General features: G+C 55.3%; 1 protein-coding gene across 2 annotated transcripts; it reads right to left on the reverse strand.

Annotated features, from left to right (window-relative positions):
• Positions 1 to 6,424: 6,424 nt before the first annotated feature.
• On the reverse strand, positions 6,425 to 36,579 carry CUEDC1 (CUE domain containing 1). Of its 2 annotated transcripts, none has more exons than XM_032428689.1 (11): positions 36,473 to 36,579; positions 26,704 to 27,321; positions 22,092 to 22,219; positions 17,070 to 17,196; positions 16,147 to 16,339; positions 14,864 to 14,950; positions 12,925 to 12,996; positions 12,017 to 12,110; positions 11,226 to 11,284; positions 10,336 to 10,406; positions 6,425 to 8,163 (listed from the first exon to the last, which is right to left on the reverse strand). In XM_032428689.1, the coding sequence occupies exons 2-10, from the start codon at positions 27,034 to 27,036 to the stop codon at positions 10,339 to 10,341; spliced, it is 1,161 nt and encodes a 386-aa protein (XP_032284580.1). In that variant the 5' UTR covers positions 27,037 to 27,321; positions 36,473 to 36,579; the 3' UTR covers positions 6,425 to 8,163; positions 10,336 to 10,338. The 2 variants fall into 2 exon arrangements, with proteins under 2 accessions (XP_032284580.1, XP_032284581.1); XM_032428690.1 differs by having other exon boundaries at positions 6,425 to 8,160; positions 36,473 to 36,569.
• Positions 36,580 to 69,865: the final 33,286 nt, after the last annotated feature.

The following is a 69,865-nucleotide window of genomic DNA, read 5'->3' on the forward strand; positions in this document are numbered from 1 at the left end:
AGGACCCTGGGATCATGACCTGAGCCGAAGGCAGACGCTTAACGACTGAGCCACCCAGGCGCCCCTCAATATCTCTTTAAAGACTATCTCTAAATGCAGTCACATCCTGAGGCACTGGGGGTTGGGAGTTCAACATAGGAATTTTGGAGCGAGGCTGTCCAGCCCCGTAAGGTTGATAAGTACTTACGCTGAAGGGCTTCCGTCTGCCCAGCCAGATCCACATGCACTCTGTGCTCTTCTTCACCCTGCTCTGTTCCCCAGGAGGCTGACTTCTATGGACCTCATCCCCCGGCCCTGTGCTTCCAGCCAGGGTCCAGTTGGTACCACCAGTGGGAGACATTGGCAAGGGAATGGAAGGAAGGAGGAGAGTGAAGTCAGTCTCGAGTTATTTCGCTAAGCATAATACACTGTAGTTCCATCTGTGTTGTTGCAAATGGCAAGATTTCATTCTTTTTGGTGACTGAGTAATATTCCGTGTGTGTATATGTGTTTACACCACATCTTTTTTTTTAAGATTTTATTTATTTATTTGAGAAAGAGAGAGCACAAGCAGGGGGAGGGGCAAAGGGAGAGGGACCCTACATGAGGCTCGATCCCAGGACCCCGAGATCATGACCTGAGCTGAAGTCAGATACTTAACCGACTGAGCCACCCAGGTGCCCCCCACGTCTTCTTTATCTATTCATCAGTCAATGGACATTTGGGTTCTTTCCATAATTTGGCTATTGTAGATAGTGCTGCTATAAACATTGGGGTGCAGGTGCCCCTTTGAATCAGCATTTTTGTATCCTTTGGATAAATACCTACTAGTGCAATTGCTAGGCCGTAGGGTAGCTCTATTTTCAACTTTTTGAGGAACCTCCATACTGTTTTCCAGAGTGGCTGCGCCAGCTTGCATTCCCACCAGCAGTGTAGGAGGGTTCTCACAAGGAGGCCTCTTCACACACAGATCTGTCCCCGGGTTCCAGTCCCTGTTCCCTCCCTCGCCCCCACAGGCCTAGTTTCAGCAAACTGTGCCCCTCTGTCACTAGCCAAAGGCTCTAGGCCATCTTTTGTGGCTTCCCGACCCTCTGCCCACCTCTTTATGAAGAGTGCCCTTATTTATATAGTGTGTCAGACAAAAAGAGAAAAAGCACCCCCACCAGCAGAACGGCCTTGGTAAGTAAAAATCCCAGCATATTGATGAAATCATTAATACTGCTACTCACCTTTGGCAGAGGGCCAGGGTCAGGGAGAAATTAGCTGCTTGCCTTAAAAAAGGAGGAAAACAATATATTCAGTACGAAGTACTGAGACCAGGAGGATGAAAGACAAGGAGGGGGATGTTGAAGGAGGAGGCAGGAGAGCCATCTCCCCCCGCCCCACACACACTGTTGTGTGCTCCGTCTTCTGGCCCAGCATGCTCCTCAGAGGCCCACACCTCCCCTTCCTTTCAAGAGTCAGCCAGCAGGGCACTTAAGCCCCCAGCACACATTCTGCCAAACTCTGCTCCCTCCCTCCCTGAACTTATCCCTCTCAAAATGTGGTGTTGTGACTCTGTTTACTTGTCTTGAGTCTCTACCTGGGCCTCTCTGAGGGCAGAAACTGGGTCTCCTATCTCTGCCTCCCCATACCCAGCCTGCTGCTTGGCCCAGAGCTGACTCTCAAGAGTTTTCTAATGAACAACATGGATGAATAAAGCCAAGTTCGCACAAATGAGGATGGAGCCATCCCAGCCCTCCTTCCTGGAGGCCTTCCTCAGATACACTCTGGGTGTATGGGCAAAAGCTGTGGTTGAATGGAAATAATCCTCCACACCTCCCCCCCCCCCACACACACACCATGAACCTAGTCATTTCTAGTTCTGGCTATCCTCTGTACCTCACTGACAGATCCATTTTACAAACCCCTGGGCCTCAGCTTTGTTATCTGCAAAATGGGCATAATCGTAGCACCCACCATATAGCCTTGTTGTGAGGAGTCAGTAGGTCAGTATCTTCAGAGTATTAAAACAGTGCCTAGTGTGTAGGCTCGATAAATAAGATGATGATGTTTTCTGACCATTCCACATTTAAGAGCAACGAATCACAATTTATTAAATCACACCTAACAATTTGCAAAGCATGTTCACACAGCTGCCCATTCATTTCTTCAGCCAACAGTCTTGCCCCCAACAAGAATCCAGTTCGAGCAGAGGAAAGAGAAGCACTTTATGCTTCTACCCACTCTGCATCACCGTGGCTCCTTTTGTAGCCAAGAAAACGGGAGCCAGCTGGGCCTGAAGCAACAATCTGGCCTTTTATTATTGGAATTAAAGGGCAATTGGAATCACTCTGGAGCTTTCCCAGCAGAGGATGCGACCCTTGAAGGCAGATGTTTCAGGCTGCTGTGGGCCCCTCTTTTCTTTTCTTTTTTTTTAAAGATTTTATTTATTTATTTGATAGAGAGATAGCAAGAGCAGGAACACAAGCAGGGGGAGTGGGAGAGGGAGAAGCAGACTCCCCGCCGAGCAGGGAGCCCGATGTGGGGCTCGATCCCAGGACCCTGGGACCATGACCCGAGCCGAAGGCAGGCGCTTAACGACTGAGCCACCCAGGCGCCCCGGCCCCTCTTTTCTTGTGGAAGGCAGAGCAACTCCATCCTTAATGTGCACCTGAACCTCCCAAGATCTTGGAAAATGCAGATCGTGACTCAGGCGGTCTGGGGTGAGGACCCAAACGCTGAATTTCAAACAATCTCCCAAGTTGATGCCAATGTTGCTAATCTGCAGCTAGGGCAACCGACTGGCCCAAGTCCTGGGACTCTCCCAGTTTTAGCATTGAAACTCAGCACATCCGAGGGACGTTTAGACCTGGAAAACCAGGACAGTTGGTCACTGTGTCCACAGCGCACACTTTGGTAAGAAGGATGTAGCCAGCTGAGTTTGTGCTGAGCTTTGCAGCCCCTCACTCCAGAGTTCCTGGAATAATCCTCTTGACCTGATAAAGAATTGTGACTCTTTAATCTCTAGAAATGACAGGGTGGCTGCTGGTTTTGTGGGGCCTCAAGCTTATGTAATCTTAGTGGCTCTTTTAAGGAAAAAAAAAAGCACAAAAATATCTTTGTTTTGCAAAATTTGCAAAACACATAACCATGAAAATAGAGTAAATTCCCTTCTGTCTCTTTGGTCTCTGGCCAAACAGGTGCTCACTTCCTTCTGGGAGAGTGATGTTGGCCTCTCAATGGCCAATTCTAAGAGAGACCACCAGGTGGCAGTAGATTTACACAGCCCTCTTCAACCCCCGCCAGGCCCCCGCCCATCTCCAGAAATTTCTAAATCTTCCTCCAGATGGCCTAGCCAGCTAATCCAACAAATTAATCTGTGCTGTGATAATGGGCAAAAGAGTTCATGTGCTTCTCTCTAAATAGCATATTTTCCATTTAATGGAAATGCTAAGAGATTGTTTTTAAAACCAAATAAAGGGTGCTAATAGGTGAGTTCCAGGCACAGTGTTGGATACACATCACTATGGAAATGTTTTTAATCAGGGAGACCTTTCTGTGCTCAGCAGATTGCATCTATGGAGGAGTTCTAGGTCTTATCACCTGTTCCCCCACCCCAATATATAGCTTAGTGTTTAGGCACCAGTTTGGGAGTTCAACTGCCTGGGTAGTGAGTACTACCACTTACTGAGGGTCATGTTGAGTAAGGACCTTAACATCTCTGTGCCTCAGTTTCCTGATCTGTGAAATAGGAGTGATAATACTGATTTCACATAATAGTTGTGGGGATTAGGTAAAATAATGTATATAAAGCACCCCCAAAAATTTGCATACAGAGGGCACTCAATAAGCCGCTATCATCTTCATCATCCCATGCCTTGCCTGCCTTCTGCAAACCAAATTCTCCATCCTTCCTCCAACCTCAACCCCCTACCAGCTGCCTCAAGAGAACAGAGGGAGGGTTGAGCCCCCAGCATGGTAATAACCAGGCCAGTTCTGGGCACAGTATTCTCCAGACCCATGATCTCCTCGAAAGTTGGGGCTCAGCCCTAGAGACACTGAAGCACACAAAGCTGGAGGGGCACTGGCTGGGCCAGAACTCCAGATAGCCCAGCCCAGCACTTTTCCAGGAGGTAACTCTCCAAGTATCACCTTGTGGGTACCAGGAGCCCAACATCTGCCGATGAGCCTGGCATGTGAGGGCAGATGGATAAGGGGGCGTCTGGCAGAGCCGGACTCCCTCCTAGGTCCTAGGAGGACACTGCTCGACACGGAGGGACTCATCATGGAGCAGAGGCTTCATCTGCTGTGCATCTTCATCTTCCTGTTGGATCTGGGAAGCTCTCTTTGCCTCCTCTCCCCACATCCCCTCTCTGGTTACAGTCACCTTCAGTCAGCTACACTAAAAGGCAAAAGGGTGAATGGTTATCAAACTTTGCTGCATATTAGAACCACCAGAGGAGCTTTTGCAATCTGATTCCCAGATGTACAATCTAAATCCCAAACCAATGAAATCAGAATCTTTTGAGAATGAGACCCAAATTTCAGAAATAATTCCAATATGAAGCACCTGGCTGGGTGAGTCAAAAGAGCGTGCAACGCTTGATCTCGGGGTCATGGGTTCCAGCTCCATGTTGGGCATAGAGAGAGAGAGAATAATTCCAATGTACAGCAAGTTTGAGAACCAATATTCTAGAGTGGTGTTTCTCCAGCCTCAATGTGCATTCAAGTCACCTGAAGAGTTTGTTAAAACGGACATTCTAATCCAGTAGGTCTAGGGTAGACCCTGAAATTCTGTGTTTCTATCAAGCTCCAGATGATACAAATGCTGCCGGTACCTAGCACAAATTTTGAGTAGTAAGGTTGTAGAACTGTGCTTCTCAAACTTGGCATGTATCAGAATCATCTGGAGGGCTTGTTAAAATATTCACAGTTTCAGATTCAGTAGATCTGGAGTAGGGCCCCAAGTGTCACTAGTGCTGCGGGCGCATGAGCCCACTTTGAGCGGCAGGGCTAGAGAGCATAGAACAGAGGTTTTGGAATCAGGCTGCCCGGGGCCCTGTTTCTGGCTCCACACCTTGCTAGCTCTGCAATATTGCCAGTTACTTAACATTTCTGAATTGTCATTTCATCATCCATAAAGTGGCCATTATTGGGTAAGATTAATTGAGCTAATATGAAACACCTACCAGACTTCCCAGTGTGCTGGTCCTCCAACTTGATTGCAAATTTAAATTACCTGAGGAGCTTTAAAATAAATCACTCCATGGTTGTTGATTTAATTGGACTGGGGTACTGAGCATCAGGATTTTTTTTTTTTTTTTAAGCACTCAGGTAATTCTGTGCAGCCAGTACTAGGTAGTGGCCTGGCTCTGTGTCTCCCAAACACAAGAATCAGATTGCTGGGCAACACTCCCTGAGTCTCCGACTCAGTATGTCTAGGGTAGGGCTGAGAACTGGCATTCCTAACAAGTTCCTAGGTGTCAGTACTATGCTCTGGGGATTACACACCTATCAGCATAGGGCCAGGGTGCCTGGCGGGCTCAGTCAGTAGAGCACGTGATTCTGGATCTCTCGGTTGTAAGTTCAAGCCCTACGATGGGCATAGAGATTACTTAAAAATAAAATCTTTTTTAAAAAAATGCACAGAGTAGGGTTAGGTTAAAGAATAAGCTTGGTTCGTCCACGTGCAAACAGTAGGTATGGAGAGAGCATCACCAGCTGTCCCCCCTCGGTCCGCCTGGGAGTGAGGGAGAACCTCTTTCTAAGGAGGGCAGGAGGGACCCGCATTGTTCCTCCAGACACTTCGTTCAAATGTGGCATGGGGGTAAGAGCGGTGGCCTTGGCCTGGGTGACTGGGAGCCCAGAAACAAGATGTGTGGGTGGAAGCCACAAGGAAACCTTTGGGCTCAACACAAGAACTTTTTAATCTTGAGAACTGCTGTCTGGAAAGGGCACCAGCTTCCTCTTTTGGCGGTGAGTTCCCTGGCATGGGCGGTAGTCCGGCAGAGCTGCGGCCTAGGGGAAAGCTAGAGGTACTTGCAGGGGAAGATCTCTGCGGGCCTTTGAAGTCTGACATTGCACATCCCTGCAGCCTCCCCTCAGCCTTACTCCAGAAGCTTTCTGTTTATTTGGGGAAGTGACGGGCTGGAGCTTTCGGGACAGACCGGCTTTTCCCCTTGGTGTTTTCCTTCGCCTATCAGCTAGCGGTTTACTTTCCCAGGGCCGACAGGAAAGCGCCCGCGCTTAGCGAAGCCAGGTGGGGGAGCCTGCTGTGCGGGTAGCAGGTGTCCCCTCCTGAGTGCACTGCGGCCAGGGATGAGCCTTGGGGCCTTACACACGCTGCGGGTTAACCGGTTGGGGCCGGGGGGGGGGGGGGGGGGTGCGGGGAGGGGGGCCAAACCCTGCCCGGGGCAAGAAGAGAAGGGTCCAGCCCACACCGCCGGCCGCATCAGAGCACCAAGAGAACACCAAGTCTTTATTACAGGAATTCCTATGAAACAGCTCCAAGAAAAAAACCCACACATAGGAGAAACAACGACTAACAAAGCCACACACACAGACTTGGGGCTGGGGCGTCCCCGCCATGCGCTGGGAGGGGTCCGGGCCACAGCCCGGAGGCCTCTCCTCTGCCCCCGGGGCCGGAGCGTCTGGAGCTCGGCCTGGCGGCCCGGGGGCTCCTCGGGGTCGGGGAAGCACGGGGCCGGGTCGCAGGGAGCAGCGGAGGGCGGGCGGCCCCGCGCCAGCGCCCCAGGCCCCGCGCGGCCGCCACACTTGGTCAGGCTCCGCGGCTGCGCGTCCCGTCCCCCCAGCCCCCGGGGGCCGCCCCTCCGCCGCGCGCGCCGGGGAAGCGGGGCCTCAGCGGAACGAGGTGCCATGGCGCCCGCCACGCCCTCATTATCTCGGGGTGACGGCCGGGCTCCCGCTCCCAACCCCCCCCACCCCGCGCTTGGGCTGGGCTGGCTCCCCGCTGCTGGGGGGGCGCGGGAGGGGACCCCCTCGTGCCGGCCCAGGCTCCCCGGCTCTCCTCCGGAGAGGTCAGCGCGCTCCCGTCCCGGAAGCTGGCCGGAGAGACCGGGCCAGCCGCCTCCCGCCGGCAGTGCTGGGTGCCCGCTAAGGCTTGTGGAAGCCGAGCACGCCTCCTCACGTCATTCCCCTTCTCGTTCTCGGCAACAGGCACCCAGCAAGCCCGTCCGCCCCAGGCGCCCCCATCGGGGCTGGCAGCCTCATCTCCTCGCCCCTCAGTCCTGCACTTTCTCAAGGGTCACCTCAGAACCTGCTGCTGCCCACCCTTAGTGACAGCAGGACTTCTACTCAGAGCCCCCCCACCCCACCCCCAGGAGCCCCCACTGTTGAGTGACTGCAGGGTCCCATCCAGAACTGCCTTTTGTCTTCTGCCACAGTCAAGAACACTCCTGGCTAGCCAGACTCCTCCAGCTCCGGGGTGGCCCCCTCCCCATCCCTGCTGGGGGCCATGCCAACCCCTAACAGAGGCAGCTGGTGGGGCCCTGGCAGGGTGGTCGGTCAGGAGCTAACTCTCTACAGTGGCCCATCACTCCTCAGAGGGAGCCTGAGTGACTGCCCGGCGCTCTCCCACCCAGGGCTCTGTCCAGGGCTTGTACCAAGGGTCTGCAGCCCTGCGGGGGGAAGGCTGAGATGCAGGAAGCCATGGGAATAAAGGGCCCAAGGTGCCCAGAAGGGAGCTGGGGATGGGGATAGGGGGTCAGGCAGGGTCTGTGACCCAGGAGAGATGGGGAAAGGAGAGGGGCAGGGGCTCCACCTTCAGGGGCTTCACCATCCTGCCCTTTTGGGTACTCCAATCTTTGCCTTTTTTCTGGGATTTTTTTAAGGTGGCGGAGGTGGGGATGGTGGAGGGGGGGAACAGTGGTGGGAGTTCCTGCACTTCCACTCATTGCCCATAGAACAGCCTGGCTACAAAAGGGGCTAGGACTGGCAGCTGCCCCCGGGGCCCCAGGTCCTTCCTCCAATCACAGCACAAAACTCCAAAGTTCTAAGTCCCCTGGAAAGTGGCAGTGACAGTGGCAGTGGCGGGGCTGGACGTGGCTGAAGAATCACCAGGCCTCAGTCCTCGGCGCCATCTGTCCGGCGGCAGCTGGGCCCTTCCGCCGGGGGCCGGTTTGGCTCTCCGGCTGCCCCCACCAGGTCAGACCATCTCCGGCAAGGAGGAAGCACCGGCATCTGCTGGGGAAAAGAGAGGGAAGAAGCCTTTTTCAATAGAGCCCAGTGGTCTTTCCTTGTCAGCGGTCCCTGTAGAGATGGTTTTAGGCAGAAGGTCCCAAAGACAGGCGCCCTCTCCTTCTTCCAGGGACTCTATGCCAGCCTTGGAACTCTGCCCGAGGTCATGTCCCGCCCCCCACATCCAAGCTCCAGGAACAGCAGGAGCAGGGCCTCTGGCAGCCAGAGCTAGAGTTGGGGGCTGAAGTCCAGGCGGAAGCAAGCGTATAGGGAGGGCTCAGAGGTGGGGAAGTGGCCAGCCCGTTCTGGGATACAGCAGCGGCTCAGAGGGGCTGCACCAAGGGGACCCGTAGGGGCAGAAAATCAATTAGGGTCTTAATTTGGTAGGCCCCACACACCAGGCCGAGGAGTTTGTAAGCCTCTACTAGGAGGGCTCACTCCAAGAGCAAGGGAGAAAGGGCAGAAGAGTGGTGTCCTGGGGACGGGTGAACAGAGTCAGGGCCGGGAACCACACTAGCAGCTGCGAACCAGGCGATGCGAGTCTACCAGCGCAGGGTGGAAGGGAGAGGAGAAATGAAATGGGCAAGTCCGGAGAAGATGCTGTCTGGCTTCCAATGACTTCAGACCCAGGGCTGGAAAGATGGTCGTGGGCACAGCTGGGATGCAGAGTGGATGTGGAGGACTGCCTGAGACGGAGGGTCAGAGGGAGGGGCCCACTGCACGGGGGTCTTGCTGTTGCTAGGAAGGAGGGTGGTGAACTGCCAGAGAGTGGCAGCGAGAGGGTCAAGGGCAGAGCTCCCGGGAGAGCTGGGCCTGTGGCACTGGGAGGAGCCCCGGGAGCAGTGCGGAGGATAAAGAGCAGATAGGAAGAAGGCCCAGGACTCCTGGGCCACAGGGGTGGGCGGGGAGCAGTTTCAAGAAAGACAGTGGGCATGGCATGCAGAAGGGAGCACCAGAGGATGCAGAACGGAAGGACCTGGCCCTGGGGTGACCTTCCTGCAGCAATCTGGGGGTGGTGGGAGGGCTGCGAACCTGCAATGGGTGAGAGACGATGCCATTTTTTCGCAAGTTGGGCAATGAAGGAAAATAGTGAAACCTCTTGGTTTTGAAGATGGGGAGGAGGAGGAGGGTGTAGACTTGAGGAAGGAGCTAGAAAGGGAAAAGCTGGACAACTCAGGAGAGAAGGAATGATGGCAAGGTCCTGATGTGTGGGCGGCTTTGGAGCAGACACATTTTCCTGGGGGAGAGGGGCGGTGGAAAGGGGAGGGAATGGCAGCAACCGAGTGCGAGTGGGGGCCTTCACCCCAGCCGGCTGTATGGGGGCACCCTGGGCCAGTGGGGATCGCGGGTGCAGCTCCGCGCCTGAGGATGGCCCCAGCTTCGGCATCCTGGGGGATGTGGGAGGCAGTCAGCTAGGTGTGAAGGCCAGCCGCCCGGGCTGGTTGATCCACCTCCACGACAACTATCCCGAGGGCAGCAGCTAGCCGTTTCTTCATAGCGTGAGACAGGGCCACACCTACCACACCGTCCGCTCGGCAGGGGAAAGCCCTGTAGATGCTGGCCACTGGGACCAGGACAGCGGCTTGGGGAAGGGTGGGCGGGTCGCCTCCTGATGGGGAGGGGGGCCGGAACAGGGAACAGGTTCTACTGAGCCCCCGAGGGGCTGCTGACATTCCCTGCTTCGTCCCCAGGGATGCACAGAAGAGAAGGAGAAGCCCGAGGGCCCACGGCTCCAGCCAGCAACAGAGCTGCCTGGAGGGAGACTGTTTCTTCATGTGGTTGTGGCAGATCCTACGCCACCCAACCCAAGCAGGCAATGGGACAGTTCTGTGTGTGCACGGCTGTGGGGAGGCCACTTCAAGTTTTCCTAAGTCGTCCCCTTACTGTGCAGTATATGTCCTGTCTTTCAAATGGGCTGTCAACTCTCAAGGTCAAAGCTGACTTTTTCCCCCTTGTTCCCAGGATCTGGCACAGGCAAGTGTGATTACTTTGCTAAATGAATTACCAAAAAAAATAAGGAAACGCAAAAGGCTGGTTTTCATGCAGAAGACCATGTCCCCTGCCACAATGACAAGGGAAGAAAACCCGGATCTGTGCCATCCAGTTGCCTGAGCCCAATGCCTCTGGATCCCTGGGAAAACCCCCGGGGTACGGGGCATGGCAGGCTCCAGGCCTTACCTCTTATTGTCCTTCCCTTAGGGCTTCCTCCACCTTGGGTGCCTCGAGTCGCCGTCCCCGGAAGTCTTCATCTGAAAAGCAGAGGGAAGTTGCCTCATGTTCCGCCATACAGGGCCTCATCAGGCGTGCCCCTGGGCTGGGCAAGAGCTGACCCAACACTCTCCATCCCCTTTGTTTGCTGGGGCACATGCTGAACCTGGGGTGGGGTGGGGTGGGGACATGTGGGTGTGCTGAGAGGCACCAGGGCACAGTGTGGGGTTAGGACACCTGGCTGCTGGCCTGGCTCCGTCACTGAGCTCGGACAAGTTCTTCCCTCAGCTTCCCCATCTGTAGAATGGGTGGGGAAGTGGTACCCTCCACATGGCCTCTAAGACCCTCCTAGCCCTCGTTTCTGGATGTCTCCTGACCACCAAAGGGCCCCCTGCTCTGAGGCATGAGGATCAGCTTCAGCTATGGGCCTGCTAGGGTCTAAGGCAGTGTCTTCTGGCCCACATGGCCTTTGGGAGGAACTGGATGAACGCTGAATGGCCTCTGGGCCCAGGGACTGAAACTGCGCAGCGCTTGGTTGTCCAGGTGAGGCCCCTCCACGTGGGTAGGCCTGACTGCCCCCTCCCACCCCAGAGAAGAGACCCAGAAACAGCACCTGACACTTTGTGCTCCAGGGAGAGATCTAGGTGGAGGTACAGCTGGGGCCCCCTTTCGGGAGTGGAAGGAAGGGAGAGGCAATATGAACCAAGTGGGAAGACCCATTTCTTTGGGTCACCTGCCCACCTACCCACGATGTGTCCCCCAGGTTGGGTCCACCCACAAAATACCCGGGCCCTCCTCTTGGGAGGGTCCCCGATGACAAGCAACTTAGAGCTCAAGCTCCCCTGCCCTCCTGGCCTCACCACAAGTGTGGCCCTCCACGTCGTCCAGGAGATTAGCCGTGGACACCGCAGCTCCCAGCCTGCCAGGCCATTCAGGAAAACTGTCTCAGGGACGGGGGGGGCACTGCCATCATCCTCCTACTTCTACCAGTCCCTGTCCCTGGCCTCTACCACCCACTCCCAGCTCAGGAGGCTTCTAGCATTATTTCCCAACCCTCCCCAAAGCCTCCTTTCCTCGGGATCAGGTGAGCAGCCAGGTCCTGACTTTCTCACCCAGCTCCCATCTCTGGGCATGGAGAAGGGAGTTCCTCCCTGTTCCCCTCTGGCTGTTCGGCTTCTAATATCCTGGGCCCGCGTAACAAGCATGGGTAGGAGTCTGGGTTAAAAGGTGGAGAACCTTATTTTTATTCAAGAAATGAAAGCAAGAAGGCAGGCCCAACGTGCTTGAAATGGGGAGGCAGCAAGATCTATGGATGAATTCAACTCAAGAAACTAGTGAGAGGTTTGCCGATTTCAGTGGAAGAACCACGTCTTCTACCAAGGGTAGATGAGCCCAGCCAGAAAGTGAAGGGTGTCGTGGGACAACTCGGGAGCCCACAGAAGGAAGTGGGAGACGCTGGCCTGCTCCCCAGCCCGGTCATGGGGCTCCAGGCCGGGCGGTGGGCTGGCTTCGGGGCACACGGAGGAGGCAGGTGGCTGCAGAGCCCGTCCCAGCCCCAGCCCCTGGGGAGGGAGCAGCCTCGAGAGTCGGGCCAGGGGGTCAGCGCCCTCAGCACCCACGCCCCTGCCCTGCGCCAGGCCGGAAAGGATACGACTGGTGCTTGGACAAGTGTTTCCTCTTTGACTTCCTCATCCTGGTCTTCTCGGAGAAGGCCCTGGCCAGCTCGAACAGCTTCCTCCGGGTGGCTGGGGCAGAGAGAACCATGAGCCGCAGCTGCAGGGCCTGCCCGCGGTGGGGGCAGGCGACGGGGCGACAGGAATGCAGCGGGGAGGGGAGCGCCCCGCCCCCCCCGCCCCCCCAGCAGGGGGGCTGCCATCCGGGGCCGGCCTGCAGGGGCAGCATAGGCCACTGAGAGCGGGGCCGGCCCGGGCAGGCAGCCCGAGATCCGGGTATTCCTGCCCCAGCGGCGACAGACAGCAACGCGTCCTGGCTGTCTTTCCCGCCGCCTCCCCCGCCCCCCTCGCCACCTCCAGAGTTGGTTCTGGGATTTCCATGACTAATCCGAGATTTTCCCTGAAATGGAGCCTGGAAGGATGGCAGCCTCATTCACACATGGTTGTGTGGTAGGGCGGGGAGGAGGAAGGGTAGGTGCGGCCCCGGCTGGCAGGACTTTGTGGGAAGAGGTCACAAACCCTCGGGCCTCCTGCCCACAGAAAGTGGGCTTAGCACGGGCCTCCCCACTCATCAGGCCTGGCCAAGTCCCCTCAAGCCACAAAGGACGTGAACTCTAAAACGGGGGTGGGAGTGGGGGTGGTGCAGCACATTATTATTTTTCTGCAGACAGCTGGCTCAAGAGGATTTAAAACTGAGTTTGTATCCAGACTCGGCTGCAGAGGGAAGTGAGGCAGGAAGGCGGAGGGAGCCAGCCTGCGATTAAAATGTCACTTTGGTTCACCCAGAGTCCGCTGTGTATTCAAAACTCCTGGTGGCTCCCTCCCTCCCATGAGGCCACAGGGCCCGTCTTAGAACAGATGGGGAGGGGGCATAGGCTGGACTCACATTTTCCCATGTGTTTCAACTTGTCCCTGAATAAGGCATCTTCAGACACAGCAGGATTGGTGTCACCGGCTCCTGAAAGGGGAAGACACCCCTGAGGGCCGGTTGGAGAGGGAGAGCAGCTGCCCAAGGCCCTCCTGGAGCGGGGTGGGGGGGTGAGGGGGGAGAGTGGGCCAGGGCTGGCCCCACCAGGACAGGGGTTCAGCCCAACCCTTCCATCTGAGGAAGGGGGCAAAAGATCAGGCTTCTTCCCTAAAGACACTAAGGATTTGAGGAGTACTTCTTTCTCCACCGAGCCTTGCTTGGCTTCTGTGTGTCAAAAGCAGGACCGTGGTATGGTCCACTGCATGCATGGAGGCCGGCTCACACCGGCTTCCAACTCTCCGCTTCTCTGACCAACTCCGAGTTCCATGAGGTCATGCTGGTAGCTTGGAATCAGTCATGGTGGGAGTATTTACATCATGAAGTCACCGGACGCTAAGCACTGGGGCTTCCCCTGCACCCTGAACTTGGCTGGTATATATTCGTCAGCACGCAGTGACTTGCCTGCACCCCGACCCGGTGTGAGAGTTAATACGGGAATGGAAGGGAGGTGTGGGCACAAAGCAGGCCTTTGCCCATGACAGTTCCCTTCTCCTTCCTGCCTGGCTCAGTCCCTCTGATACTCCCTCCAGACATGAAGTTTCTGACTCATTTGACAGAGGAATGAGAATAAACCCAAATGGCCCACCTAGAGTCTCCCCGCTCACTCAGCGCCCACTTACGTCTCTAGCTGCCCTTCTAAAGCCCCTGCTCCCCACCCTGCAACTCGGCTAATCCCAAGTCACCTTGCCTGCTAAGTCCCCTCTGAGTCATTATGATCCATCTCAGCAGCCCTGGTGTGTCTAGTTCACTCAGGATCAAGGATGAGAGACTGTCGTTAAAACTCCCAGATGCACATCTGGTGGGGCCTAAGCTCCGAGCCTGTTGCTTATGAATCAGTTCCACGGGATTTTCTCTCTTTGAGCTGGGATCAGCTGAGCTCCCCATCCTTCTGCTCCACCACCCCACTCCACTACGTGATGTAAGGTCTGCTTCGGGCAAAAGCTGCCCCTGCTGCTACCTTCTCTGCAGTGAGCAGCCTAGTATGGATGGAAGCACTGGCCGGCTAGGGGCCACGAGGCACACACAGGGACACGGGGGCAGGGATCAAGTATGGAACCCAGGCCTTCTGGCCCTCTCTGCCCAGGTTCCCAGCTCCAGCTTAACCCTTGTTTGTGCATCCCAATAGGCTGCTGTCCATTCCTGGCCCTCCTTCAGTGGGTTAGGGCTCCTGGAGGGGCCTGGCCCTCTATTGAGGCAATTCTTGCTTCTCACCATCTTGGACGTGAAGCTCAAAATTCTCTTCCTCCAGCACTCGGGTGGGCCCTGGCCAGGGCAGATACAGCCTCAGCTAATGAATGAACAAACCCTGCCCTTCTCCTCACCGTGAGCAGCTGTGATCATCAGTAAGTATGTCCTCAGCTTTGCTGGTTTGTTCTAGCCACGTCTTGAATGTTTCTCCTGCATTCCCCAGAAGACCATAAGCTCCCCCAGGGCAGAGATCAAGCCTTGGAAGTCTCTGAGTCCTTCCTGAGCCCACCCACCATGGGACATGTGTGCTGTGGCATGTCCCCTTCTTGCCCATGCTCCAGGCGCTTTATGAGCAGTTCAGCCAGGCTTTAGCCAACCCCAAGGGGGCTCCAGCAGCTGCTGGATTGGCAAGAGTCCAGGTCTGCCAAGTGGAGAAGTCACATCAGTCAAAGGAGTGCGGTGGTTGGCTGGGTGGTGGGCTCAGACCCCGCCCCTCCAGCCTGTTTCCCCTCCCTATCCCCAAACTCCAAATATGCAAAGCACAAGGGGGGCGGGGGGCGGCATGAGCCTCTCTACCCTCCAGGCCTCTCTCCCAGGAAGGCAAGGTTACCTGGGGCAGGAGAAGGAAAGCCAAAGTCGTTTCCCACAGCCACGCTGCTGCTGGATTTGGATTTCTGGGACTCGTATTTCAAACGATCTGGAAAAGGATCACATTCCTGTCAGGACAATGAGCTCTCTCCCAGTGGCACCCTGGGCCGAGATGCAGGAGGCTGTTGGAGGCCAAGCCCCCAAATCTCACATGACGCACACAAAATATGTGCACACGTGTCTCCCAGCTCTCCAAGAACCAGCTGTACCATAGAAACTACGGCCTGACAGGCACCTGCAACGGTAGAACATCACACTTAGAAGGACCCTGAGAGATCACACAGTCCAATCCTTCATTTAAAAGGAAAGGCCCTGGGGCGCCCGGGTGGCTCAGTTGGTTCAGCATCTGACTCTTTCCACTAGGGTCATGATCTCGGGGTTGTGGGATTGAGCCCCATGTCTGGGCTCCATGCTTGGCAGGGAGTCTGCTTGGTATTCTCTCCCTCTCCCTTTGTTCCCTCCCCTGCACTCTCTCTCTCTCAAATAAATAATCTTTAAAAAATAAAATAAAATAAGGGGCGCCTGGGTGGCTCAGTTGGTTAAGCATCTGCCTTCGGCTCAGGTCATGATCTTAGGGTTCTGGGATCGAGCCCCATGTGGGGCTCCCTGCTCGGCAGGGAGTCTGCTTCTCCCTCTGCCCCTCCCCCCTGCTCCTGCTCATTCTCTCTGTGCTGCAGAGCTGGGGCCAGCCTTCTCCCTGCACACCTTATTCTTCCCCAACTATACACCATCAGTCACATACACACACGTACACACTCCCACCGGGACCCTCACTGTATCCCCCCACCCAACACACTCCCACCCTGAAGGGGAAAGGCAGCCAGGTTGGGGAGTAAGGTCCCCAGCCAAAGACAACCGAAACTGCCACAACACCTGAGAGCCCCTGTCCTGACATCCTCTGCTCGGCGAGGCACCCACGGACCCAGCTCCAGACACGTCGGGGCAAGGCCAGTGCCTGGCACACAGCAGATGTGCCGGGGCAAAGGAGAGGGCCCACGGAGGCACACGTGTCTTCCTCTGAGTCCCAGGGGAGGGACAAGGGTTGGCTGGTGACTCGTGTCCCCGCTGGCAGAATTCTGGGGTTCCCACAGGGTAACTTGGTGGGGGCCGTGTATCAACAGGACCGAGGCCACGTTGGCCTCCAGCTCAGTGCCTCTTCTGAGCCCCAAGGCTGAAGCCGACTCCAGCTCCCTTCCCCAGCCACAAAGGAGTGGCCCAAGTGCCCCTCCCCCCCCAGGGCACCACCTCTCTCCAGGGCCAGGAGGAAGTCCCGGTTGCGCTGCAGCTCCTTCATGAACTCCTCGTTCTGCAGGAAGAGCGCAATCCTCTCGTCCTCCAGGTACTGCTTCCAGCGGTTTTCCTGGTCCCGGGCGCCGGGTCCAGCCACAGGGGGCAGGCCTCCCTCTCCGCTCCTGGGCTTGGAGCCCCCGGGGTTACCCTGAGGAGGGGAGCAAGCGAGTTGACTGGCTGCTCACCAGGGCACGTGCTGCACAAACATCCCTGCATATCTGGGTGCACATATGTCCTTTCCCAGGATCCTCCAGCCGCGCCCTGGGGCCTGCACCTGCTATCGGGCTCTAGTGGTCAGCCTAAATGCAACTCAGCGGGCCAGAGCCCTCTCTGCTGGGGAAGCAGTAGGGCTTAAAAACGATGCTTCCTCCCCCTTGGACCACCCCAGCCCTCATCTACAACCTGAACAGTCCTGGAAAATGATCTGCAAGCCGCGTAAAAGCTCGACTAGCGCCACATGGAGGCCCAAACTCAAAACTCTCCCTGTCCTAGCTGTCTCGGGGCGAGGCCCCCTTCCCGCAAGGGCCCCTCAGGCCCTGCCCACATCAGGGGGAGAAGCTGCCCCTGGCCCTATCCCATGGGAGGGCGGGGAGGCGGCCGGCCCCTCTGCCGTTGGCTGCCCCTGTGCCCGCCTCCCTCCAGCCTGGGGTGATGGCTCTAGCCACAGACTCCTCCAGGCTGTCCCCTTCCCTGGGTGGAACAGGAAACCTCCAGGCCCAGACAGGAAACGAGGCTTTCGGTTCAGCATTCTTTCCCTGCGAACCCAGGGCAACAGAAATAGCCCGGCCCGGGCTTCAACATCAGGAAGTAAAACGGGCTGGCACAAACTGGGGCCAAGCAGAGATGCCGCACAGGCAGCCGGGGGCTTCCCCCATTACCTGTATGCTGTCCAGCTGCTGGGGCAGGATGCGGAGAAAGTCCTCGGGGAGGTTGCCCAGCAGGGGTGGGTTCCAGTTACGATAGCGCCTCTGGCTCGACACGGGTCCAGAGCCCAGCACATCGATGCTGGGGGGTGAAAGGTAACAACGAAGAGGGAAAAGTCAGGCCCAAACTCAGGAGTCGCGGCCCATCACACCAGGATCCTGCTCAGAAGGGCATTTCTGCTCTGAAGCTTCCCGCGGCCTCCTCGGCCTCCAGGACAAAGGCCCAGCGCTCTCTCTCATCTTCCCGATCAGGCCTCTGCTAACCTCAGCCTCTGGCCGCAGGGCCCGGCTCCTCCAGCTCCAGGACAGTCACTGCTCTCTGGCTACTGCGGGCCCTCAAGGTCTCTAGGCCTAGACCCCTCAGTGTTCATGGCGCTCGAGCTGGCTGTCATGGGTTTACGTGCAGATGTTTATGAATGTCCTCTAAAGACAGCAGGCGTGTCCCTAGCACCCAGCACAGTGCGAGCTCGCGGCTGCTGAGGAACAGGTGCACTCCCCACGACCAGACCCAGCAGCCGCCAAGCCCGGCCTGCCCGAATGTTGGTTTGCTGGGGTGGGGGGACATGGGGATGGCGGGACCCCTACAGAGTAGAGCAGATCCAGGCTCTAGTTCCGGCTCAGTCACAGCCAGCAGGGTGGTCCTGGGCAAGACCCTGCTCCCCTCTGGGTCGGAGCTTCCTCATGGAATAACCGTCTCCCTGCCGAGGTGGGCGGGAGCCCCTCGTGAGGCTGTGTCTCCGGCACTGAAGGTGGGGATGGAAAGTTTCCTGTTGCAAGGGGTGCTCAGGAGCAGCTCTTCATAAGCAAGGTGCCTGGCCGGAGGTCCGTCGGCACAGGCAGAGGCCACCGGGGCAGGGGGGGGACAGGGACAGGAAGAGAAGTGGTGGCAGGAGCCCCCCCCGACCCCCAGGCCCCCGCCCTGCCATCCGGGGCCAGGCCGGGAGCTCCCCACAGCGCCTCGGCGGCCTGCAGCGTGGCAACCGCAGGACACGTGTTCTGCTGAATCAGGGAAATGACACACACAGAAGGCAGCGGGGCCGGGGGCGGCGGGCCTGCCGCTCTCGCCTGGCTTTGATTTGTCTCCAGCTCCAGGAATCCCGCCCGCCCCCTCACTGGAGGGGAGCTTTTCCGGGCTGCCGCTGACTGTGGAAATAACTTCCTTTCCTTTTCTATTTTGGGCGGGTGGCCTGGCAGGGCGAGGGGGGGCGGGGGCGGCGGCAGACGGGGATAACAAGCTGCTAAGTGCACGGTGGGAGCCAGGGGAACCCGCCCGCCTCATCCACCCTCCCGGGGCACAGGTGAGGGAAGGCTCCAGAAGAGCCTGCATCGTAAACCCAACCGGGACTCTGTGAGTCCTAGGCAGATCTCTCTCCACATCACTCTGCCGCCTTCTGTCACTGTTGGAGGCTTCACTTCTCCCAAGGGCCGAAGGTGGGGGAGAGGGTGCCCCCTCTCTTAGGGACTCGGGGACCACCCGTGGTTGGCCCCAGCACAGAGAATTCCTCTCCAGGGTCTTCCCCTAGGACCCGGGTACCCACTCCAACTCAACCACACCTGGAGCCACCCGGGAAAGTGCGGAGGGAGAACCCCAGAGCTGCACTGGGACCCCTCTAGCCATTTGTTACTGAGCCCAAGAGGGGAGGGGGACAAGGAGCGGGGGACCCCTCCTCACCGTTTCCCTGGCGGCTGGGACCGTGGTCCCGAGGAAGGTCAGGCCCAGCCCCTCCCGGGCCCTGGCGCTGGCAAAGGCAGAGATGAGGTAAGCCGCAGCTGCAAGAGCCAGGGGGGCCCTGAGCCTAGGCGGCCCAGGCAACTCCATTGTGGTCGGAAAGGAATGTCAGAAATGAGCTGAGAGGCAAATAAAAAACTTCCAAGGCTGTAATTTCAACGGGAAAACGGCAGGTGGCCTGTGCTGAGGGGTAGCTCTGGGTCTCAGAGACCTCCTTCATTCCAGAAAGAGAGGGAAGGGCAGGCTAGAGGAGGGGAAGGAGAGAGAAGGCTGGGAGGCTCTCCTGGCCCACAGCCTGGGCACCAGGACCCCAAAACTAAAACTTCACGCCCCATCAGACCCCCAAGTTTACCCATGGCACATCAGACCCCAGAAGGATTTCAGACATGAACCTTCTAGGCAGGATTTTTGGTAAAGACTGGACACTGAGGCCCAGAGAGAGTCAGGCCCTGTCCAGGGACACACAGATCGTGCAGGCAAAACCTGGGCCCAGGGGTCCTGACTTTTCAGGCACTCACGCCTGGGGTCACCCTGGCTCTCTATTGTCTCAGCAGGGCAAGCTCCCAAACCCCACCCCATCTGCAGTCCCTGAGGTGGCAGAGGGGCCTGGCCCCCAGTGGCCAGAGATTCTAAAACACTAACCGGATCCTGTCACTCTCCAGCTTAAGCCTGCTGACTGCAGGATAAGGCCAAAGCTCCTCAGAGGACCCACAAGGCCCCCATGATCAGCTCGCCTCTCCAGCCTCATGGCCATTCCATTTCCTGGAGTTCCCCAAAGCTCCCGGATGGTTCCCCCTCTTCTGCCTCCTGGCCTTTGCACACGCTGTTTCCATTGCCTGAAATGCCCTCCTGTCCTCTGCTTCACCAGGACACCGTGTGGACATGAGTTCCTCGTTCCTCTAGGCAGACTTTCTTGCCCCCAGTTCTATGCCTCCCCCAGCCTCTGATGTCCTCAGGGGGGCAGGGTAGTACTATATTCATCTCAGCATCACACACATCGTTCAGCACCTGCATACTGCAGGAGACTCAGTAAATGCTGGAAATGAATGTTCTAGATAGAGAGACTGAATGAGGCCCTGGAAATGGCCTACGAGTGGACCTGGCCTAGCAGGGCCATCCTGGGGCAAAGGGGCACATGCTCAGAGCCTGGCCCTGCTTCTTCTGAACACTGGCCTCTGAGGGAAGCCTCACCACTGGTCTCAATATTCCATGTTAGAGCTCAGAGGCCAGCTGCGCAGCCTGGGGTGGGAAGGAGCAGTCAACCACAGGTGACAGGTCTGATCCCTGCCTGGGACTATGCTAAGTGCTCCACGCATAGTGTCTCGTTGGATCCTCACAGCACAGCACTGCTGAGCTGGGGATTAGTATTCCCATTCCACAGGTGAGGGGAGCGAAGCTCAGAGAGGTTAAGTAGTGAGCCAGAGGTCACACAGCCAAGCACCTAAAGCATCAGAAGCTTGGCAGCTGAAAGAAGGGGGTAGAAGAGCACTTTTCTTTTTTCTGACTCTACAACTCAAGTTCTCTGTCCTGTATCCTCCCCAGGCCCAGCAAAGCCTTCATTGCCAGGTCAGGGCCCTGAATCTCAGGCCTCTTAAGCCTTGATCTAGAGCTGAGGTCACCCTGCCCCCAACGGTGGCTTCCATCCCCGAGCTGCACTGCGCCTGACCTCACAGCAGCTGTACGCCCAGCCAGAGGGGCAGAGGGAGGATGGGGCCTGGGTACCCAGGCCAGGTTCACCCTGGGATTCTCTCTCTTATGGCCTCAGTTTTCCCTTCTGAAAAACAGGCAGAACCACTTTGCCTAGTAGACACTGGAGGTTTTGCAAAAGCATCTTGGAATATTAAAAAAAAAAGTAATAATAAGTCAAAGGTAAACCACTTAGCTCTGGGCTCCATGACCCATGCCAGGCCGCAAGTCCTGCCAAGGCCTCACCCAGACCAACCGATGCCCTCCCTGCCTCCCACCCCACTGGAGCCTCCTGGTACCACCTGCAATAAAGGAAGGACCCCAGGTCTGCTCCTGTCCCCGACTTAAAACATTGTTCCCTCTGTCCTGCGACCTTCTAGGCCTCCATCAGCTCCCTGAGCTGCAATCGCAGAGAATTTTCTCATTAGGGAGGTGAGAGACACAGCAGCGAAGACATTGGTTTTGGAATCAGAATGGCCTGAGTTCACAGCTCAGCTCCATGGTGTTGGGAAAGTTATGAAACCTGGCTTAGGCTTAGTTTCCTCCTCTGTGAAATGGGGACGCTGACAGTGCTCTCATAAGCCGTTCGAGGATTAGAACGTGACAGTGTATACATAAAGAGCCTCACTGGTTCCCAGCACTTGGTAGCTGGTGGCTGGGGTCATTACCCCCTACCTGCACAGCAGAGGTCTCCACTACCACGGCCTGAGGTGCCCAAGACCCCCAGAAGGAAAGATCCACTGGGACTAGTCCCCTGTCCCATCATCTCCCCCCAACTCCTCAGCACCCCAGCGCTGAGCCATTCGAAGGAACTGCAGCTCTAGGACAGAGATGCCCGGGCTCCAGCAATCCCATTACAAACAGGAAGCACAGGAAAGCGCCTCAGAGACTGTGGGACCCGGTTGGCAAGCGGCTTCGTGTGAACCCTCCAGATTACAGAGCCCCTCACCTGGAAGAAGTCTCCCAGGACCCTGCAGTCTAGTCCTCTGCCTCCACTTATCAAACTATCCCGGAAAAAAAGACTTACTTGCTCCCATTGCCTAAAAATCCCCGCAACATCCCTAGACCAGGGATGGCAAATAGGTATCCATCCCGTCAGTTACTGCTGACTGTCTGGGAGCTGCTGCGTGGAAGGGGACTCTGAGGTTCTGTCTCCACTGAGCGGGAAAGAGCCCAGTGGTCAATTAGCAATGCGTGCCATGGGCTCAGCGGGGGAAGTGTCTACACACTCCCTGTGTTCACTTCTCCCACTTGCATGGGCCTTGACTGTGAGATCCCAGAAGGCAGCACCACGCCTTATGTAACTCCGTGTCCCATTTCATGTTCCACGCAGCACCTAGCCTAGAGTAGCAATTCAGCGAATGTTTGCCCTGGTGATCCTTCCCATGTGGAAGTTCTCCTTGGTATCTAGCTACAGGATCTCTTGCTGCAGTAGAAGCCTGTTCTTGCTAGAATAATATCCTGAGGGGTCCAGCCAAGTTTTCCACGGCGTTTGTACTCAACCCCAGCCCCTGATCCCTTTCCCCCACCGCCCTGCGCTCCGAGAGGAGCCGGGTTCTCACCGGGGAGGTGGCGTGGGGGGAGCCAGAGGGTAAGGCCTGTCGAACATGTGCATGTGATAGGCTGGCGGGGAGTAGACAGGTGGGGGTTCTTCATCAGAGCTGTCAGGCTCCAAAGTCCTTTCCAAGATCTAGAGCAGAAACAACAACAAAAAAAGACATGTTAACAATCCTTCTCTGAATTTAAATAACATTCAGACGAAAGCCAGGGGGGCAAGGGTGCGTCGTAAGGGAACGCTGCGTCGCTGCGGGAGTGTAAACGGATAGGGCCACCACTTTGCCAAACTGTTTGGTTTTCTGTAAAGCTGAACGCATGGCTGCCTCTCACCCTACAGTTCCAACATACTCAATGGGCATGAAAGCACACGTCCCCAAAAGAATGTTCAGAGCAGCATTATCCATCCGAGCAAGGTTTAAAAACAGGCCAAACAAATCACGGGGCTAGAAGTCAGAGCAGGAGGACCTCTGTGGGGGTGCAGCAGGCCGGGACGGGACACCAGGGGGATTCCAGGCTCTGTGGGTGTTTCCTGACCCTGGGCGCCGGGGCAACTTCGTTGAGCCGCACACGTATGGTTCGCGTAGTTTTCGGGACATGGGTTATTTCTGATAAATAACTTCAACATCATTCGTACTTTCTCTCAAAGTACCTCCACGTCAATGATCTCACCCGAAGTCAAACAACTTGGCAAGGTAGGATAGAGTTCGTTACTCCCATTTTATAGATAAGGAAACTGAGGCCCAGGCTAAGTGACATGGCAAAGCTGTATGCTCTCTTTAGAACTGAGTCTTCAACTTGGACATGGTCTCCACAGCAAGGATCCGTCCTTCAAGCACAATGCCCACACGCCCTGGTTGGATTCTTAGGGCGGACAGTGGCAAGGGGAGTACCCAGGATGCCTCTCCCTCCTGGATGATTCTCTTCATCCAGAAGCCAGATAGAGGGGCAGGGAAAAGCCAAGGGCTGGGCTAGGCCCAGAGTTCCTGCTCCGTGGACTGACCTGGATCCTTCCCCAGGGATCCACAGAGGAGTCTGGGGCAGGAGGCAGGAGGTGACCATCAACCAGGAGATCCCAGGTCGGACACACCCCAGCTGGCCTACACCTTAGCTTCCTGCTCCCTGTCCTCTGCTCCCCACTTCTGTTCCATCTCTTCCAAGACCAAAGAACACGGGAAGGGCTCAGAGGCTGTCAGTGGGCCCCAGAGTCCCCAGGCCCTGCATCTTAACCCCGAGTGAGTTTGCAGAAGTCACGCTAAACTGCTTCTGCAAGCCTGGGCGGGGCCGGGTGGCACGGGCACCTGTCCGCCCTGAGCCCACCCCGCCCGGGCACCCAGGGTCTCACAGGGACACCCTGGCAGGTGGGCAGGTGGGCGGCACACACACAAGTGCGTACATGCTCTCACACACACTGCCACACTTTGTGCATACACAGCCAGCCCGACCCGAGGAGGCCTCCCGCCCTGGAATGCACTAACGTTCTTTCCTTTCAGGCGGAAAGTATTTAAACAGATGCTTTTGCAGAAAAAGAAGAATGTAGCTGCCTTGTGGGCCACTGCTCTGCTTAGCCCAAATTTCCACAAGAAAAAAAAGAAAGAGAGAGAGAGAGGGAACACTGCAAGCTCCAGTCTAGCTCACTGGGGAACGTCGGGTGCCTGGCACAGGACAGGGGCTCAGCAACTACCTGGCGCACCCAGAGAACAGTGTTGCTTCTGCTCCCAGCCCGCACTCCCTGCCCCTCAGACCCTGCTGCTCTGAGGGACAGGGTTCCCGGCTGGGGCCTTGAGGCCAACTTCTCCTTCAGGGGCTGGTGTGAGGGACACGGGTGAGGAGGGGAGAGCTGTTTCCTGGGTGAGGAGGGGAGAGTTGGATTCTTAGGACGAAGGAAGCTGCTTGAGGTTTCCTAGGCCGCGGCCTGTAGCCTCCCGCCTCCAGACTCAGGGAGATCAGGCCTCTGTGCGGCTGCCCCAGGAGGCCCCCCTCCCCTCACGGCCGCTCCTGCTCCTCAGAGCAGCCTCCTGGGGCTGCAAGAACCAGACGTTCATCAGAAGCTCCTGGAGCAGAATGAGGAACCGCCAAGGAGGCAGGCAGCGGGCCAGGCACGCTCCAGAAAGGCTGATCCCGAGCCTCCAGGGAGAGTAACCCCAGCCGTGTTCCTGGCCCCCCTCGGCCTCTCTCCCCACAACCCCGCCAGCCGCACTGAGGTTGTTCTTCGGGCTGTAAGGGCGCTGAAGTCTTCGGCTCTGTGGCCCTGCGGCTTCACTCAGCGTGGGTGATGGATGCCTGCCAGGTGCTCCGGGGACCAGGGTCCAGGCCACTGATCTGACAGGAGCTATTTCTCTGTGGCAAGGATGCCCCTCGGGCCAGCCCGCCATCCATCAGCCGCCAGCGAGGGGGCTTTTTCCAGTCAGCAGTTAGTGTCATTCCAGCTGCTCATAAATCTTCTGAAGCACTTCCCGCTGCCTCAGGAACTGCCTGCCGATGCGCCAGGCAGAGCCCCAAAGGTGGGCGTCTGGGGCAACAGCCACGGAGGGATGCTGAGAAGGGGCTCGATTTGGAAAGCAAGAGTCTCAGAAAAACAGGAGCACGCCCAGTGCAGGCCTATCAAGGGGATGGTGAAGACCCGTGGAGATTCACAGGCCCGCGGGTGCCGTGGACAAAGGAGGAAAGATTATTCTACCCTACCTGCCAGACTGCAGAATCAACGAGACCGCAGAAAGGGTCAGAATATGCAGAATACTTTCCTTCCAGCTCACACTTAAAGGATGTATTTGCCTCTCTCTCTGTCAAATAAATACATAAATTAAAAAAAAAGGGGGGGGGGTGCCTGGGTGGCTCAGTTGGTTAAGCATCTGCCTTCAGCTCAGGTCATGATCCTAGGGTCCTGGGGTCGAGCCCCACATCGGGCTCCCTGCTCAGCAGAGATTCTGCTTCTCCCTCTCCCTCTGCCTGCTGCTCTGCCTACTTGTGCTCTCTCTCTCTCTCTGTCAAATAAATAAATTAATTTAAAAAAAAAAGGATGTATTTGCAAACACACACTCACACACACACACACACACACTCACCCCTCCTTCCCACAGAGAGGATCTGGGTTTTCTGAGACCCCTTCCACTGGCTAATCCAGGCCGTTCAAAGGAGCAGTCTCCCAAAGAAAGAGACTAAAGAAACCTGTGCAAAGACCGGAACAACACTTATTCACTCAGCGAGCGTTCCCTGGGTGCCTGTTACGTGCCAGGACTGTCCTGGGTGCTGCAGGTGACACGGGGAGGAGGCAGATGTCATGCCCACGGGGCTTCTCCTCCACCTGGAGGGAGAAATCGCAGGCAGCACCAACTAAAGGAAGAAGGGCCAGCGGCCTCGCCCTGCAGAAGGACTCGGGCTGACAGGGTCTTGGATGCCTGCAGGGCGGGGTGGACCAGGAATCTGAGGGCATATCTGGGTCTAGGTTTTCTCTGTCAACGAGGGTAATAATAATAATGATGCCGCCTCACAAAGCGCATGAGGACTGCAAGGACGGATACATCTGAAGCCTGTAGGATGGTGCCTGGCACAGGATGGGACTCAGCGAAGAGCAGAGTTAAATGCCATCTGCTGGGCCCTTCCGTCCTGTCCCTGGCCACATGTCCCACCACATGTACCTTCTCGCTGCCCTGCAGGCAGTGACCCGATCACAGAAAGACTCTGTGCGCCCCTTCTGCACCCAGCACGGCAGGTCCTGCGGAGACCGGGGCTCACACATTTACTGGACTCTTGGAGGGGCCAGGTGGGCCCTGAGGCAGCAGGGTGGTCCCTTCTCCCCCAGTGACCTCGCTGAGAAAGGAGGGACCTGCTCGGGACTGCCTGCTGCCGCCTCCATCATGCCTTGGTCAGAGGAATTTAACTAGTATGTCGGAGGTCCCTCCTCTTTGGTGGCTCCCCATGCTCTCTCTCCACGGCCTGGCCTTCTCAAGTTCCCCGTCTCTGCCACTCCAGAGGTCCTGACAGATGGTCCCGCTGCGGGCTCCCTAAGTGACCCGTGCTCTGTCTCACCTCTGAGCCTTTGCAGGAGCGCTTCCCTCCGCCTGCACACCCTGTCCCTCACTCCCCACTCTTTCTTTGGGCCTCAACTTGGCTATCCCTTTCTCTGGGAAACCATCCTCCTCTCCTGCTCCCACTTCTCCCACCATAAGCATTTACCGCTCTCCCAGCTCCCACTGCCTGAGTCTTGTGAGCTCTGTGCCCGCAGAAACCCGGTCTGACTTGGCCACGGTGGACACCCAGAAGTGCAAAAGGAGCCTTTCCAGGAAAATACAGGCTAGAGGGCCCCAGCCTGGAACTGGACTTCGGTATGTTGGAGTAGGGCCCGAGTGTCTGCATTTTTAACAAGCTCCTCAATTCTGATGGCCCCTGAGCGGGGTCTAGTACCATGCCTGGCACACCACCGAGTAGGTGCGCCGTGTTTGTTGAATGACTGCATGATTTCTGCCCATAAAAGGCCACTGACCGGCTTGGGTCCGGGGTTCCTACGAGAAAGGGGCTACCGGCGAGCTAGAAGTCAGACAGGTCTAACAACCCAAGTCCTCTAAGAGGTTCAGTCAGCGTCGGGCCTCCCGGTGAATGATGGGGGGGGCGCGCCCCTACCTCCGGGGGGATGCTGTCCTCCGAGTCGGAGCTGTCCTCATAGACGCTGCCGCCACCGCCCTCCAGGTTCATCTGCAGCAGCTGGTCGATGGTGGCGTCCACGGCGCCGCTGTTGGCGCGCAGCACGCACTCAATGATGTCGTAATCCATGTTGGGGAACATGGTCTTGAAGTCGTCCATGGCCTGGTTGAACTCGAGGCGGCGCACCTGGCGGGCGGGCCGGCTGTTGTTGAGCTCCTGCGAGGCGGCCCCGGCCCCGGCCCCGCGCGCCCCCGCCGAGCCGCCCCCGCCGCCGCCCCCGCCGCTGCTGCTCCGGCGGAACAGGCTGGTCATCTTGCCGAGCCGCTGGGGGAGAATGTTTGCGGCCGGCGCCGAGCCCCTGCCCCTGGATCCCTGCGCCGTGGCCGCTCGCTCGGTGGGCTCGGGAGACTCCCTCCCGCGGCTCCCGCTCCCCTGGGCGGCCGGGCGGGGGCGGGGCGCGCGGGGTCGCCGGGTCGGGAGGCTAGGGCGCGGGGCCACCGGCGGCCCTCGGGGAGCGGCCCTCGCGGGGCGGCGGCATCCGGGCCTGGGCCTCTGGTCATCCACACCCCCGGGGCATCCTGGGGCCGGCGGTCCCACCTGAAACAGAGGGAGGCAGAGTCAGGGGCGGGATGCCAGGGGCATGAGAGAACCCGAATGCACGGGAGAACCGCTTCCTTGTGCTTTCTCTCCGGCTGCGACAGTCAAACAGCCAGGGTTCTGTGCTAGCACAGGACTGCTACCTGCTAGCCCGGGCTTACTCCGGGCCGGGTCCTCGGTGTGCTGGGTGGGCGGACTCCTGACACCGCTATGAGGTAGGTGCTAGTATCCCCATTTCGCAGGTAGGAAAACTGAGGCATAGATGTGGAGGAATTAGGATTTGAACCCAGGACTATGGCCACTGGTCTCAGCCACTACTCCTACTGCCCAGGAGCCCTGACCACCTGAGGCAGGAGGGGCTCTGTACAGACCCCAGCCTGCCCTCTGGTCTCCAGCCCACCCCAGTCTCTGCTTCCCACATCACCGTCCCAACTTGATGATGCCAACATCATGGCCTCCAATTTGTGGAGAGTGCCATTAAATCTGCGACAGAAAACTGTCCGGCCCGCTCACAACCAAGCACGTAAATCACTGCCAAGGTCACATTTTGTTAGTGCAGTCAACTGAGAGTTGAATATGTCTAAAAACCTCAAATTCTGACTTTCTCCTGCTTATCCCAAAATTAGTAATTTTGTTAATTGTAGAAAAGTGGCAGCTTTAAGGGACCGTTCCATCAAAGGATGTTTCTTAAGTTCCTAAGTTTGACACAACAGGTGCAAAGCTATTTTCCCTTTTCTAGGACTTGGGGTTATCATCTTAACAGCTGACACAGAAACATTCGTGTGAGCAAATCAGCATGATGCTCTTGCTTGCCATGATCTCAGCCATCAAACAGCTGATGGTGTAAGAAGGACGAGAGCAGAGGAGTATGGAAGGTGCTGTAGATGGGCTCTCACTCACCCCAGGGTCAGAAGATCCAGCGCTACCATTGATTCCCTCTGTCTCTTTCGGTCAGTCCCTGCCCAGGTCGAATGAGACTGCATATTGTTCCCCAGGGCCACCATGCTGAGATTCTAACCTCCTTCAAACCTCTAACTCCTTAGAGGGATGTGGAAATTGTCCAGGGCTCCTGTTCTGGGGCTTGTTGGGTGGGCGTCTGCCCAGTCCCAGAAAGGTGGGCTATATCGAAGAATGGAAAACTAGGGGCGCCTGGGTGGCTTAGTGGGTTAAGCAAACGTCTGACTTCGGCTCAGGTCATGATTTTGGGGTCCCTCGATTGAGGCCTATTGGGCTCTCAGTGGGGAGAAGCAGACTCCGTGCCAAGCTGGGGCGTCTCCTCCGCTTGGCAGGGAAGTGCCCCTATCCCCGCTTGTTCTCACTCTCTTTCTCAAATAAATAAATAGATAAAATATTTTTTAAAAAAAGAATGGAAAACTAGAAGCACTTGGGTCCCATGCAGCCTCTGGACACTGATATTACAGAACTACAATCCCTCCCAGCTTCTGGAACATACCTATTAACACTCTGGTTTATCTGTCTACATCTAGATACTTTCTCTATGCATCCACTACCGTATGTATGCATTTTTTTATGGAAATTCTATGCAACTTGTTTTTCCACTTAATAATTTATTGTAGCCGTCTTCTTATGTCAGAACATATAGATCTACTGCACCATTTTTAATGCCTGAGTAGTATTCTGTTGACTGGGTGAAGCATGATTCATTATCCAACTCCTTCCACCCCCCTGTCTTCCCAAACGAGCAACTCACAGCCCAGGGAAGCCAAAGCCATTTTACAAGGAGACATAGAGGGGTGACCTCAAATGGTCAGTCCAAGAACTGTGATGAAAATGAGCACAGGAAGGTAGCCAAGTATGACACAGCGTTCCACAGCCGGCTTTAGACACCCCAACCCCCACGTCCACACCCCTCCACCACCCCTGCCACATCAGAAGGTCAGAGGATGCTCTGATTCTGCCAGAACTCTACCCTAGAGCCGCCGCCTTTGTCCCGGGCTCCGGAAACCTGCGCTGCGGCCTCTGACAAAGACCTCGGGGGCACGAGGCCCCAGAAGCCAGGGCCCCGGCTGCCATCTGCTATGCTGACGTCATCATACATACAGGTCAGTGCCTGTGCTATCACCCTCTCCGGAGTAGAGCCACCTTCTCGCTGCCCCGCAAATAATTTATTAAGAGATAGAGGGACTTGGCTCTCGCTTTGCCAAGGGCAGACCCGTGGGGAGTGAAGCCAGCACCAGACCCCCCTTCTTCCGGATGAAGAAGGAAGATGATGGGGTCCAGATCTCCCCCATTAGCAGGCCCCTGGATCGGCCCCTCGGGCTGTGTCAGGAAGGTCCCGAGAGGCATCCCCACCCCCTGCCGTTTACGGGAAGCGCAGGGGTTCAGAGCCAGGCTGCCGTCCCTGCTCTGCCCCTCCCCAGCTGTGGGACCTCGGAGGAGTGTCCTCCCCTCTCTGGGCCCAGTACCCTCACCTGTACTTATGGGACTTCGATGAGGATGAAACAAGATCATCCCCCACGCAGTGCCTGGAACATGGCGAGCTACCTGACTGCTGTTGTCACCGCCCCAGAAGGCTGGCGAAGAGCCAGGAGCAGTTGGCACACCAGCCAAACTCTTCCCCAGAGTGGCTGGGGCGGGCGAGTCCTCCAGGCCTTAGAAGAAGTACTGATCCTCGAAGCCCCAGGGGAGGCTGGCTGGCCTGGGCAGCTGGAGACACCACAGGTCAGGCCACCTCCTCTTCCATTTACCCCGGGTGCGAAGCCTGGAAAAACAGCCTGTCCTGTGCACACCATGATATGGCACGGCTGACAACTCTGGGCCAGCCCCACAGCCTGCCCGCACGGCAGACGACGGCGCTGACGCCCAGGACCCGTCAGAATGGCTCAAAGACATATGGCCCGTGGGGGCCAAGCCTAGACTTTCCCATCGCAGCTCGTCCTGTGGATGAGGAGCGAGTGGCTCAGAAACGCTAATGGGAAGTGCGGGGAAGCAGAAATACCATCTCCACAGGACTCCGCAAGAACGCACAGACCCCAAAGCCAAGCTGCCTACAATTAGCACCAGGTGGGGCGACACAGCACCCCCACCCCCACCCCGTGAGGACCATCCCTCGCTAAGCTCAAGTGCAGAGTGTGAGGCCAGGGCTGAGGTGGGCCAGCACGGCTGGGAGCAGGGAGGAGGGCTGTCCTCGGGGTCAGTGTCGTCCATGCCAGGCTGCCTTTTGCAACCAGCATGGCTCAGATGAAAAGCAATTTAAAACACATGGAAGAATTAAGGCAGGCGACTTCGGTTTACAAGCTTGTGCCAGGCGCTTTGACATTCAATCCTTATTACAACTCCAGAGATAGACGTTATCGTCTCCATGTCATCGCTGTGGAAACCAGTTCAGAGAAGTCAGGTAACCTGCACAAAGTCACACAGCCAGTACGTAGAGAGGCCAGAATTAGGAACCCACCTCCTAGGAGCCAAAAGTGCCCAGTCAGGCTTGGAGGGCTAGGAGCCAAGGAACCTCAGAAATGCAGCCACGTGTGGCCCGGGCTCAGAAGACTGGGCACAGCCTGGCTGCCATTGTGACCTAGACAGCACTGGGGGAGGGGTGTCTGTTGGCCAGGCCCCAGAGCCGGCTCTGTGACCTTGGGGAAACCGCTCCACCTCTCTGAACCCCAGCTGCCCAGTGCTGGCAGGACAACAGAGGGAGATAACCCCTGACCCACTTCTGAAAAAGGAAGTGAATGAAACCCGTTGAGCCTGTTAGATGTCTTGGTCTTGGAGGCCCACTCCGCAGCTCTCCCAAACTCTGCACTGTGAGTGACCTGGGGACTTGGAAGCAGAAATTCCACACCTGTCCACCCCCAGGTCCCAGGGAGCCCGGCCTTCCGCTTCCCCATGAAGGAATCCGGGCCCGGGAGGACTCCAAGTGTGAGGAGACCGCCAAGGCCTGAGTCACTCCTGGCCTGGCCCAGGGAGGTGGGCCAACTGCCCGAGTTCTGTTCTCCTGACCTTGCCCAAGGTCAGTCCAGCCAGTCTCCTGCAGGACCAGGTAGGGTCCACCCGGGAGATGTGAGAGCCCGGGGGCCAGAGTCCTGGGCTGCCCTTCTGACTGGGCCCAGTAAAGCCCAGTAAGGCTGTGTGACTTGGAGAAATCACTTCGCTTCTCTGAGCCTCAGCTTCCTCATTTGTAAGAACAGGTGTAATACCACCTACAAGGGATGTTGTGATGGAACTTATATGGGGGCCTGGAGCTAGTAAGCACCCGAGGAAACAGGTTGGTGTGGCCTTAGGCACAGGCCTTGGCACTTGGCTACCCTCACAGCCTGAATGATCTTATCCAGTCCGCTTTAAATACCATCCACACGCTGAATACAGGCTCCCAAATTTCTCTTGCCCTGAGGCCTCCTGGGAACACGCCCTTCAACTCTACAGTTGCACCGCCGACCGGCTGCCCCCTCTTGGATGTCCAATAGCAGCTCTGACATAATGGGTCATCCGACTTCGTGGTTCCTTCCAAACCCACCCTGCTCCTCCCACCTTCCTCATCTCTGTGAACGGCAGCTCCACGTGACTCGGGCCCGAAGCTCAGGCGTCTCCTTGAGTGCTCGAATTCTCTTACACCCACACCCAGTGGCAGCAAATCCCATTTTTCCTATCTTCAAAACCATCCCAGAACCCGGCTGCCCCTCACCACCTCCCCTGCTATCACTCGGCCTGTCGGTGTCCCCCACTGCCTTCCTTCAGAAAATTCACCGTGGTGGTCTCGTCATTCCTCTGCTCCAACCCCTACCTTCCCCCCCCCCCCCCCCGCCCCCATGGCTCCTCATGTCCTCAGAACACAACCTAGAGCCTTACTGTGGTCTGCCAGGCCCCACACCGTCCTGCCTGGGCCACCTGCCTTTGCCGTCAGACCTCACTCTGTCCCCTCCCCTCACTCTCCCTGGGCATCCTGGATCCTTGCTCATCCACTTGCAAGCCATGCGCGCTCCCATCCAGGGGCCTCCATCTCCTCCCAGATATGGACATGCTGCCTCCCTCCCTTCCTTCGGGCCCCTACTCAAGCATAATCTTATCAAGCACCAGCCCTACCTGCCACGTTCCCTCACCTCCTGCCCTGCTTTGTTCTCCTTAGGGAACAGACCACATGAGAGATTATTATATATTTCCTTGTTGTTGACCATCTCCGCCACTGGGAGGTAAGCTCCACGAGGGCCAGGCCTATGCTTTATTCACTGTGCTGAGTACAGCACCTTCACGGTGCCTGGCACTGACAATGGAGATTTGTTAGGGGGATAAAGAAGGGAAAGGAAGAGGCAAGAGCACCATGAAATGTGGGTCGCCTTCCCTTCCCTTCCTCCTCTGGCTCATAGCAAGGCGGGCGGTAGCGGGAGGACTCCTTAGTTTCCAAAGTCCTTTCTCCTCTACGGTCTCACTTAGTCCTCATGAAAAAGCTATCGTTTCTATAGGGACATGCATTATTATCCCACTTCACAGATGAAACAACTGAGGCCAAGGCAGTCAGTGCCATGGTTAAGGTCCTGGGAGCCTCCTGCTGCCCAGCCTGAGGGCCTCCTCCCTTGCGAGGCACAAAACGCCGATGGCAGGATGGTCCCCTCGCCAAGTCAGCGTCAGCTCCAGGGGACAGGAAATCAACTCCCTCCAATATCTGACTTAACACTCCTCCTGCCACCCAACCCTGAAAGGTAGGGGTAGAACAGAAGGCCTCAAGAAGAGACAGAGTTAGGAGACCAGAGGTCCCAAACTGCCGGCACTTCCCTTTCCCCAACCCTCTCTCGTCTAGAAGGAGGAGGGACTGCCCAAGGCCAGCTCTGTCTCAGCACACCTCTGGCTCCCTCCTCTGAAAATCCCCCAAGGACAAGCCACACACCGGAGCTTGTGATCAGTCCGTAATTGCTGTGATCCCGCCCTGCAGAGGGGACTCACTGTCCCTTCTCGCCTCAGGTCTGGGCCCAGCCCAGTGGCACCGCCAAGCCAGGCCACTAGGTGGTGTCCCAGGGCTCAGGCCCCTGCTGGTCCCAGGGAAAGGGCAGGCGAAGCAGCTTCCCTCCGAGAACCCAAGAATCTGCCCCACCCCCACCTCGGACTAAAAAGGAGAGGAACCCCAGCAGCCCAAGAGTCTCAGAACCCACGACTGGAAGGGTCTCAGAAGAACTTATTGTCCAAGTGGGAAACACAAGGCCCACACGTGCCACCAAGTTCTAGCCCCCGGCCTTGGCGGACGCGGGGATCTATGTAGGTGTTCCCCCTGTCCTGTGGAGCCCACAGAGCCCGGTAGCGGGTGACTGGAATGGGCAAGCTGGATGCACCCTGCTCCCCAGCCCTTTCTCTCCCGTATGAGAAGGCGACCGCCCGGCTTGCTTCGTCTCATCAGGAATCCGGGCTGCAAAAGCCAGCGGGGCCAGAATGAGGCCATATGGCCCCTGGGACGCTTGTGTCGCCATGGCTAAGTCCTGGGCAAACCTCAGGTGGGTACTGGCAGCGCTAACGGGGAGGCTGCCGGGCCAAGGGCAGCTGCATCCTTGTCCAGCTGTCACCTCAGTCGCCATGGGGGCAGGGCGCAGGGAGGCCGGCTGAGCCGCTGGGCTTCTGAGCTGGCGAGGCCGCAAAAAGGGGGAGAAGGGAAGGTGGGGGCCCAAGAGACAGACAGAGGCCCTGGGGGGTCTGCGCGGGGGCGCGGGGGCACGAGCGTGTGAGTGTGCGTGCGCGAGCGGCCGGAGGGGGAGGGGCGGCGCCGACAGAGGCGCCTTGTCCTCCTGCCCCTGCACCGGCCTGTTCTCTTCCCAAGCTATTCATGTCGCCGCAGCTTCAAAAGCCAGGTGACCTTTAAATGCCGAGCCTGCTGCTCCTGCCCAAGGCGCGGAAAAGGCTTAATGGAAAACTCAACCGGCCACAGCTGCTGGGGTGACGGCGACAAAGCCAGCCTCATTCTGAGGGCACCGGGCTGCCGGGCAGCCACACCTGTGCCCACCTCTGGGGGCACGACGGGCACAGCCGGCGGGGAAAGGAGGCCTGGCCGGGCCTGAGAGGAGCAGGAGGAAGAGGGGGAGACACAGTCTCAGCCCTGCCGTGTCCTGCTGTGTGACCTTGGGTTGCCCACTTAACCTCTCTGGGCCGTACCCCATCATTTAGTCCAATCTAAGCCTGGGGCAGAACAAAAGTCCCCCTTCCCAGAAAAAAAAAATCTCTTAAAAATCTGTAGAAGAACAAACAAGGAAAAGAAAGACATTTGCTTTCCTAATTTTTCTCTCTCTTTGCCTCGACGTCCATGGCCAGGTGTGTAGGCAACGGGAGCTCTACGGTAGGGCCTAGGGCAAGAGGTCTCGAAGGAAGTTAATAAGGTTCCTCATTCCAGTTGAAAACGTCTAAGATGAAGCTCCTCGAGCATGAGTAACGTGGCATTCGTTTGGCCCCTCTTGGTAGGATACTGGTGATAGTGGTAATGATAACCTAACCCTGTTGCCCGCTTCTTTCCGAGCCAACCCTATTCCTGTGCCTTCTGCATGTTAACTCTTCTCATCCTCTCGTTGCAGCCCTGCAAGGGGCGTACTGTCACTGCGATTTCTACTTTGTGGATAGAAAAATGAAGCACAGAAGAGTCCAGGGACTTGTGCGGGTCACACAGCTAAGTGGCCAAGGGAGGTCTGACTCCAGAATGGACGCTGTAAATCCATCCAGCTCCACCAACTCTCTGTGTTCCTCGAGCTGCGCACAGAGCCAGGCACGTGGCAAGAACTCAGGTAACCGTGTATTGAATTGAGTCCTCCACGGGGCACAGCTGCCCTGGGGGAGGCTGGGGGTGCGTGGGGCCCGTGTTGGGGGAGCAAGGGAAGAGGAAGGAGAAGTTTGCGGGCAAAGCCTCATCCTGAAGGAGGGACCATGGCAGTTTCCTTACAAAAAACTTTTCCCCACCCCACGAAGGTTGTTTAGTTGCCTGGACGACCAACTGTTTTCCACTTTGACCTGAGCCTCTTCGAAACTATTTCCACAACAATCCCTCTCTCCATCAACACATTCTATCAGCTTAGCCAAAACGCTCAACCCAGGAGCCTGCGAGGAGATCAAACGTCAGTGGACAGAAGGGGTGCTGCTCCCCACTGCCCTAACCCAGGGGCCGTAGCCCTGAGGAGCCCCTCTGGGCTGGCAGCAATATATGTCTACCTGGGAGCAAGTCAGGGGCCCAGACTCAGGGAAGGGAGTCCCTGGCAGCTCAGGTGCAGGCCAGTAAAACTGGGCTGGCTCCAGGTGTGAGCTCATGCTGGCCCGGGGCCAGCTCCTTGGGAAAGGGGGGCCAGCGGCCCCTCCCTGGGCCTCTCCTTCAGGCAGTTGGGCTGCAGGTCCCTCCAGAGGCAGGGCCTGCATGGTCTGGGGCTGAGCTCTCAAGTCTGGACAGTCCCAGATGTCTCTGGGCCCCTGGGACAGGTGCTCAGTCAAGGATGCCACACACTTTAGTATCTGAGCATGCCCAGAGAATCCAGGCCAAGGAACCAAGATTAGGGAGGGGTGCTCAGGGTGAGCGGGGGGGGTCCTGGGAACAGAAGTCCGACTCCTGCCCCCTTCCCCTCACACTAACACGCACTGTGCACCCACCGACTGATCCATGAATCCCACTTCTATGGAATTCATATAATATGTATCATGGAAGACTATACAACAGAGAACAAAAATGAGGCCTCTCTATATGTCTCTCTGCCCAAGACCTATGGCCAAGGGGAGCAATGCAAGGCAGTACTGTACTATAGTACGTTATAGTATGTGTGTGTCAGTATGTATGGAGAGGACATTCATAAGAAACTGATCCTATAGGTTTCTGCTGGAAGGAATTAGGTCATAAGAGACAGATCAGGGAAACCTTTCTCTGTAAATCTTTGTATATCTTTTAAATTTTGATTCATGTTCATTATCAATTTAAAAGTAAAATAAGCAGATAGCCTATAAAGAATAGCAAAATGAGAGCAATGCCAGTGATTTTTTAAATCTTTTTGCATGTGTATATTATCTACAACAGACATGAATCACTTTTGAATAATCATTATAGCAAATGTCTATGAGCGCTAACCATGTGCCATGTACTTTCTAAGCACTTGGCATGCATTATCTCATCCAAGCCTCAAAGTAAAGCAATTATAATACCCATTTTACAGATAAGGAAACTAAGGCCCAGAGAGTTTAAATAACTTACGTGGGGTCACACAGTCAGTGATGGAGCCAAAATGTGAATCCAAACGGTCTGGCCCCAGAGTCCATGCTCTTCTTAACCTCCTCCTTATACTGTCTCTCTAATTAAAACAAAACAAAACAAAAACTGAATGATGACAAAAAAAAGTCTTAAGCAAAAAGCAAACTACAGAGCCTCTAGGACTTTAGAACTTTTGTAATCCTCAGAGTCCCAAATCCATCCTTCCTGCCTCTACTAGTCCAACAGGCCTTTGCCAGTCCTGCCTCAGTGGGAGCCAGGCCCCACTCCTCTCCCAGTGCTCGCTCCTGCTCAGGGGCCTGCCCACCTCCTGGTGGCCTCACAGGGGAGAATGAAGGGCCGTGGGGAAGGTGGTGGCCGATGCCACATCTGTTCCAGAGGTCAGACCGCAGCGTGTGGGGTCCTCCGGGGCAGGGCAGGGCTGGGTCTGGCCAGGCAGCTCCTTGCGGAGGGGATACCACACGTTGGTTGTGAATGGTGCGGAGTCTGGGCAGCCTCCGCACAGAGGTTCCAAGTGGAGCTTTAGCTCTGGGCCAACCTCAGCTTACATTCTGATCACCACTGCTTGGGTGAGTGGAGCTTCTCTGAGTGAGTTTCCTCATCTGTAGAATGGGATACCTGTTCCTCTGAGGACGGGTTCCCCTCCAGGGGGATTCATGAGCTGGGCACACACAGGCTCCACACAGATGCCCTCAGCCTGGGGCAGCTGTTAGTAAGGCCCTAGGGCCCCACACTTCTCCGCGGCTGAGTCTAGAGCCTGGCCCAGGAGTCAGGCCTGGGGTTACGATCTTGAATCCAGCCCTGAAGGGGGACAATGTGCAGCACAAAGGCCTCCCATCAGGGGCCTCCAGGACCTCAGGCTGGGGGGTTCTGGGGCCCCTGAGTGGAGCAGGGAGCTGGGCCGACAGCCCCATTCCTGCCCATATTCTACTATGCATCCTAGCAGAGAAGGGACTGGAATATACTGGGGCCTGGGTCGCCCAGGCCTCCCACTCCTCCTGGGGGCCTGCCCTCTTGGGGAGGGACTCCCCGCCATCCCCAGGGGTGAAGGAGCACAAGCACACAAGCCAAGTGGCCTTCTCAGAAGTGCCAGCCTCTGGCAGCTGAGGAATGCAGGCCCAGGGCTGGGGAGCAGGGCCTTGGGGAGGGGGTGGTTGGCCCTGAGCTTCGAAAGAACAGGCAGCAGCTGTGGCTGGGAGAGCCTCGGCCCTCCCCGTCTGGCAGCCAAGACCCCATCAGAAATTCCACCCCAGCAAGAAGGGCCAGCCCAGACAGCAGATGGGATTGTTTAGAGCCACTTACCAGGCCAGCTCCTTTCCCCAACTGCAGGCTGCTACCCCCTCCTCGCCCCGGCCCCTTCTCAGTCTGTACGGCAGCAGAGCCCCCCCTCCACAGCCGGGGGCGCCCCGAAGCCAGCCGCCAGGCACCCCCTCCCGGCCTGAGGCCCTCCCCTGGCCACACCGCCGCACTTCCACACAGCCTCGTGCCCACCCGTGCCCTCTGGAGAGGCTAGGTTAGGACGGCAGGAAGAAATGTTCTCACTTCCAGATGGTGCCTATTGCCAAAGGTCACAGAGCTCCCTGGCCTGCGATTTGATCCCAGCTGGGATTTGAACCCAGACTCCGGGGCCAGTGCTCCCTCTCCGTGCGGTGCACACACTAGCAACTCCAAAACAGCTCGTGCGTCTGTGTGTGCAACACGCACCAGCTCACTCAGACCCGTTCACTCGCAAGGCCACAGGACACAACCAACCTTCATTAGGTTTTTCCTGAACACTCCCCTCCACCCCAGGTCCTCAGTCCATTCCTCTCTCCACCTAACTCCCAAGCTGCGTTTTTAAAATTACAGCCACGCTCTCCTCCACACACTGACTGCCCTAAGTGTGAGCCCACCGTGCGAGCCACGCCCTGCACTGGGCTGACGGCAGGGCCACGGGAGGCCCGCAGCCCTCTCTCTCTTCCCCATCCGTGCCCAGAATGGCTTTTACAGTGTCTGGGGCAGCAAAGGTGAGTTCAGGTTGACCTGACCCGCAGCAATGCTGGCCAGAACCAGAGGCACCGCCCTCCCAGTTGCTCGCAGGATCAGCGCTTGGACTGGAGCACAGGGAAGGGCCTCGGGCCTGCGGGGCTGCCAGCCCTGGCCCTCAAATCTGACAGTCAGCAGAAGGGGGCGGGAACTCTTGGGGGTCCCATAACCAGCCTTCTTTGCCTCCAGGAGTCTCAGTCTCCGCCTCTAGTAAATAGAAACAGCCCCTAATGAGTCTCACCCTTCCCATCACTGAAACCCCCCAGGGATGCAAGGACATGGTGGGGTGGGGGGTGGATAAGGGCCAGAGAAAGGCACCACTGTACGAGGTACAAACCCACGACATCTGCAGAAGGAGGTGGCCGTATCCCAGTCCCCCAGGGCTGGAAGGGCTTGTACCCTTTCTTAGCTACAGAACCAGAACCCTTTCCACCCCTTTCCTCATATGAGACCCTCGGCAGAAGTCCCTCAGCCCTCCCCTCCCCCAGAAGTTACACATAATCAGAGAACCTGCCATTTACCGAGTGCTGGGCCATGCTGCCCGGGCATGGTGTTGGTTAATCCTCACGAGCTTCTAGCACTGTCCATCACTGCCTTCTACCAGTATCAGAGCCATTTTACTGAGTCATGTGTGACCTAGAGGTTGTCCAGGGCTGGGCCGCACCCAACCGCCATGGCCTTACACGGCAGAGACCAGTGCACCCGTCAAATCTCCCGACACACTGGTTCCTCGCAAGGGTTTTAAAGCCTGGGTTCAACCTCCATGCTCTTGTCTCCTGAGCTGTTTGTGTCTCTGCCTGTTCCCCCTCCTGCTACCAGCCTGCTCTTGGGAAATGTTAATGTGCTTTTCTATCAGTCTCAGAAGCAAACATTCTTTGCATTAAAGCCGTGTATCTCAGAGGGTGGTGAGACTTCATCAGACTCCCCCGAGGTGTTGCTAAAAACACATATTCTCCACCCCACTATTAAATCAGAATCTGGGGGGGGGGGCTGGGAATCTGCTTTTTAACAAGCTCTCCGGGTCATTCTGATGCCCAGTAAAGCGTGAGGACTCCTACCTCACAGGGTGATGCAATTCTAGTTTTAGCTCCATCACGAACCAGCCGGGTGACCTTAGGCAGGTCATTTTACCTCCCAGGCCTCCAGCTTCCCATCTGAAAACTGGGCAAGGAGGACTAAAATGATCTCCAGACCCCTCTCCCCAGTGACAGCCTCTGTGTCTGCCCTTAGTCCTCAGATGGTTCCCAGGAGTATAACTGAATTTCATGGCCTGCACACCGTAGACACACATTAAAGAGAGTGCACATCAGACTGATTTAGGGAGAGCTGCACAAATACCTTCTCTCTGGCTCCAGGCCCTAAACAAATGACTTTTGGATTATCCACAACACTTCCCCCTCCCCCGAGCATCTACTTGCTTCATTCCAGCCCAAGCCGACCAGGATCTATAAACACTGGGTCTGCACACCTGGGCTTAGTCAACAGGCAGCAAACAAAGCCTCTGCCAAACCACCCCACAAGCCCAAACCCGCACCCGCTCTGTCTCTCAAGGGGAAGCACCCAGCCTAGGATGTGTGGACCCTGCATGCCCTTCCTCCCATCACAGAATGGGCATGAGGGGCTGGGTCGGACAGAAGGTATGGATAGAACGGCCCCAGCCTACAAGTGGGTTGCAAGGTTTATCCAGACTTAAGGGCTGTGAGGCACGGGAAGCCCCCAGCAATCGCTGGGACGTTCGAAAAGCAGCTAGACATTCCTTAGTCCCTGGGTTCCTTGATGATCACCCCTTAACACACAATGTACCTAGCAAGTGCTCAAGCATTGCTTGCTAGCGGTAAACATTTGCTTGATTCGTCCTTCAAGGTCTATGTATACTTAACAGTGGAACTGTGGGGATTCTCAGGCCCACAGACACAGGGTGACTTCAGATTCCTGTTACCTTTGCGGATGGTGAAGCTATGTGTGCTCCTGCCAAATTAACCAAGGGGGAAGGACGAGCAGGAAAGGCAAGAACGGAAACCCAACTTCTACGGTGGGACACAGCCGGGAGTTCCAGCCATGGTCTGCTGATCCTACTCATTAAAGGATACTGAAATCGATCATTTCCTCACTCTGAGCCCGCCGACTGGCCCGAAGGATGATGCTTTACGTGTGCACCGCACTTGACGGTTTACAATGCCGAGGGAGGGGGGCGGGGGTGGAGTCCACCAGCCCTTTCCATTCAGCCAGGCTCCAGGCCAGGCACGTCCCCTCCGGCAGGGACCCACTCTGGCACTGTGTGAGGGCACTCCCCCTACACGGAATCCTCGAAACAATCCCACAGGCTAGGAAGCAGATTATTTGGTAGATGAAGAGACTGAGGCAGGCAGAGAGGAATTAACTTCTCTGCGGTCTCACAGCCAGGAAGTGGCGAGTCGGGATTCTTCCCCAAAGCCCACACTCCCAACCTCTTACCGCACTGTGCCTGCACTTACATTGGTGGGCCTCTGATCTCTGCATGGGCAAAGGGAGAAACTGAGGCTCCAGAAGAGCTGGGCCCTGGAGTCAGCCTGGCAATGGTCCCCCCCACCCCCCCGGCCCATCCAGGTCCCCTGGAGCAGGGGAGTAGAACAGAAGTGGGCACACCCCAGCTCGGAGCTGAGCCAGTCCCGCCACGGGCCTCCGCCGCCACAGCAGCCCCAGGGCCGGAGGGGCCAGCGCCAGGCTCCCTCTCCCAGCCCCAGCAGGACCTCCCTGTCGGGGCCTGGGCTGTCCTCAACACTCAGCTGTGGGCCCCACAGGAGGAAGCGGCCACACTTGAAAATCATTGCCATGCAGGGCCGAACTTGGGGCTTTTGTTCTTGAGCAAGGACGGTAACATTTCACTTTCAGGAAGGAGCTGGGAGGGTGGGGCCGCCTCAGAGTTGCACAACCGAAAACACAGGCTCAGACACACACGGGGCCCACGTGGAAGTCTGCTTAGACAAGCCCCCTGCGGACTTGCGGAAAAGGCCTCTCAGCCACGGCGGGTCCGCACAGAGGCCGGACACAGGCCGAGCCCTCCCCCTGCTTTTTAAATCAGGGCTTTGTGGTCAGTCATCTCGGCAAGCCAAGTAAAGGAAGGAATAGCAAGGCGGCAGAGGCAGGATGGGAACTCAGGCCTCCAACCGCCCTGGGGGGCGGAGGGGGGAGCCTCAGGCCCGAGAGAGGGACCACGGGGCCACATCTGGCTGGGAAGGACAGCCCCAGCGCTGGGAAGCCTGCCTACCCGCGCCTCCTCCCCTTCCGGGGCACAGCATCCCTCCTCCAACCACGCAGGTGCCCCGTGGCCCCTGCCGTCCCCCAGACGCAAGGGAAGGACAGCAAACAGCCCTCACAGGCACCCCAGCAGTGTCTAAAGCAACTTTGTCAGGTGGCAGCTTTTCCTGAGTCACCTCTTGCCCCCCCTTCCCCGGGGTGGTGGTGGGAGAGAAGGGAGAAAAGTCAGTCAACAGGGAAAAACTTGTTTTTTAAAAAAGTAATACAAGAATAAAGCAGGTTTTGAGCAAGTCCCATAGCCCTTGGAACCAGGGCTGTCCCTAGATCCCCGGGAATGGGCCCCTGCTCCCCTCCCCACCTTGCAGGGGTCAATCAGAGGCTAAGCCTTTCACCTGCTCCCCTCCCGCACCTCCTCAGGGCTTCACCTCCAGGTCCCCAAGGAAACTGGTAGAAATGGGATCCTCGTCCTTTGTCAATTACGAAGTAAACAGCTCTCTGGGGGTGCGCCCTCCTTGGCGGGGAGGGGTCCTCTCACTCTCAGGCAACCTGGAGCTCCCACCCTCCCTGAGCTCCTCTGGGGGCGGCAGCAAGGAGTACGAGAGAATGGGCTGGTTTGGGGCCGGCTGGCAGGGGCAGGCCACCCACCAGGTCCAGCTCACCCCCCTCAAACCCGCTCTGTTTGTAAAGGGCTTTCGGGGACAGGAAGCAATAAACAGAGTCAAGCGGCCAAGATGCAGGGGCTGATTATGCAGTTTATGGATTTTCCAGGCCGCTTTGTACTCTCCCACCAGCTGCCTGGGGCTCTGCAGAAAAAGGTGCTGGCAAAAGACGGGTTGGTCCTTGGCTTGAAAGGTGGACCTCTGCCAGGCCTAAACTGGGTCTTTCCTAGTGTGGCGGGGGCACGCATGCCTTGCCGGCCCCACAAGCACCTTCTCGGTGCCGCACACCACCAGAGCCCAGACCCTCTCTCTCTCCAGCTCACGGCTCACCTCTCCATCCCGCTCTAAGTTACTCGACTCCCAGGAATTCCCAGAGGAGAGGGCGTGCCTGACCAAGGCTGCCTCTGCCGGAAGGTGGGTGGCCCTCCTTGACAAAGCCGCTCACAGCTCAGCTTAGCTTGGCTTGGCTGCCCTGGGCGTGGAGAGCAAGTTGGGAAAAGCTGAGCCTCGTGGGGAAGGGGTTCTGGGCTGCGGGCCTCCCCAGTACCAAGCTCAGCTCACATTTTCCCCCAAACAGGCTGCGATCTGGTGAGATGGTAGCCCACGTGTGAAGGCAGTAAGTGCGGGGTGGTTCGCAAGAGCGACAAGGGGGAGCGCCCCCACTCGTCTCTCAGTACCCACTAACCAATAAATAACACAAGAGACACCCCCAGAATGGAAAAGCACGCAGCCGAGACCTTCAGGGGCCAACACGGAATGACATGAAAAAGCCAAATGAGCCGGCGCGGCGCTAGTTTCGCTGAGGCGTCTGAGTGCGTACTCGCGTATCTGGACACACGCACACGCCGAATCCTAAGTAGCCGTTATCTTAGAGGTGGGGCTGCGGGAGGGGTTCTGCTTCTCTTCACTGCCTGCTGCTCTGCATCCTTTGAAGTTTTTCCACAAGCAGGCATTATCTCTGTAGTTTAAAATTAAGAATTAAAAAAAAAAAAAGGTGCACTGCCGGTGGGAAGGTGCGCGCGTGGGGGAAAACAGTTTGGTAGCTCCTTACAAACTGAAACGCAAAATTACCCTGTGATCTAGCAATTCCACTCCTAAGGCGTATACCCCGAAGAACTGAAAGCAGCGATTCGGACAGATACGTGTACACACCCATGTTCATAAGAGTATTATTCACAATATCCCAAAGGCAGAAACCACCCAAGTGTCCATCAACAGATAAGTGGATAAACAAAATGTGGCGTACACATAAGGGAAAAGGGGAGTATTCTTCAGCCATAAAAGGGAATGAAATTCTCACAGATGCCACACCATGGATGAGCCTCGAAAACACGCTGAAAAGCCAGACACAAGAGGACAAAGGCTGTATGATTCCACTTCTCTGAGTTCCCTAGAACCGACAAATTCCTAGAGACAGAAGCTAGAATAGAGGTTACCAGAGGCTGAGGGAATGGGGGCAGGAAGTCTTTGTTTGATGAACACAGTTTCTGTTTGGGATGATGAAGAAGTTCTGGAAATGGATGGTGGTGACTGATGATCATACGACGCTGTGAACAGACTTACTGCCACCGAATTGCCCCCTAAAAATGGTTAAAATGGTAAGTTTTGTGTTATATATATTTTTTACCACAAGAAAAAGAACTAAAGGGGCGCCTGGGTGGCTCAGTCAGTTCAGCGTCCGACTCTTGATTTCGGCTCAGGTCGTGATCTCAGGGTCTGGAGATCAAGCCCTGTAGCCTGCATCGGGCTCCACACTGGGCATGCAGCCTGCAAGGGATTCTCTCTCTGCCTCTGTCCCTGCTCCCCCCCCCAGCTCCATCTCTAAAAAAGAAAGAAAAAGAACTGAAAGACTTAAATCAGGCAGGAGGAGGCACTGAGGGGTAGAATCACCAGAATCACCAGACAGAAGGGGGCGCTACTTGGGCTCTCCGGACAGAGGGCAAGGAGCACACAGGAAATCCTGCCTGCACAGGGGGGCTCTGTCCCCATTGGCACGGAGCGGCCAGGGGACAGTGACACCCCTGTTGATGAGGACATGTGGCCTGCAGAGTCCCACAGGCCATGGGGCTGTGGGGAGATGGCAGTGCAGGGGTACTTTCTGGAATGTTCGGAAGAGGTGGGTTATGGCACACTAGGAAACGGTTAGTGTGCTGAAAAATGAAGCACGCATCTGAGAGCCTGGTCTAGAAAGGGAACGGGGAGGAGAGATGGCTTGCCGGGACTGCAGGGAGAGAGGAGGAGAGGACAGAAGGAAACTAGACACAGAGAATAAGGAGAGGCCTGTCCTGCAGGGTGCTCTGGCAGGCAGAAATGACTCATTCAGGGGTGCCTGGGTGGCTCAGTCAGTTAAACGTCTGCCTTCGGCTCTGGTCATGATCCCGGAGTCCTGGGACCGAGTCTCGCATCGGGCTTCTGGCTCTGCAAGGAGCCTGCTTCTCCCTCTCCCTCTGCCTGCCGTTCCCCCTGCTTGTGCTCTCTCTCTCACACCAATAAATAAATAAAATCTTGAAAAACAAAGAGAGAAAGAAAAAGAAAGAAAGGAAGGAAGGAAGGAAGGAAGGAAGGAAGGAAGGAAGGAAGGAAGAAATGACTCATTCATTCATCCAGCAAACATTACAGGGCTCTCCCAGGCGCTAGACGCTGGGACAACGGAGGCCGGGGGTAAGGGGGTAAGAGAACCATCTCATCTGATGAATACCTAGTGCCCCTTCAGCGCCACCGCCCATCTTGCTCAAAAATATATACCTATATAAAGCCAAGAAACCCAAAACTACCCCCAGCCTCCATCTTCTTCCAGAAAGTAAAAATGCTTCTTACTTGAGGCCAAGCTGTTCAACTAGGAAGTAAGATCAAAACTGCCAGTGTGGGCCGACCACCCCGGTGCCCGGGCCTCATTCACACCAGTGTGCCCGTCGGCGAGCTACCAGGTGTCGACTGGGACCGGACTCTTTCCGCCTCGAGGGGAGAAGCAGGGAGCAGCATGGGCATGCCAGGGCGGGACCCTGGGCTTTGAGGCCTGTGATGGCTGGACTCAGACTGCTCAGGCGCAGGGTTTCCGGACGTCTTACCCCGCTTAGCTCTGATGGCGCAAGGACAAGGAGAAGCCGTGCATGGGGGTGCATTTGAGGTCAGCGGCAGCTCTGCCTCCCTCGAGATAAGAATATTCAAACAGTGGACTTGGTTAGAAAAGGGCATTGTATCTAGGGCCTTCCTGAAATGTGTAATGTGGGTATGTGGACGCGGAGGAAGGAGGGTGGCAAGCAGTTCTGAAACATCTCGACTTGGCCGCTGTGCCCTTCTCAGAGACCCACTCCTTCTAGAACTGTGCTATCCAATAAGGTAGCCACTCGTCACATGTGCCAATCTAAATTTCAACTGTAATTGATCGAAATGAAATGGAATTGGAAATTCAGTTCCTCGGTCATACTACCACATTTCAAGTGTTCACTAGCCACTTAGGCTAATGGTCATCACACTGGACAGGACATATTTTGGAACGTGTCCAACATAGCCGGAAGTTCTATCAGACAGTGCTATTCTAGAACCTAAAGGGGAGCCCTCCTCCTTGGCAGTATGAAGCCCTGGAGTGCTTTATGACAACTGTCCGGGGGAAACCAAGGACTGCGGGCCACTGATCCCCAAAAGAGGAGCCCCTCCACATCCTTCTGGGAAAAGTGGGTAAGGGCAAAGACCCTTTTCTCCTGAGCAGGAGTGAGCACTAGTACCTCTCCTCACTGGGGTTCTCTGCCTCTGCCAAGACCAGAGCCTTGGCCCGGTTCTATGAAACCTGCCAGTCAAGGCAGAGAGAAGCAGAAGTCCAGCTAGAAACCCAAGTCCCAGTTCCGAACCTCACAGCCCGGGCCGCGGAAGACCAGGTTCAGAAAAAGCCCTCCCATTTGTTTGCCTGGAGAAACTGTGTGCTGAGGTCACAGGGCTCCTCCACAGTCCCCTTTTCTGGGTATGCCCCGTGGTGGCCCTGGCACCGCTTCCTTGGGCCTGTCCAGAGCAATGGGAAGGAGTCAGAGGAAAGAGGGGCCCTATCGTGGGAGTGGGTGGGGAGGGTAAGGGCTTATAAAGAAAAAAAACAGTATTTCACGGAAACGGATGGACCAGGCTAAAGAAGGAGATTCTGAGAGGTGAGCGATGTTGGGTATTTGGGTCTGGATCTTTGAACCAACCAGAGAGAGCAAGACTGGTCAAGGCAGCCCCCAGCCCTGCACACGCCGCACACGTGAAATGGCTGACACACTTGCACTCCTACCCTGACCGATCTCCTTCAGAGCTTCCCCATTTCAGGCAAGGGCCATCCATCACCATTCTCCCCACAGCGCATCTCAGCCTGGCCCTCAAAGTCAACTAAAACGGAACCCATAAATCTGCAGTTGTTGGGGCACCTGGGTGGCTCAGTTGGTTGGGTGCCTGCCTTCAGCTCAGGTCATGATCCTGGGGTCCTAGGATGGAGCCCCGTGTCGGGGTCCCTGCTCGGCAGGGAGCCTGCTTCTCCCTCTCCCTCTGCCCCTGCCCCTGCTTGTGCTCTCTCTCTCTCTCAAATAAATAAATAAAATCTTTAAAAAAAAATCTGCAGTTGTTGCAGCAAGTGGCAGATTAGGGGCTGGGGACCGGGAGGTGGGCGAGCAAACAACGCACAGAGTGCGGGAGCAATGGGGGTCAGAGACCCAAGGGGAACCTCTGAGCCTGGGTTCAGCCCCTGGCTCTGCCACATGGATCCTTGAGCAAGATCTTCTTTCTCTTGAACCTGTTTTTAAAAAAATAAAACTGAGGGGCGCCTGGGTGGCTCAGTCGTTAAGCATCTGCCTTCGGCTCAGGTCATGGTCCCAGGGTCCTGGGATCGAGCCCCGCATCGGGCTCCCTGCTCAGCGGGAAGCCTGCTTCTCCCTCTCCCACTCCCCCTGCTTGTGTTCCTTCTCTCGCTGTGTCTCTCTCTGTCAAATAAATAAATAAATAAATCTTTAAAATAAATAAATAAATAAATAAAACTGATAGGGGCGCCTGGGTGGCTCAGTCTGCCTTCTCAGAGACCCACTCCTGGAGCCCCGCATCGGGCTCCCTGCTCAGCAGAGAGTCTGCTTCTCCATCTCCCTCTGCCCCGACTTGTGCTCTCTCTCTCTCTGTCTCTCTCTCTTTCTCAAATAAATAAGTAAATCTTAAAAAAAAATAAAAAGAAAACTGCTCTAAGCAAATGTAAGCTTAATGAATTATCATAAGGCCACACCCCATAAGCATCCATGTCAAGAAAGGAGACGTTGCTGGCCACTCCACAACCCCTCCCCGTGCCACACGCTGATTTCTGTCGTAATTGCTTCCTTGCATTCCTTTACTGTCCAGATGGACATCCCTGGACACTGGACTTTAGTCGTGCATGTCGTTTGTCCTTTAAGTTTATCTTAATCTATGGCTTCCCCCATCATCTTCTTTTTTTCCTTATAATTTGTGAGTTGACGCACCCAGCCATGTGACTCTTGCCTTCTCTACTGTCTGAAGGTCATGGACCAAATTCCCTTTTCTCTCAGGGCCTCACTTACTCCTTCCTTACCAGCACCGCCCTGGCCAACTTATAAGAGCTCCTGTGACAAGAAGAAGAGACAGCCTGAAAGCACATCAGGAAATGCTTATGATATTTTGTCAAGCAAAGAATGCAGGACGCAAACGGATACAGAATGCTCTGCTTTCAGCCCCACCAAGAGAACGTGCATAGGAAAAAGGGCCGGCAGGAAACGCTCGGCCTACCAGTGGTCGTCTTGGATGGTAGAATTCTGCCTCCCTCTCTTTGCTTCTGTCTTACCTTTTCCCATGATCAGCATATAACAATGTGATAGGGCACAAGTCATTTTTAAACATTTTAAAGAAAAGGGTGCACGAGACCAAATGTGCCACCAGGCCTATCCACTCTCCCGTCACAGGACCACTTGGCTTTGCTCTCTGTTCCTAAGGCCACCACCAATCCGGCTGAGATCCGCAAACCTCAAGCTCATCCCATGCCTGCTTCTCTGATGCCTCCTAGCTGCCCTTCCTGTCCCTGTCCTGTCTTCTCTCTGGTGCCACCAACAGAAGAACTCGTGTAAAACATGCTGGGTCGGGGCCACCTGGGGGGCTCAGATGGTTAAGCGGCTGCCTTTGGCTCAGTTCATGATCCCAGGTCCTGGGATCGAGCCCCAGGTCGGGCTCCCGGCTCAGTGGGGAGTCTGCTTCTCCCTCTGCCACTTCCCCTGCTTGTGCTCTCTCTCTCTCTCAAATGAGTAAATAAAATTAAAAATAATAATAAAATAAAATATGCCAGGTCGCTTCCTGGCTTGCCCGCCGCTCATGTGAGGCTCAGACCCCTTCCTTTGCCTGCATTGGTGCTCACCACATTCAGTGGGCATCAGGATCACCCGCAATGCTGGCTGAACACGCATTGCTGGGCTCCAGCCCCAAAGCCTCTGTCCCCTAGGTCTGGGGGTGGGGGAGAGGGCCAAGAATCTGTGTGTCTAACGAGTGCTCAGGTGATGCTGGTTCAGAGAGCATGCTCTAGAACCCTCTCCTCGGTCCTCCTCAACAAGCCCTGTCCAGCTTTCAAGAGCTAGTTCAAGTTCCCCCGTCCATGTGGCAGTCTCTTCCAATGGCCAATATTGATCTCCCTCTGTTCTTCCAGACCACCCCTAGCACTGACCATGTGCTGGTGGTCTGGAAAAGGGGAGAGAGCCCTCAGGGACCGTGGGCTGGGCAATGTGGCACTGTACCACTCTCTGCCTTCCTAGCGGCTCTCACGGGCAGAGCCGGGGAGGAGCACTTCTTCGGCAGCCCTACTTACGCAGGAGGTCTCCTGAATGTCCCAGGTAAACGGAACCTTTTCCTTCACACACAGACTTCTAATTATTCACTCACGCATTCACTGTCAGTCAAAAAAAAAACAGTGAGCACCTACTATATGTCCGGGTGCACAAAATGAAAATCTCTTTTCTCTACGGAAACCAAGAATTACAATAGCATTAAGTTACCAGAGAAGGGGCGCCTGGGTGGTTCAGTCGTTAAGCATCTGCCTTCGGCTCAGGTCATGATCCCAGGGTCCTGGGATCGAGCCCCACATCGGGCTCCCTGCTCCTCGGGAAGCCTGCTTCTCCCTCTCCCACTCCCCCTGCTTGTGTTCCTGCTCTCGCTAACTCTCTCTCTGTCAAATAAATAAATAAAATCTTTAAAAAAAAAAAAAGTTACCAGAGAAGCCTGCAGAAAGGGCTCCTTCCAAAGGCAGCCAAGGAGCCCACCCCTGCAGCCCCGGGGACGGCTACCCACACACAGCCATGGCCTGAGAGGCAGGTGCTGCCGGCGAGCACGCACGGTTGTGGTCACATCCACGTGTAGCCATGGTGAAGGTCTGGTCGCCAGTTGCAGGCTTCATTTGTCCTCAGCTAAGCCACCCAGGACTCGGAGACAAGATTTATGGGCAGATATTGTTAGGAGAACAGATGTCCAAGTAAGCAGGCAGGGCAAATGGGAACAATGGTTGTGAGACAGGGAAGCTGAAGGGACTCCATTTTAGAAAGGCCCCATTTACTCACGCTCTAAATTTCTTTTTTTTTTTTTTTTAAGATTTCTTTTCTTTTTTTTTTAAAGATTTTATTTATTTATTTGACAGAGAGAGAGACAGCGAGAGCAGGAACACAAGCAGGGGGAGTGGGAGAGGGAGAAGCAGGCCTCCCGCCGAACAGGGAGCCCGATGCGGGGCTCGATCCCAGGACCCTGGGATCATGACCTGAGCCGAAGGCAGACGCTTAACGACTGAGCCACCCAGGCGCCCTTTTTTTTAAGATTTCAATTATTTATTTGAGAGAGAGAGAGAGAGAGAGAGAGAGCACCAGCTGGGGGAGGGGCAGAGAGAGAGAGGGAGAGAGAAGCAGACTCCCAGCTGAGCTCACAGCCAATGTGGGGCTCGATCCCAGGACCCTGAGATCATGACCTGAGCTGAAATCAAGAGTCAGACGCTTAGCTGACTGAGCCACCCAGGTGCCCTCGTGCTCTATAGTTCACCTTGCATCTAGGTAAACCCAAAGAAGCTCCTTTCCCACTCCAAGGAAGTGAATTGTTCTCTGAGTCTCGTCCTGGCCCCAGAACACCTGAGAACATCTAAGAAGAACGGGATCCCAACCATGTTCCAGGACATTAGCTTCGAACAAACCTCGGCCCACACTGGCATGGACACCCCTACCTTCGGTGATTTATGGAAGAACACCTGTTGTTCAGCTGACACTCCCTGTGATTGATCCCTACCCTGGATTCCTGGAGGAACACCCCGGACCCTTTTCCTGTATAAACCCCTAACTCCAGCAACAATGAGACAAAGTCTCCTCTCCTTTCTGAGTCTTTCAGACAAAGTCTCCTCTCCTTTCTGAGCCACTCCGTTTGCTATACTCTATCACTTATGCTATTCAGTAAGCTCTCCTTTCATTTCCTCCTGGCTTACATTTGATTTCTATTCTGCACAAAGCCAAGGACCCTCTTGGCTGGGCCTGTGGGGCCCCCTCTGTGTCCTTGGACCTGCCTGCCTATGTCAGTTGTGATGGTGCAGGCCTGGAACCTACTGGAGGGAGGCAAGAAGATACCACCTCCTAATAAAAAGGCAACAGATGTCTAAAGAGCAGACCCTTGTCCCATTTCTGCAAACATCTGGGGCTCTGGACACTTGGGTCTTCTGCCCCAGCAAGACATTCTGGGCAGGCTGAAGACACCAGATTCTCCACTGGGGGTGTTGGCTTCTCTGTGACCTTGGGCAACTTTTAATTCTTCGTGCCCCCATTTCACTATCTAACATTATCTTTTAAAAAGGTAGTAAAGCCCAAAACAAGATGATAGAGGTCCCCATTGGAAGAATAAAAGCAGAGATTTAAAAACAAGCAACAGGGGTGCTGGGTGGCCCAGTCGGTTAAGCGTCTGACTTTTTAAAAAGCTTTTATGTATTTATTTGACAGAGAGAGAGCACAAGCAGGGCGAGCGGCAGGCAGGGGGGAGAGGGAGAAACAGGCTCCCCGCTGAGCAGGGAGCCCTATGACCCCAGAACCCCAGGATCATGACCTGAGCCGAAGGCAGACCCTTAAATGACTGAGGCACCCAGGCGCCCCAAGCGTCCGACTCTTGATCAAGACTCAGGTCTTGATCTCAGGGTTGTGAGTTCAGACCCTGCATTAGGCTCCATGCCCAGCATGGAACCTACTTAAAAACAAAACAAACAAACAAACAAGCAACAATAATGCCATCTGTAAAAGTAAAAGAAAGAAACGGCAAGGAGACCAGGCAGGGAACATCCTTCAGTGCCTCAGTGGGGAGAGGCTGCATGCGTTCGGGCCCCCTGGAGCAGGGATTCTGGGCTGGAGGGGTGCAGCAGGGTCTCTGGGGAGCTTCTGAAAGACAAAGGTCTAGGGCCCCCTACTGAATCAGAGTCCCCCCACCCAGGAACATGCCATTTCCATTCCCTGCCCCCCACAGCAAGTCGAGAGGCTCAGGGTATTCCGGGGGCTTCCAGACTTGAGATACCACCTCAGAGGTGAGAAGCAAATCATTATCTAAGAGGGGAGGAGGGAAGGACAGTGGCCGCAGGGAAAACACCAAGGGAACCTAGAGACCAGCTGGAGAGGAGAAAGAATGTCAACATTGAGGTGCCCTTTGTCCACCCCCCACCCAGATCTGATTCTGGAGAAGGGATACCACCCTCCCAGTTCAGGCCAGCCAGTCCTCCAGGGACCTGCTGCTTTAGCCAATGCACGTCTGAGTCCTGGGCTGGGCTTTCCTCTGACCACCACCGAACCTGGCACATTTCCCTGTGCTCTCCACGCCTTGGCCCCAACAGCCTCATGCTGACCAGCTGCGACTCTTTATTTCAGGATTCAGATCGTGGTCCTCCTCCTCCAAGAAGCCTTCCCAGAGGCACTTTTTGGCACACCCCCACACAGCCTTGGCCTGTTAGATTCTTGCCGTACCATCAACGTGGCAGCACTGATCACCTATCACAATGACCGGTGTGCGGCTGGTGGCCCCGGCAGACAGTGGATTGTTTTGGTCTCGTTCAGTTCTTCAACCCCAACACCCAGGTCAGTGCCCAGCATAAAGCAGGCGAGCAATACAGATATTTATGCTGACCAGGAGAAAGGGAGGGAAGGAAATTTTACATCAAACAGTTGCACTAGGCAAATTTTTCAAAACTCTAGAGAAATTACAGCAAATTTTTTTTTTTTTTTGGCACTTCGTTTGTGACACGGAGAAGCCCGAGACCCAGGGAGGCAGAGATGGACAAGCACCCAGGCAGAATGGCTCCAGGGTCCTTGTTCTCCACTAGTCGGCTACGGTTGATGTAGTCCATGCAAAGGAAGAAAGATGAACACCTAGAAAAAAACTAGCTCCCTCTGAAGCCCTTGCTCCCTGTGGTTTAGGGGTCCCAGCGGCTCCAAGCATCACGTGCTTTTGGACAAAGCCCGAATCCAGGTTGCTGTCCACAGGAGCCATTTGTCCCTGCTGGTAGCCCCTTGCAGTCAGGTACCAGGGACACTGCTGCAAACCATCGGGGAGAGCCCAGGAGTCAGCGGTCCCCACTGGGGGCAGGGCTCCGTTGAGAGACAGTGACAGGGACAGTGCCACTCAGGGCCTTGGCGTGGAAAGGCTTTTCTCCCCCACGCCCACGTCTCCTGGCCCACTGGCTCGGAACAGCAGAGGGGTGGCCTGCACCTGCCCCACCTGGCCTGTCTGGGCCTGGGAATAATGGGGAGGATGTTCTACGAGCCCCGGGGGCTTTACTCTGAGAGACGCTGCAAAGAAAGCGTCACCACTCAGGAACTGAGAGGTGTCACGGGAGGCGGGGAATAAAATGTATTCAGGGTCAACTGGGGTGACTAAAAATGAGCCATATGACAGGTACGTGGTGAGGTGTATCCCCAGAGCCTTCATTTGACTTTCACACCAACCCAGTGAGACGGCTACCATCCCCCTTGTCTTACCAACAGAAAACTCGGGCAGTGTTCTGCTGGAAGGAGAGGGAGCGAGAACACAACCTCAGAAATGGGGTGTGTTTGGCCAAGGCCGAGCAGAGATTGAAGGGTCTTTGAGTAAAGCATTAAAGATACTTGCTCTCTGTTTTCTCTCTTTCTTAAGTCAGGACAAAATGAAATGGGACTTAAGTTAGATTCCAGAAGAAACTCGTGGACTATAAAGAGGCGTGAGAGAGTTCACTTCCCAGGATAGAAACCCAGAAGTTGCAGCTCCATCATGTACCCATTCTGCAGGCAGGAGACTGGACAACTTGACCTTTATCACCACGAGTGTATCACCTAACACACTCAGCAGGCTCCTCGGGCAATTTCGCTCCAGGTCCAGTCTTGAGGGAGGCTCTCGGACAATGCAAATCTGAGGTTAAATACATCCTTTGCTGCACTTAACAGGCAGATGGGGAGAGAGTTCAGATATTAAAATGAAGTTTAGAGTCTGCTGATTTAATCAATGAGGTTAAAGAGACTGCATTAAAGTTAGCACGAGTGCAGTATTGCTAGAAACCTACTGGGTCGCCGGTCGGATAACGGAGTTCATCAAAGCTGCGGTGGCCGAGGTGACTATATTTTCCAAACACGGCTGCTTCGCCCCCAGAAGCCCTGTCCCTCGGGGGCTGCCCTGGCCCACTCACCAATGAACTTCTTTGTGGGAGCACCACAGGCCACAGAGCAGATCTGCTGTTGCCCCAGGCTGCTCAGCCCAACACTTGTGCTCTGGCCTGGAACAGAAGGCTCCCCGAGCAGACCGTGATCGGCCAGGGACGCAGGATAGCCTGGGCCAGAGGAGGGGGCGCCTGGAACAGGAGCAAGATGCTCAGTCTCAAGACAGGTTCCTGAATCTGAAGATTCTTCTCAAACCAGGTAACCCACTGGTTGGAATCAAACGCAGGGTGTACTAGTCACCATTGAACAAGTTTGTGACAATAACTTAGCAGAGTTTACCCAAATGTGGGGTTTCCTGAAGGTCAAAGGAGTCACATTACCAAAGAGGTTTAAAACCTCTCAGGCCCTCGGGAGAAACCAGGGCCCAGAAAAGTCAGAATCCTCCCCCTCAAGGTCCTGCCAAAGGATGAGGGCGGATGCCAGCTTTTCCAACCCAGCCCCCGCCCCCGGGGGCCAGCAGCTGTCTGCGAGAATGCAGGGGGCCCAGGAGGGCTGAGTGTCTACAACCCGCTGCGCGCTCCCCTCCATCTGATGGCCTCGCGATGCACGCGGCGCAACCCCGAAGGGGAGGCCAAGCCAGGCACCATGCCTCGGGGTCCCGGGCTGGATGACTCACAGTTGGCTCCCCCACCCCGGGCGCCCCAGGCCACCAAAGGCCTCCTGTCGATTCCTGCGCTGCCCCCACCTCTCTCTTTGATGCCAAATTGGGGAGGGGGGAGTAGACAGCAAAGAAAAATCCCCCACTAGGCATCGATTTGCCCAAAGCAAAGGCAACACAAAGGCTGCGCCTGTTTCCATGGAGACACGACTGGCGAAGCGAAGGAACGAAACAGAGCGAGAAACACAAACCCGTCAGCACCTTCCGGGGCCGGCGTGATCGATGTTGGCGGGCCAGAGCCCTGACAGGAAGACGGCGGAAGGATTAAAGGTAATCAGAGGATCTAGAAGCCAGAGTCCGAGCCCTTGCAGTTGGTAGAGCGGGAGGCGAGGAGCCTCCCTATCCCCCGGGCCTACAGACTAGCCTGGCCCCACTCCTGAGAAAGCTCCTGAACAACAACAAAAAAAAATCCTGGACAGAAATCCAAAGTGAGCAATTATTCACTTTACAAAAGGATTCCCTGCTTGACAAAGGAATTCCTTGAAACAGCAAAATCCCATGGTGGATTGGAGCGTCTGTTTTATTGTTTACTTCTCTGAGGCTGAGGACAAGGACAAGCGAGTAGCTTCCAGTTGAAAGTTTGTAAGAAAAGGTGACAAAATTCCCAAGGGGAAGGGATGGAGGGGTGAGGACAAGACTCTTCATAAAGTATCTGCTGGGGCGGGGGCGCACCTGGGTGGCTCAGTCTGTAAAGCATCTGCCTTTGGCTCAGGTCATAATCCCAGGGTCCTGGGATCGAGCCCGGCAAGCCCCACGTCGGGCTCCCTGCTCAGCGGGGAGCCTCTTCTCCCTCTTTCTGCCCCTCCCCCTGCTTGTGCTCTCTCTCTCTCAAATAAATAAATAAAATCTTCAAAAAAATAAAATATCTGCTGGGAGAGGCCCACAGGAAATTGAGACAGGGCAGCTTTAAGACAGAAAGGTGAGTTAGCTGGACATCCGTGGCCTGTCCACCATGGAAGAGCACAGGAGCCCACAGTGGGAGAGGCTGGGCAACAACAGGTCTCTGACGGGGCCCGGCAGGGTGGACCCCAAAAGCAGGGCACTCTCGAAGCTCTTAGCTGAGGGGAGACGCGGGGAGCATAAGCGGTCAGTCCTCATTCCCCCAGGACAACAAGAAGGCCAGAGCCTTCTGGCTCCCGGGTGGAGGCCGGGGGAAGATGCCAGCAGTAGCCTCGGCAGATGGCCGGGGCTTAGGGCAGTAACAAGAGCCTCGGCGCTTGCTCTCGTCACTCATCAGGTGACATGTATTAAGCGCCCCTCCCAACACATCGCCATCCTGGGAAGGAGACAATGCCACACACCAGCCCGGCCCTGCCCTTGGAGAGTCTCCACCAGGACTTCACTCCACTCGGCTTTTCCCGGACTCTAATTCCTACCGAGAACAAAAAGCAAGCATAACAACAATGACAATATTTACTGAGCGTGCTGTGTGGGCCGGACATCGTACCGTCATTGTTCCGTTGACCCTCTCAACCCGCCCGAGAGGCAGACCCTCTCCTCATCCCCGCTTACTGATTGGGAGACAGGCGCAGGGAGGCAAGTAACTGGCCCAAGGTCACACAACTAGTAAACGGCAAAGCCAGGTCTGCCCAACTTCAAAGCCTGGGAACACCACAGGCTAAGCGCTTGCCACATCAGCCCATTTAACAGACAAGCTGAGCACGAGAGAGTCCAAGCGACTTGCACTGAGGCAGGTGATGGACTCTGAAGACCAGCTCTTCTGACTCCCTCAAGGCTTTTTTGCCCTGTGATGCCTCCCCTGGGAAGGCCAGGGGCTTTCTTGGTGGGGCACGTGGACCGACCTGTGGCCTCCTGTTCTGGGCCTCCGTTTACCTGGTACAAGGAGGCATGGGACCGTGTGAGCTCCTGTCACCTCACCGCGAAAGGAGAGCTGGGAAGACACATGGGACGTGCGTCCAATGTGTCGCCGGGCAGCCCACGGGAGGAAGACCCAGTCCCAGCTCCAGCAAAAGATCCCCGAAGGCCCACAAGCTCTGGAGTGAGCGCTGTAATGTCCACAGAGCACAACCCGGGCGGCATAGCCCGTGGGCGTGTGGTTCAGTGTTCTTCCCGCCAGCACACGTGTGCGAGATGCGGGCACTTCCAGGGGCTGCTGGGACCCAGCTGGCTTTCAGGGACTCAATTTCCCAAACCTCCACTTCCACGGGGAGTCCTTTCCTAAACTGCCGGACTGGCAGCCGCCTGGCTCTACAGCTCTCTTTACATAATGGCCCCTCCTCACCATTTCCCCAAAGAAAGGCCCACCTCCAGCCATCCTAACTGTACCCTGGTGCTCTCCCCTGGGGTGTGAACGCCACCAGACAAAGGGACAACTGGAGAATGCAGCATTCCTGGGGAAGGCCCCGGAGGATGGGCATGGAGAAGGGGGCTGGCCTCGGGGCGCCTGGGTGGCTCAGTCGTTAAACGTCTGCCTTCCGTTCATGTCATGATCCCAGAGTCCTGGGATCGAGCCCCGCATCGGGCTCCCTGCTCAGCTGGGAGTCCGCTTCTCCCTCTCCCTCTGCCTGCTGCTCCCCCTGCTTGTGCGCTCTCGTGCTCTCTCTCTCTCTAATAAATAAATAAAATCTTTTATTTTTATTTTTTTAAGATTTTTTAATTTATTTATTTGACAGAGAGAGACACAGCGAGAGAGGGAACACAAGCAGGGGGAGTGGGAGAGGGAGAAGCAGGCCTCCCGCAGAGCAGGAACGCTGGGATCATGACCTGAGCAGAAGGCAGACGCTTAACGACTGAGCCACCCAGTCGCCCCAAATAAAATCTTTTAAAAAGAGAGAGAGAGAGAAGGGGGCTGGCCTTATTTTACCAAGGCCTTATCTATCTTACCTACCCGTCGCCTGTTGGTTTTTGGGTTACAATCAGGGAGCAAGGAAGCTGACACAGGGACACCTGTTTAACACATTTATTCAAATCGCAAAATGGAATCTGACTTTTTCTGACACACAGTATGATTTGGCTGATGGCTCGAACGACGAGGTCCAGCTTTGCCAATTAAGAATTATGACAGACATTTTCCGTAACTGCATGGGCCGAGTTTGCTGGTTTAAGGCTTTGACAAAAATATATTTGAAGTGAGTATATGACATACAATCAGCGTGGAAATACATTCTACTTAAAGTTATGATAACAGGTTTTTTTTTTTTCTTTTTAAAGATTTATTTATTTATCCTACAGAGAGAGGAGAGAGTGAACACAAGCAGGGGGAGGGGCCGAGGGAGAATCTCCAGCAGACTCCCGGTTGAGCACAGAGCCCGACGCGGGCCTCGATCCCACGACCCCGAGATCACCACCGGAGCAGAAACCAAGAGGTGGACACTCAACTGACTGTGCCACCCAGACACCCCAAAGTTCTGATAAGAGTTTGTATATGTGAATTTTAAAATGTGTAAGAGGATACAGTTTTTCAAGAAATCTTTTGACAGGTGTGAGAGCAAAACAAGTCTGAAGGCTGTCGCTTTACTTCCCTGGAACCGCGCTCAGGGGCTCTAACTTCCAAGCCACCAACCAGCGAAGTCAGCCGCGGTGTATACAGCAAGCCCTGGACCTAGCACCCGGGTCTAAGTTTGTTTCTGCTACTTCTCAGCTGCACGGATCTGGTTAAGTCACCCAACACCCTGAGCCTGTTTCCTCATAAGTGAAAGGAAATAAAGCATATAAAGCATATTAAATACCCTGATGACGATGGCACCAAACGGATAATGGAGAAGTACATCAGCCTATGCAGCTCCAAACAGTAGCCAAGCAGTCAGCGTTTCCTGTTCGGCTTGGACAACTTTATGGTATTCGTCTCTAGATCGTACTAACGACTTATATTTATTGAGCACTCACTATGTGCCGGGCTCCACGGGCCCCAGATCATTTTGTTTTCACAACAATCCTATGGATAAGGTGTCCTTCTTATTGCCGATTTACAAGCACAGAAAGCTTACACACTTGCCCAGCTCAGTCAGCTGGCAATTAAAGGCCCAGCAGGTGTGTTTGAGTCCAGAGATGGTGCTCTAAACCCTCCCTACTCAAAGTGTGGCCTATAGCTGGCAGAATCTGTGCCCACTGGGACCTTATTAGAAATGCAGAATCCTAGGACCTCCCCCAAACCTACTGAATCAGAATCTGCATCTTAGAAAAATCTATGGGCAGTTCATACCCACATCCAAGTCAGAGAATCACGGCTCGAAATCACCAGACCGTTTTCCATCCCGATGCACCATCCTGGTTTTATCTTGCTGAAGGTAATATTAGAATGTGTGCTTTCTCTACACACATACGCAGAGCTGGCAATTAAAGCAAGCAAGGTGGTGAGGGATTATAATAATCCATCAGTAACATATGCAAAATTTATTTTAAAAAGGACTAGGAAGAGTCACGTCAAATTGTCATCCATGGTTACCTCTGCAGAGAGGGCTGGGAAGAGGGTAGTCAAAGGAGGCTTTCTACTTGTATTATTTGAAATTTTTAATAAAAACAATGCAGTTGTGTATTGGCTTAAAAGGAAAGCATGTTTTAAAACACAAGCACAGGGGGGCACCAGGGGGGCGCAGTCGGTTAAGTGTCAGACTCTTGGTTTCGGCTCAGGTTGTGATCTCAGGGTCCTGAGATCGGGCCCCACGTTGGGCTCTGCTCTCAGCACGGAGTCTGCTTGAGATTCTCTCCCCCTCTCCCTTTGCCCCTCCTGCTGGTGCATCCTCTCTCTGTCTCTCAAAATAAATAAATCTTGAACAAAATAACATAAAACACAAGCAAGGGGCGCCGGGGTGGCTCAGTCGGTTAAGCATCCGACTCTTGATCTCAGCTCAGGCCTCGATCTCACGGTGGTGAGCTCAAGCCCCCGCACTGGGCTCCATGCTGGGCATGGAGCCTACTTTAAAGATAAATAAATAAATAAATAAATAAAATTAAACACAAGCACAGATGACTGAAATTGACTGTATTTTATGAGCTACAATACCCAAGGCTATTGACAGCTTCCAGCCCCGCACTCTGGAAGGCCCAAGGAGGGAGTCAGCAGAGAAGCATTGGTGGGACGCAGAGAGTGCTGTGCTTGGAGTCCGAAGACCCGGATTCGAGGCCTGACTCGGCCCCAATTTGCTGGGGGACCTCAAGGCTCCCACTGAGCATCTGCGGGCCTAGGTAACCTCTGCGATATAATGTGGGTCGCCCCACCCCCATGCACCTCACCCCGTAGCGCTGGTGCAGGGCGCAGCAATGCCATGACGTGCCTAAAGGCCCCTGAGGACTGCAAGGTGCCACAGAACGTCAGGGCGGGGAGTTTTCTTGAGAAGAAAAGCAATGAAAAAAAAAAAAAAAGCAGTGGAACATCCACCCGCACTCATCCCATTCCCTGAATGCAGCTATTCCATGACTTTATAAGGAAGATGCACACAGTAACCTGGATTTAGATTCCGTGGGAGCCTCAGGCTGATTTTCAAATCCTTATTCGAACTTAGAAGTTGGGTTTGGACATGGTTCAAAACATGAAAGAAAGGGCTATTTCTCAGTGTCTGGCCTGTTTTCTTTGCACTTCTCGCCTGCTTTCTTCACAGGCTCGAAAGTCCTGGAGAGGTTCTGCTTCAGGGTTCTGTGTACTCCCAGTCTGCTATGCTTTCTCTGACTCCCCACGGCAACCAGCCCCCAGCGCCGTGGCCTCCGGGCTACTCCCCGAGCAAACGGCTTGGGGGTCTGCAGTTTGGCTTGCTGCTGGCCAATGCCTCAGTTTCCCCACTGTTATCTTAGATTTTGCATAACTGGAGAGAGCAGCACGAGTTCTGTCCTCGCTCATCTGGGGGAGCATGGGGTTTGGGTACAGAGGGATAAAGTGACTTGTTCCAACCCACAGACTAGCTTCAAACAGACAGAGCTGGGCTGGGGCTCTCCGACCTTTGAAAATTCCTTAAGGTTTCTCTATCATTCGTTTGCAACTTGTCTGTCGCTCACCTTGCCCCTCTGTCCCTTCCTTCTAGGGAACACATGGATCTCAGGACTAAACGCCGCTGTGCTTTTCCTCAAACTAAACGGTCCTGAAACCACACGGTCTGAAAGTATCCTTGAAACTGAGCCAGAAAAAAATCCCCTGCCAGATTTTCCAAGGAGAACGAGACCCATCTAAACCATTATGAGCTTCAGTTCCAGCGATGGCTAAAGAAGCATCTGGGCAGGCAGTTCCAGCCCCACTTCTTCTGTGGCCTTAGGTGCCTTGCTTCACCTCTGCGAGCCTCGGTTTTTTTCAAATACGAGATAGTGACAGGGCTACCACCTTCAGGTTTAAATGAAGATTCCAGACAAAGGTAAAGACCTTCACGCAGGATTCTAGATAAGGGTGATGACCTTGATGCAGCGTAGAAGCTCAGTAGGCAGCAACTATTACCATCCTGATCATCACTTGGGACATATATCTCGAAGACAGGGATCCAAATTAATTCTCCACTCCAGCTGCACATTAGAATCACCTAGAATTTTTTTCTTTTTTAATCCCAGTACCCAGATCTTACCCACAGTGATTCTGATTCTTGGTCTGGGGTGGGACCTAGGAAAACGGTACATTTTTTACAGCTGATTCTAATTGCACCTGGCTGAGAACTGATCCAAATCGGTGCCTCCCAACATTTAACATGCACATAAACCTCCTCGGGATCTTGCTAAAATCCAACTCCTGACTCAACAGGTTTGATCCGAGGCCAGAGATTCTGCATTTCCAACTAGCTCCCAGGTGATGCCAACCCATGGCCTCTGGAGGTATGGCATCTAAAACTCAAGGTCTTGGGACGATGGCTGGAAAATTTGTAAGATTCTTCTCTGGACAGTCTCAAGGGCTAGCTCTGTCTAGCCAGGCTAGAGTTCACTGCCTCCTGGAAGCAGTCAACTCTGTGACCTTACCAGGGACCTAGCACCAAAGCCTGTCCCCACATGACTCTTGCTTTTGTTTCCTGTTGGCTTTTTTAGGTTCTAACAAGAGCCTGCAGACAAGTGTAGCCACAAAGACATACTTGCAAATTAATCATGACGACACACCCTGCATTCATGTGGAGTTGCCTTCTCCAGACTGGCCAAGGGAAAAGCCAAAAGGAAAGGGCCCTCGTTACTTTCACTTGGATGAGCAAGGAAGAGGAGAACAGGGCCTGACTTGGCAGGATGTCCCAGCCAGGAGCTGAAAACAATGTCAACTCTGGTCCGCCATACTTCTCCGATCAGCCAAACAGGAAAGCTTCCTGCCTAGAGCTGGCTAGGTCAGCACACAGTTGAAGAGACTCCGGGAAAACGTGAGCAGGGAGGGGGCTGGGCGGGCAGGTCCCTCTGGCTTTGAGGCTGGTGCATTCTGTGACCCTGAATAACATCCACAAAACAACACTGACTGGGTACCTACCACATCACAGGGAATTTTACAGAAACACTCTCATGTGATCCTCGTATCAACTTCGCAAGTCCCACATCACTGTCTTCATTGGATGCATGGGTGAGGGAACGGGCTCAGTGGGTCAGCGACAACGGATCATACAGAGATCAGAGCCAGGACTGGAACCTAAGCCTGGCCAGTCCTCCCTGCCTCTTTACACTGCTATTCCAAACTCTCAAATCTCTCAATGTCTCGATTTACCCCTTCACTGGGGCAGGAAGAAAGGGAAAAGGGTATAAATCAAGACAACTGAAATTGGCTTTGGGTCTCAAGCACAAAGGAGAATGCTTGTTATCATTATATCTGTTATTAATCGTGATCACCATCAGACGTGTCATTAAGAGGCACTGGGAGAAAAGGCTGGTGTCTACCCTGACATTTAGAGCGGCTGAACAAGGCTCTGGCCCTCGACAGCGTCCAGCAGCCCAGGCCACTGCTGTCCCCAGTCCCTCGGGGGGGTGGGGTGGGGGGGCTAGTAAACAGCACCTGATGACTCCAGGGTGAATACCCTGGAGGCTCGGAGGGGAGGCTCTGCTTGTGGGACAGGGCAAGAGTCCAAAACAGTTCAAGGAAGGAGACCAGGCTGGGTCACAACAGCATGTTCCTGGCACCTGGGCCACCATGGCAAGCCCAAGGCTGGAAATGAGACTCAACCAATTCCCTGACGGGCTCTGAGAGCCAAACTGAACTTGTGTCCCCTCGCCTTAACCCTGCTGCATAAGCCGCAGAAGCTTCCTGAAGCAGCCAAAGGCCGCTCGAACGAGTGCCCCCCTTTAAGGACCAGGAAGCCGAGTACTTAAGAGGCCTTGCTAGGAAGCTCTGTCCCCTCCAGACCTACCCCATAGCCAGGCCCCTCCTCCCAGCGCCTTGGCAAGAAGAAGCCTTGGCAGAGGCCCCAGCTCTGGATTAATATTACACCAATACAACCCAAACAAATGGCTCCTGCCTGCATGTCCCATAAAGTTCTGAGGCTTAAAACAAAGACAAGTTGGGGAGGGGGTGGTCAACAACAGGGAACGAGCAAGTGAGTGGCGTTATGGCCATGTGATGAAATATTATACGGCCATTTGAAATAAGGTTTTAAAATCATGCCATTTCATTAAAAACCCTCCTTGTGCAGTTACATGAAGAAGCTACTTACAAAAGTCGGTAATCAGTAAGATTACAACGATTTTTTAAAAATCTATGCACATTAAAAAAAGAGCAGGAAATACAACCAAATGTCATGGTGGCAATTTTTAAACGATCGGATGATCATTCCTGTGTTAGAAACGAAGTATTTTCCAGTTTTTCTTTAGTGAGCACATAAATTGCCCAGGAAGAAGAGGAGCACATTCTGACCACAGTCTGGGTGTCTGAGAGTCGGGATGAAGCCCTGTGGGGGGCCGGGGGCCTAAACCCCACGCAGCCCCCAGCAATGAGATGGAACAGGCCCAGGCGCCCCCAGAGGCCCGCAGGGCTGTCGCGGTGACACCTGGACAAGCAAGCCAGTGGGGGACCCTTCCCAAGGGGCTGGAATTCTCCAGGGAACAGAACAAAAAGCCCATTAGCCCCGAAAGTGCTTGTAGTGAGACGCAGCCCAGTTAGGTGCCCTGCCCCAGGCAGAGAGGCCGATGACAGCTCCCAGGTCCCTCGGAGACCCCCAGCAGACACAGATTCCTGCCCGTGCCGCTCCCCGCCCCAGCGCAAGGTTATAAAAGAGACAAGCTTCACCATATGGGGCTCAGCAGCCTCGTGGGAATGTCGGTGGGAGTGAGAATGGCAGGTCCCTAAGCCGTGTGCAAATGTGAAGGAAGGGGGTTTAAAGCGGAGAAAACTGCACCAGCTGTCTCTTAAAGAACACTAATTACAGGGGCTGTGCCGCCCGAACCAGGCCTGGTTCTGCAAGCAGAGATCCTCCCAGGGGGAGCCCCCCCGCAGTCACCCCGCCACCGCCTGAGCTCCGCTGCCTGGTGGCTGGCCCGGGGGCTGGGGGGGGTGGGGCAGAGAGGGCATCTGGCTGGGGCCGCGGGCCTATTGAGGCTCTGTGCTGGGCAGGCCGGCCCTGGGCCAGAAAGCAGGTTCTGCAGGTCCTGCTTCCTGGGAAGTTCACATCACAGGGTCAGGTGCTGAGTGCCAGGGCCGGGTGGCACTGGAATGTGGAGAGGGTTAGAGAATTTCCTTCTCTGGAGATCTGAAAGACCTAAGCATCTGGAACAGCTCAACGCTAAAATGGAAAAAAAAAAAAAAAGTGACGGCCTCATCCCTGGAAGCTGGGGAAGGGGCAGAGTCAAGTGGAGAGATGAGAAAGGCAAGGTCTCAGGGGTCCCTCACTTGCAGCTCATGGCAAGGAGCTCGGAGTCACCCATCACCAACGGTGCCCCTCCTGGACGTCCTCCCGTGGCCAGCATTTCTGCTGAGACACGGGGGGAGGCCTGAAAAAGGGCCAGGCTCGTGAAGCCAAGGAGGCAGGAGCGCCTGGGCGTCAGCCCTGGGTCTCACCCCCGCCCTGCAGCTTTCTAGCCCCCTCACTGCCCCAATGAGGTGTCAGTGGTACCCATCCTGGCCGCCGTACACAGCCGTTCCCAGTCAGTGAGAAATGTATGGGACTGTGCTCCCTTTATTTTTTTTTTTTAAGATTTTATTTATTTATTTTTGAGGGAGAAAGAGAGCATGAGCAGGGGGGAGAGGCAGAGGGAGAGGGACAAGCAGACTGCCCCCTGAGCAGGGAGCCCGAACTGGGGCTCAATCGCAGGACCCTGAGATCATGACCTGAGCCGAAGGCAGCCGCTCCACCGACTGGGCCACCCAGGTGTCCCTGGGACAGCACTTCTAAAAACTATCAAATTCTAAACAAATGGAAGTTGTCGTTATGATTAGTGGGGTGTCCTTATAAAGTGGGGGCATTTACTCCCCTCCCACGACAACAAGCAAAGCGGCAGCAAACAGATAGGAGCCCGTTACCGGGTTTTTCCCCAGCTCACTCCCCCACCCGCTCTAAGCCCGGAGCGGCCGGGCCGTGTGTGCGCAGCCTGGGCGGTGGGCCTCCCCAGTCCGCGGGGGGGGAATGGCTCAGGGAGGGCGAGGGAGGAAACAAAACCAAGGAAGCCAGGGAAGAAGTAAGGTTGCCACTGAGATTCCGCCCTCCTGGGAACGTGCCCCGTCCCTGGGAAAGAGGCCCAGATGAAAGGAGGCGCAGCTGGGGGAAAACAGGCCGTGAGAACAGAAGGGCAATTGTTCGGGGCGGGCCAGGCGCTGCACCCGGAGCAGCCTGCCAGCACTGCCCCTTTGTGCGCTAATGTCATTAAGGGCCCGGTGGGGGCCAATGTTTGGAGTCCTTTAACTCCTCGCCATTCTCACACGACAGCTGAGCCAGTGCAGGGGGGAGGGGGGTGGCCCTGGCTTTCTGGGCAGCTCAGCTAAAAGGGGGCAGCGAGGGGTAGGAAGGCCAGGGCAGCGGGAGGCGAAGCCCTCATTGGGGGCCCCGAGAGGCACTTCCTCCTCCTCCTCCTCCTCCTCCTCCTCCTCGGCACTGTCCCCAGGAGCTCCCGGAAGCCCCGCCACTGCCCTGACCCCAGTTAACACTCCCACTAATTGCTGGGGCTGCAGAGAACCTGGGGAGCAAAAGAGCCAGAGTTAATTAAGGGGAGAAAAAAATGACTCTGCTGCTCCATTCTTCATTTCGACTCCTCCCCACCCCTCAGGGTTGGGCATCTCGTTTCAGGGAAGCTCCCGAGGCAGGGATCCCTACCAACAGCACAGGGCCACTACTGACCAGGGGCAGCTAGGTGTAACAGGCTTCTAGGAGCCTGGCTCCACAGCTAACCGGCCCTTCAAGTTTCCCAGAAGTACAGCAAGGGGTCTGCTCCCCACTCATTCAAAGGAAAGCCTCACGTTCTCAGTCTTGATATGGATGCTCTGAAACAGGAGCCGTGTGGGTTCTTGCTACCGAGGTGGGACTCCTCCAGAAGGCAATGGGACATTCCGTAGGCTACACAAGCATGCGACGGGAGCATGTGACAAATGTTACCTAGTCTAATCTCACAACTACCCTACTGAGGTAGGTACTGTTCTTATCCCCACTTTATAGATGGGAAAACCGAGGCTTGGAGGAGATAAGTAACTCACTCAAGGTGAACAAGCTAGCAAGTAGGAGAAGAATGATTCAACCCCCAGAACTCGGACCCCAAAGCCCATGCATTTACCCCTTGTCCCATGCTTCAAGTCACTTAGATATTCTAGTCCACAAGAAACAAGCCTTGTGGAGTTTACAACCTGGTACGAGATTCTCAGCCAAGGGTTCTTGAGGGTTTGATGAAGTCCACGGACTGCCCCCTCCCCCAACACCCCTCAAAATCAAACACATGATTTATGGTGTTCGTGTGTGTGTTCACTTTTCACGGTGGAAGGGAGCGTTCAAGTTCTCTTTAGATTATTGAAAGGGTCTGGGACTCAAAAAGAGGTTAAGAACTGTAGGCCAATGAGGTGATGCCTTGCTAACTAGACTCTAGAACACAGATCTTTTGACTTGAGTCCTCTACTTCACTTCAACTCCTTGCTCTGAAGAAACAGCCAACAGGGCAGCCTAAATTTCTCCAGAAAGGGAGGATGCAGAATCAAGGAACTCGGCACTGAAACTACCCAGCCGGCCTGGGAGAGGGTGTCCCGGAGATACACCGTGGCGGAGGCAGGGAAAGCGTTAACAGCAAGGCCCTGCAGGATGACAGGGATTTCCTACAGCGTTTATTACTTCTCTCCATCACTTAAAAACAAGTTCCAACATTGTCTCAATTCTGATTCTGGATTTTGCTTGGATCCACACAGATGCAAGTTCATGATCAGCAGCCCTAAACTATCAGAAGTTAGCAGGGGGAAAAAGTTTCTGTTCCAAACGAATTTGCTAGTTTTAAAGACCACTGTCTATCCAAAAACAAGGGCATGCATTTACAAGGGCTACTGTCTTCATTGTCAGATGTTCCAAGACATTAAACAATGACAATGGTGCCATTCGATTAGCCAGTATTATCAAGAGCGCCTTCTGAGCACTGGGCTCTGGGCCTTACCCATGGTTATCTCAGTGGATCCTCAGCCCCATCCTATGAGGTAGGGGCGTTAACATCTCTGATTTACAGATGACAAAATTGAGGCTCAGAGAGGCTAAACAGCTGCCCAAGAACACACAGCAAATAAGTGACAGAGCCAGGGTTCAAACCTGGGTCTATTCTGACCCTAAACATGGGGCTCTAGACCAGGGCCACTAAAAACATGTTCATAGACCATCCACAAACTGTTAGTTATGTGTCCCTGGCAACATACGTACAGGAAAAGAAAATAAGTAAGGATTTATTTATTTATTTATTTTTAAAGATTTTATTTATTTATTTGAGAGAGAGAGAATGAGAGACAGAGAGCATGAGAGGGAGGAGGGTCAGAGGGAGAAGCAGACTCCCTGCCGAGCAGGGAGCCTGATGCGGGACTCGATCCCGGGACTCCAGGATCATGACCTGAGCCGAAGGCAGTCGCTTAACCAACTGAGCCACCCAGGCGTCCCAATAAGTAAGGATTTAAAGACATTTTTAGGGGCGCCTGGGTGGCTCAGTCGGTTAAGCATCTGATTCTTGATTTCAGCTCAGGTCACGGTCTCAGGGTTGTGGGATGGAATCCTGCGGCGCGGTGTTGGGCTCCACGCTTAGCAGGGGTCTCTTGGGCCTCTCTCTCTGCCCCCCACCCTGGCATGCGTGCACGCTCTCTCTCTTTCAAGTAAATTAATAAACCTTTTTTTTAAAAAAAAAGAGGCATTTCTAGCAATCTGACATTGCTCCAGCATCCCAGCATGTGGTGGGCTTGCCTCTTTGAACAGGGAATGCACACAGACCAGTTCAGACACCATCAGACTTGTGCAGGCTGGTCATACTCATTGGGACCATATACCCATCCCTGAACGAACGAAAAACACAAAACCCATCCTTCACCTCCGCTAGCTGAAGGAGCCCTGTTCTAAAGGTATTCTGCGAAGACAGGGGCATAAGGTGATGCTCAAACGAGCCTCCAGCCATCCCCTCAATTGTCCCCTCAGCATGCAAAGTCTTCTAGCACAGCGCTTCTCAGACTTGACTGTGCACATGGACCACTGGGATCTTGGTAAAATGCAGACTGACTCAGGCAGTCCGCCAGGTGGGGGGTGGGGAGCGAGACCCCATTTTGAACCAGGTGACCTGAGGGCTCCTGGTCTGGAGTCTGGACTTCGAGGAGCAAGGTTCTAACCACACAAACGCACCAGGGCACATGAGGCTGGGGCCAGAGACTTCGCCTGACAAAGCCAGCCAGAGTCCAGCAAAGGGCCCAGGAAGAGGCTCACCACCCGGGCCTGGCCATGAGGAAGGCAGAAGGCCTTGGAGGGACTCAGCTCAGAGGCAGCTCTTGCAACACACCTTTCCCCCCTCCAGCCTGAGCCTGGGACATCCAGGGGCCCTTTTCCCCTGCGTTGCAGAAACAGAAACAAGTTCCAAGGGCTTGACTGAAGGCAGAGCAAAGCAGCTGGGAAGCATGGGCAAACATTCGGAGGACTACTCCCTCTAAGCATACCTGAGGAGGGGAGGCGTTCTGGGGGCACTGTGCTTACGGCCGTGCTCTGCGCGTGCCAGGTGGCCGGCCGGTGATGTCCGGCAGGTGGGCCCCAGGAGAATCATTACACTCACATGTTCGGACCGCACTTTTTACTCCTTATCAAAGGATATTCAAGTCTACTGTGAGAGCTCAGAAATCTAATTAAGAGCTAGAAGCCTCAGAGGAAGGAGTGTAATGTGGGTCACCCAGGAGGGCAAAAATGGCCCCTCTGTGGCCACTCTGGCAGCCAGAAAGGGCCACGAGCAGCTCCCCTCCAAATAGGAACGGTCTCCACTTCCCTCAGGTAACCCTCAGGTTATGTGCCCCACTCCCTCGAAATTCTTACAATAGAGACCTTCCTCCTTATGGCCAATCTCAGTCTTTCCTAATTCAATTTATGGCACAAGGACGGACTATGTGCTTATCAAAGGGGCAATTTATAGAAGGCGGCCCAGATCTTCCATTCATTCAAGGATTTACTCATTTATTCAAAAACATTACGGACCAGGGGCACCTGGGTGCCTCGGTCCGTTAAGCGTCTGACTTTCGGTTTCGGCTCAAGTCATGATCGCAGGGTCCTGAGATCGGGCCCCACATCAGGCTCTGCGCTCAGCGGGGAGTCTGCTTGAAGATTCTCTCCCGCTGCCCTGCCCCTCTCAAATAAATAAATAAATCTTAAAAAACAAACAAACAAACAAACATATGGACCAACTGCCACGTGCCAGGACCATCAGGAAGTGGGCATACAGCAGACTCAGCAGACTAGGGCCTTCCCTCCCCTTCTCTAAGGAGCAGGAACGCATGAAAGAAGGCGCCCCGCGCACGAAGCCATTGCCTTAACGAAGGCAAAGGGCACGGCCCGTTCCGGCGCCGGAGGGAAAGCGAGCAGCTCTCCCACGTGCCTGAGCTTAGGGAAAGCCAGCCCCACAGCGGGACCGGGCATCTGAAGCCAACGGTAGCTGAGAGGGGCTCCTTCACTCACACAGAGCGGAGAGAGGCCTGAGCGTTCCTGACACTCACAGCCAGCAGTCAGAGGGCCTGATGTCCCAACCAGAAGTCCCTCCGCAAGATGCAAGCCCACCTCCGGGGTCATCAGGCTGAAAACGTCCTCTGCGTCTC

This window comes from Phoca vitulina, unplaced genomic scaffold, assembly GCF_004348235.1.
Source record: "Phoca vitulina isolate PV1807 unplaced genomic scaffold, GSC_HSeal_1.0 scaffold40, whole genome shotgun sequence".
NCBI classification, from domain to species: domain Eukaryota; kingdom Metazoa; phylum Chordata; class Mammalia; order Carnivora; family Phocidae; genus Phoca; species Phoca vitulina.

What these genes read in the sequence shown, in the direction of transcription:
- CUEDC1 (XM_032428689.1), bottom strand. Translation starts at nt 27,036, where the DNA reads ATGACCAGCCTGTTCCGCCGGAGCAGCAGCGGCGGGGGCGGCGGCGGG. An exon ending in AGCAGCTGGACAGCATACAG is followed by an intron (nt 16,340 to 17,069) that starts GTAATGGGGGAA and finishes TCCCCTCCTCAG; the next exon opens with GGTAACCCCGGGGGCTCCAA. An exon ending in CACTTGTCCAAGCACCAGTC is followed by an intron (nt 11,285 to 12,016) that starts GTATCCTTTCCG and finishes ATGGCCTGGCAG; the next exon opens with GCTGGGAGCTGCGGTGTCCA.